The 72089-nt window shown below is 33.5% G+C and overlaps 2 protein-coding genes across 4 annotated transcripts in view; both read left to right on the plus strand.

Moving 5' to 3' along the window:
• The first annotated feature begins 15232 nt into the window (after nucleotides 1–15232).
• On the plus strand, nucleotides 15233–37177 carry LOC106117512 (cyclic nucleotide-gated cation channel alpha-3). 2 transcript variants are annotated; one of them, XM_013311861.1, is made up of 10 exons: nucleotides 15233–15395; nucleotides 16070–16567; nucleotides 25167–25310; nucleotides 31406–31598; nucleotides 33161–33261; nucleotides 33392–33541; nucleotides 34700–34852; nucleotides 34943–35087; nucleotides 35258–35485; nucleotides 35637–37177. In XM_013311861.1, the coding sequence occupies exons 1-10, from the start codon at nucleotides 15323–15325 to the stop codon at nucleotides 35722–35724; spliced, it is 1773 nt and encodes a 590-aa protein (XP_013167315.1). In that variant the 5' UTR covers nucleotides 15233–15322; the 3' UTR covers nucleotides 35725–37177. The 2 variants fall into 2 exon arrangements, with proteins under 2 accessions (XP_013167315.1, XP_013167316.1); XM_013311862.1 differs by having other exon boundaries at nucleotides 33392–33529.
• A 27112-nt stretch (nucleotides 37178–64289) lies between these two features.
• jbug (filamin-type immunoglobulin domains fbug) overlaps nucleotides 64290–72089 on the plus strand; it is a 59668-nt gene continuing 51868 nt past the window's right edge. The window contains exon 1 of one of the 2 annotated variants that reach the window (XM_013311364.1): nucleotides 64290–64443. The gene's annotated coding sequence lies outside the window, so the exon portion shown is untranslated. Of the gene's footprint in view, nucleotides 64444–71692; nucleotides 71939–72089 lie in introns of those variants that run through there. The other variant, XM_013311365.1, reaches the window with a different exon arrangement.

The following is a 72089-nucleotide window of genomic DNA, read 5'->3' on the forward strand; positions in this document are numbered from 1 at the left end:
TAGCGAGGCCCAAGGCGCGCCGCCGCCGCGTGTCTACTAATTGAATCTGAGAACTTGCTGCAAACTTTCTCGAACTTGCCAGAAATTTGATTAGCTCGTCATCTTTCTTCGCGCGATGAGTTTTAATTTTTAAACTTTCGGGTAACCATCAGGGGATTAATGTCGCATTTTCAACAAATTCCTTGTTTCTTGTATTAATAATGTTTGTATCAATGTTTTGTTTTACTTTATTGTTCTTGTCGACGTTTTCTCGAGACAAGAATAAAAAAATACCATTTGTGATTTTAATGTTATATTTAACAAAAAAGTCTATGGCAGTAAAACTGAGAGCTTATTTACTTGTCTAACCTCTTAAAACAACTGTAACAGCGACGTAATTTTGAGAATTTCACTATAATATATCAGCTTTAATTACCTAGAAATAATGATATTTTAATTGGATTTTATAGAAATCTAAATACGCGGCCAAACTTCTAATAGATTTAATTATTTCTAAATTACAAAATCAAATCAGTGAACCCTATTCTTTATTAAAAGGGTGCTCTCATAATATCTATCTTCTTGAAGAATTCTTAGATGATACTTGACAATTAATTGGTATAAGCTCGCCGTGAGCGTCCGCTCCGTACAATAAATTAATAGAACTAATTAAATTGTTGCCATCTTACGGTACAAAGCTCGTAATAATGAATAGGGCGATAGGAGCACTTTAACTACCCGAAACAACAATAGATTGAGACAATGCCCTTTCGTAAATTGTCTTATTCAGTAGGTTGTAAGGCGCAAAGTAAATTGATGAGAAGTCTATTACTTTCTTATGTCTGCTATACCAAAACGTGTATGTTACCAAAATGTTAACTTTAATAACTAAATGTTAAAAATAACAACACTAATTTATTAAAATTATTCATATGTGAGATGAAGTATGATAAATCTTCCTAATATTATATATAAATGCGAATGTTTAGATGAAGTGTGGCACAGATGTAGAACGTACTCTGTAAAAATAAATAGGCTACTCATTATTTTTTTTAATTACAGAAGCGATGACAGCTAGAAGGTACATAAAATGCAATAATATAGAAACATAGAATTTAAAAACAACGCAGACTTCAAACGTAGCAGAGCAGGATTATTTTAAATGGAAATAGTTCTATCTAATGCATCGTATAACGAAAGGTCTGAGGAAACCTATTCAGGAAAAGAATAGAGATTCCTTTGATCGTCCTTTTTCCCAACGTTGAGTTCGGAATGTTATTAAAACGTTCCCTGATCAAAGATAAACTTGTCATAATAAAAATACCTTTTTATCTTTGCGTTATAAAACCGATTTTATAAAATACAAATAGTTGAATTTTTAAGACAATTAAAAAATATTTTAATTGTGGGCTTTGTAGTAACTTTAGTTACGATGATTAGGTCAATGACCTGTAATATTGCCGAAGCAGTATTGCTTTATTAACGTCAAGATAATATAATAGAAAGTAATTAATTGTAAGATAATTTAATTAAGCAATAATTTCGATGTAATTCTTTAAAAGAAAACGAAATAATTTAAATAAAACATGTATTTATGTAAAAATATAAGAGCTTTTTCGTCGTTTTTACCACAATTCTAGGTGGATGGAGTTATCAATTGCTATTCACGTTCCACCTGAGCTTATTAGGCGCGGTACGTGACGGGAGTGGCCAATTCCTCAGCCTCACTGATCGCTTTCAAACACAAACTTTAAATCCCTTTCTTGATATAGACATTTCTTTAAAAAGATTCCTTTATGTATAAAGGTTTAATCAATCTTATTTAAAAGAATGTTATTTTTTACGTCATAAGGTGGCAAACGAGAGATGGCAACATAAATTCGTCAAAAAAGCAAAGCAAGACAGCTTTCTATAAATATCCGCAATTGCAGATCTAATGCCTAAATTTGAGTGACGGAGGACACACAAAAATACATTTCCCCTTCCGATACGTTCACTACTCTGCCAAATCCACTTTTCCTTTCCAATATTTTCTTGTAAGAAAAGGGAGGAAAGGGAAAGGAGACTATGGTAAAATTAGGCCTCCGGCGCACACTGATTAGATGAAACGCAGAATTACTTCCACTTTATGCTTGTATTCTATGTAGTCGTAGTATTTCACCGGTCGAGTCTGCCCATTCGTGCAACAGATGTTGTTGCGGGCTTCAACCACTGTCTATTTCAAAAATATATCAATACATTAAAATGCTTTTGCTGTGGCTTGGTATGAAACTATATTAATTAAAGAGGAAAAAGAAACAGGAGAAACAATATCAAGAAATTAATTACAATGCGAAAGCAAAATGACGCGCGTAACTTGCTGGTCTTAGGGTTGCCAATAGCATAATAGATGTACAATTTTTAGACTTTTTAAACTTTGTTAATTACATATAAATGTTCTAAGAGACATGTGAGTTTCAAAACATTATGGGTCATTTCAATATCCAGTAAATGTTTTCAGAGTCGAATAAAAAATCAAAATTATAATTTCAATATTATGTACTTCATATATTAATTAATAGCAAGTACTATCACACTGTTTCACTTGCAAACTAAATTGAATGCAAGCTATTACATAGTGCTACTGAACAGTACAAGCTGCATTGTTTAAACAGAATTGACTGACTGGCCGCAGTGACGTCTGCCCCACCCCGCGCCACCCAGCAAACCGCCCGCGCAAGCCGTTTGCCGCCCGCCACGCCACCGCGCCGCCATGTTGCTGTCCGGACAGATTTGACAACCCTGTTTGCGGACCGCGCTCGCTTACACATCATCGGTCACAAAGGAAACTCGAACTTTTGCTTCGCTGGCTATAGTTCTCTTGATTTTTACGGATGTTTTATTTTATTCGAGTAAACTAAATGATATTGCGATGAGTTAGTATTCAATGGTGTATTTATAAAAAGGTTTTTATAACGTTTTTCGTTTATGGCCTAGCATTTGTACCTTGCTTTTTGGTTTCCTAGAAGCATGAAAACCAAGATGGTCAGAGTTGTTTTAATAGGATCATTTTTTTCTACGTTCTTACTTTGCTTAAAACAGCGAAAATGACGTATCTGTTTGCTAACAAATTTATATTTTGATTCCGCTTAATCTACGCCGGCGAGTTTACACCACAGCGGCCTTTGATAAGTACGCGATAACGCAGTTAGACGAAGTTGAAGTTGTTGCAAGAGTACAAATATCTGCTAATGATTTTGGCAATAGATCTTTTTGACAGTCCTTTAAACATTCCAGCTGTAAGGAAGTGCGGGATCATAGAAATTAAATTTGAACTCAGGGAATATTCAAAGTTCGTATCATATTTTATAATTTAGAAATAGGAAGTTAAAGGAAGTAATTAAGTTTTTCTCGGCAAAGTCGGCCTCCTTGCTCTAATTCGAGATAAGTGACGCACACGAGCTCATCAAACAAGTTCAAATTAGCTTTAAAACGTTTCCCCTTTTCAAGTAACATGTGTATTTGAACTTTGAAATTTGTCTATGTATATTTAGATAAAAGAAATAGCATTTCTCCACATACTATCATATATTATTCTACTTTTGAAATGTCATAAAAATTAAAGGATTAATTTTGTTGCTACCATAAAATTTACCAAAACTAATATGAATGATAGAATGGCAAGTTGAACTGAGGTTGTAGTACGTTCTAGATAGAAGTAAATTTATGAATGATAAGTTGCGTCGCAGTGCGGCGCGAGTCCGACTGGGCAGCGTCTGCAAGCGTCCTGCAACAACTATGAACATCTCCCACACTGTTACACTAATACTAACAGCCTTAGTTTACCGTAAAGCTTACTTTAACCCACGCGAAATTGTAACATTAATATTATTCGTTTGTTAAATTTGTATTGAAATAAATTGTGAGGAAAATTCGGAGAAATCGAAATGATATCCTCGCGAATGAATGAGCGCTCTTCTATTGCTTCTCGAGGCTTTTGTCCTTGTATTGGCGTACAATCTTTGTCAGACATCCGTGAACGAGATATTTCTATCTCGTCACACATAAATTTTCCTTAGCAATGGCGACAGAAACAATATTCGTTCTTTATACGCAATAAGACGGATATTGTACCTGCTTGACATTATCTTGAGGTGTGCCATCTTTTTTTTTATATCATCGTTCGACTATAGGTGAAATTATTTTCCTTTTCTTCCAACACTTTTCACTTCTTGTACAGTACGATTTCATTTAATATTTCTATATACTTTCTTTTTAATCTATACAGTATTTTTTTTCGTATGTCGATCGGCAGGTCAACAAATCGATAAAGGTAGTTTTGTTATACACTTAGGCTTTTTGAAGAAGTGTTCGTTAAGAAGTGCCAAGGCTTACTTAAATATAAATTTACGGTTGACTTAAATATAGATTTGAGGTTGCTAAGGTTTGGTATATTTGTAAAGAGTTTGGCCACTCACTAAACTAGATACATCTTTACAGGTTTTTAAAAGAAAAAAATATTGTATTTATTTCCTTTTAATAACATGTTTCCATTGGATAATTAAAGATTCGTGAGACACGTCATAAAACTAAGGGCTTGTAACTAGTTGGTGCCAAATGCCGGTGACACCGGACAAATTGTACACACGTGAGTGTTTTAGCCGTTTATATATTAGTTTATAAGTTTCTGTTTATAATTGTTTTGCTATAATAACAATTTTTTTTCTTAAACACTTACTAATCATTAAATAAGTTGATAAAACTTTGTATGCTATTAGATAAACGAAATTCTTTGTCTCCGCACTGCGACGAAACATGACATTAAATTTTAGCAAAACCACTGCCTGCCGCGAATGAAACAATCCACGTACGAGCCTATTTACATACATATACGTTCGTGACGTCAGATGCGCCCGTGACGTCAGAGCTCAGTTTACCGACCTCGCCTGTCCAATAAATAATTGTTGCTTGCACATTTAGACCTTTATCTAGGTTATCTAATATCTGCGTGTATTAAATTACTGTGCTATCTGTAATTACCCTATCCTTATTAAATTAATGCTATTATACTATGCGAGGCAAACGTGTTTTGCATTAAACAATTAATAAGATCGATACTGTTGAATAATTTTATACACAAAAAAACAAAAAGCTGTCGTGATGCGTATTTTAGTAAAGTTGATTTTAGTAGTCTTCTACTACGATGCGATTTAAGTTTAGGTATTTCTTATAGTAATATTTAACTATACTAGCACATAATTGAAAAAAGTCAATCTTTAATTCCGTTACTCCGGAATATATTGTTGCTTTAATTTGAAGTTTGAAAGATGGCTGAGTACCATAATTTAATGTATGTAGCTCGCAGTATAAAATTATATTGAACTATTGTTCGGTTCGGCACTTTTTTAAGTTGAGAACCAAAAAACATATTGGTCTATTGCAGAGATTGAATCTGGACCTGTAGATTATAATTCCAGTGCTTAACTATTTCACCACGGACACTTTTCTTGAATCAGTATGTACTATTATGTAAATTATTACCGAAACTAAAATATCAATATTTATACATTTGCCGCGTCAAAGCGTTAAAATATATTTAAACTTTTTCTCTGGCACTTGTGCAAGCTAAAGCAGTCTGGTAGGAATACCTTTCAAGCTGGTAATTTAGATCGGAACTTTAGGGGACTGAGCTCCATAGAGAGCTAAATTGTAGTCGACGGCTTATAAAAAGGCGGGCCTGTAACAATAGACTTCATTCGATTTATTCATTTTGTCCGTTTCGCAAGATGGCTCACCTTTATTGTCTTCATTATTTTCCTTTTTATTAAACCTCCTTTGTCGTGCATATTATAATGCTATGCCTTTATGTGTTGAACGAAAGATTTTGTTAACTTAATTTCTTTTGTATTTACATATATCTTGTTGTCTCTGAATCAATAAATAAGACAAATTTTTAATCATAATCAAATGTTAATAATATAAATTTGTCAATCAACGGACGGATTGACGAACGAATCGACCAACGAATCGACGAACGTATCGGTGGACGGATGGATGGATGTCTGTTTGTTAGAAGGTATCTCCAAAATGGTTGCATGTATTTCTCTGAAATTTTGCATAATTAAGAACAAAGTCTTGAAGAATACATATGCTACAAATTAAGTATTTTTTATGGCGTTGTTATTGTTTATTATGCATATCCATATTATCTTTCATGCTTCAATAATCCAACGCAAGACATCAATGATGCGCATCTACGGATGTACTAATTGAGATTTTTTTGTGTTTAGAAATGATGACGTGCCGGCTGAGTTCGCGGCGGCTGGGCGGGTCGCGCGGCTCGCTGCAGGCCGGCACCGCGTGCTCCGCCGCCAGCGAGCTCGACCTCTCCTCGCGCTCACGACGCTCACACAAAGCTAGGTTTGTATACAACAAAACAATTTAGGACCATACACGGATTTCAAACACCCGACAGCCGCAGCGCTGCCGGCGGTACACTGCTTGATTGAAAGTGTATGCGTGGTCTCCTTAATTTTACTTAGTTGCGAAGCTTAAACGTTTATTTTAGAAAATATTATGATCATTAGGAGGTACATAGTGTGAACTTCCTAAGTAAGAAAATGTGCTTTAATTTTCAGAACTTATTGAAAATTTTCTTTGTTCATTAATTTAAAGTAAATTCATACAACTTAACTAACATTCACTTAAGCAGAGCCAGGTGATACTTACAGTTTAATTAAAATCTAAGTTAAAACAGTGCAGATACATTCTCGTAGCTTGACAAAATTTCCAGTCCTGTAACTTTAATAAAGGTATATTAAATTCTGTAAATTCCTAGTACTTAGGAAGCTTTAGCGACGTTACGTACATACGTAAGAGTACTTCAATTTCCATTTGCACGAAACTAGCAAATATTAATAGTTACACGGAATACCTACATTTTGAAACTCGCCAGGTGTTACTGGTATGCAGTTCGCTTTATGAATTAAAGCAGAAATAGTTACTTCAGGTTCAGATGCAGCGTGTTATGACATTTTAATATAACTGTATTGAATTTCGATTCATTTAGTAAATTGTTGCCATCAGAAATTGAATTGATTAAATTATTGTGTTATATTATGTTATTATTGTGGAAGAAAACACAAATAAAAATGCATTCTAAAAATAACAAAAAATAGCAAATTATTAATTGCCTTCATTTAAATTTTCAAGAGAGGACGAGTTCGATGGATATTGGCAACGTGACCTAAGGTACTTACGAGTGAATAAATTTCTATCTAACACGTTTAATCCAACTTAACTGGCATGGATTTTGAAATCCCAAAACCAATGTTAAAAACCCCATTATTTGCATGATGACCTAGTAAGATTGTGTTAAAGAAAACAAATAAAAACGATTTAAAGTTTACACACATAGTCTTAACGCACGTTTGAAGCCTTTTTCATATTAACATTAAAAAAAATTAAATAACCATTTTATTACTTCGTCCGTAAACTTCAATAAATCTAGTATAATATACTAAATTATTTTCATATATTTTTCTTTGAATAAAATTATATTTGCTTAAATATGTTTATCATAGTGTTAAAATAATCGGTCGATATAAAACTACACTATGTTTCCTATTATAGATTAATTACAGATTATCTTTTGTAAAATTCCTTACCTGCTTAGAGACGAACCTATATCAAATTCCGGGTGTACTTAAGAAGTGAGTGTCGCACCTTAAATGTCAAGAGGGACGCATTAATCTACAGCCACTATCCCGCCCGGACCCTCTTTATACCTTGTCTTAGCTTTGCCTTTTATCCTGAATATGTTAGACCCTGTACACACTGGTCGACTTTCTTATCTCAGGCGAACCGTAATTTGATGGCAATTATGACTTAAATTGCATTGATACTCTGTGGTAAGTACCAACTTGTTGGCAAAATTAAATAATTTAATCTTATAATTTCGTATAAAATTAAATGGAATTACGTATTGCTGGAATTTAATGTAGTTTATTTTTTAAAACTAACAGAAAAGGAAATAGATTGTATGTAGCACGAATTAAGAAAAGTCCTCTAGTTCAGATATAAATAACAAGTGTAATCAAACAAAAACCATTGTATTTAACACGTTAAACGCCGCTATGCTTTAGCGTTCTAAAGTCAAATGGCGTAGCGATGCGCGTCGGCACTGAACGTATATAGGTTTGCGTTTGAACAGAAGGCAAAATGTTGGCAAAACTTCGGAGCGCATTGTCGCCGCACTGAAATCTGTCAAGTGGGGGCGGCGATAAAAAAGATATATCGCGTTTATAACACTTTCGGCCTCACTGGGTTATGAACCCATTTATTCAGACTCATTGACAATAAAAACTTACCACTTTTACTCTATTGTTAATATGATTTTAGTATAAATTAAGTAGTTTTATCCAACTTTATATAAGTAACTCGTAGTAATATTTTCAATTAATACAGACCTTATGATATGAAACATGGGTCTAACATGAGAGTGAAGGCAGTGGGTGGGCGTTGGAAGGCAATAGGATAGATCAAGGTCGTACTAAGAATATCTTAATCATCTTTTATTACGTTCCACTTAAAGCGGAGAAAGAAAGCATAAAAGACTCGATGGCAATCACACAGGGAATTAAAAAATCACAAAAGATTATTATGATTAAAATATAAAAAGTCTCGATGTGGATCGGACCTGAGAATCTATAAAGCGAACATTAAAAGCATTTTAAAGCGCAAGATTAAAAATATTTGCTGGCGTTGTGTTTTCTTTGAAATGCATTTGCGAGAAAAATTTACTTTGAAATAGTTAGCAGAATTGCGCTTCAAGCAAATACAATTTTAATGATGCTATGTTACCGACCTGAACTTATCAAAACGTATAAAATTAAAAAGTATAAAATGAAACAGTTATGTAGATAGCTCACATTATATTTTTCGTAATACATTCTCAGTTCATGTGCTATAATAACATTTTTGTTCGCCAAATGATCAGTTTGAAAAACTTCATGACCGTCCCCTCAATTACAAAATCAAATAGGTAGTTAAGGAAAACCCGGTGCCTAATAAATTAAGTTTGAAATCTTTTTATAACGAACGACAAATGCTATGTTGATTCATGTGTGACCTTTTCTACGAAAATGTTTAGGAACATTTTGGTGTACGCAACCTTTAAAGGTCTAAAATATCGTTTACCTTAATTTGCTTCGCTTATAATATTTATATTGCGTGGAAAGGGCTCCTTCCTTGCCTTTTGTGGGTAAATTCTTTTCGGAAGGTATCAATTTTCTTAAGGTGGCATGTTTAAACGTGCGGCGTCTCCATTAAGGCAGCGGTGAAGTAGTTCGAGGGTCTGTCTCTTGTTTGCCGGAGTGAGCCCTCAACTAGAGTGCCGCCTTAATCATAAGTGTTGACTTAATGAATTTACTCTCTTATACCATAACGGCTTATGAGCTACTACGTGATTGTTTAATTTTTTTAATTGATTTGTCAATATTAAGCGACAATATAACTACGCTTGATCGGGAAGGAACTGAAATACATACATATGTAGCAACATATAACCAGCAGGTTATAGTTGTTTAGTATTTTTAGAGTAATAACTTAATAAAAATAAAAGAAAAAAGTAGTCATAGAATAATTATAGCGTCAATCAGCTCCAAACACCAAACGTTAAAAATTGTGTTACACTTTCAATGCTCATAAAATGTGTAAGCGGTGTTGAAATTACCAAAGATCTCTTTTATAGCTCGTGTCACCCTTCAAATCCATCATTTCGGTTGGATACTGCTAAGCCGTCCGCGTCGTCGCGTCGCGGAATACAGTAAGCGTATCAACGTTGCTCCAATAGAAGCTATCACATTTTTGAACGGTTTATATCTCGTTTTACGGTACGAAAGCTTAGCGGGTGGTTCTTTTAGATTTCAGATTTCCGTAGCAATAGGAAAAGCGAAAGCCCGTGTGCCATCGAATCGATTGTACTTTCAACTATTATTCCTTTTTTGAATTGCGTCCTTTGATCATTGAACGCAGAAGTTTGCAGTTCGGTTGAAGTGTTTTTCACACTTTTTGTAACGGTGTTCACGTGTTTGTATGAACAGGAAATATACACCAAACAAATCTTTGGATGTTTTTAAAATTTAAAAGGTGCATGATTCTCTCTGATGTGAAATATAATTTGTCAACCCTTCTTGCATCGTCAGTCCCTGTTAAATCTCCATGTACTGAATGGAATGAATTGATGAAGTGTAAACTTGTAACAGATTAAAACTGTTGGGCGCGAGTGGCGAGGCGCCCTTGCTGGGCGGGTGGCGTAGCACGCCGCACACGCCGCGAGCGCCCGCCACGCCCGCGCCGCACCACTCACACAACCACCTCGCCGCCGCGTCACACTGTAACGGGACCGACAGGTATTATGATATTCAAACTTTATGCTGGCTCGTGGTTAACTGTCAAATTAGTGTCGGAAATCGTTTATGTCATTAGTCATACAGGATATTCTATTAAATTTAAGGCAATGATATAAAAAATATCAATCAATTATAATACTTTTTGGAAATAGAAAAAAAAATGTATAGGCATACGATATACATGCCAAAACATGACTAGAGTGCGCCGCAAACTGTAGTCTAGATAGACTTAGAGACTAGGCTATGTGCCAAGTTAGGGCTTAAAGTTTATTAACAATTATAATTTTGAATTTCAATGCAGTACGTTAACAGATAAGCAACGCGCATAGTTGTGAAATATTCTCGTTTAATTGTTAATTAATTGTAGCGATTAAGCGATATTTATTTTATGACCTACAGCTGCGGTCTCGCTTTACATCGCTAATTGTCGATGGTAGTTACATTCAAATAATGACATTATTTGCAATGTAAATATGTACATTTGCTTACATTGCAATTAATATTAAATTATTGAATAATGCTATAATGTAAATCGAAATAAGAACCGTAGGTATATTACATTGTATTAAAACGCTTGATAGGCTAATTTCTATTAATCCCAATATACTGGTGTTATTTTCGTATGGAATCAACGATGATTATTCCATAGTTTAACATAAAAATATGCTAAAGTATTGTACTATTTCTTAATCCTTAGTAAAAGTTCTCCGTTAGTTAAAATATATGATAACGTTTCAAATGAAATAATCAAGAATAGTTTGAAAATTTGCTCTAAATACACGCAAATTTGCTTTAAAATTGAAATATTAAATTCGCATTTGGTGACTCGAATAGCAGATTAATTCGTTAATTAGTAATAAACAAATCAAACGTATATTACCCGTTAATGTATTTCGAATAATATATGAAGGGTGTGCAATTTCGTGTCAACGATTTTTATTAATTGCCACCGCATCATACATAATGGATGTCGCAAACCAAATATTCATATTCTGTCACCGAGATTTTATAATAATGAATGGCTGTGCTCGTGCGAAAATTCTGTGCCGTCACCCCAATGACTTTTCCTTTTTCACTTTTGAGTGCGTTTTCAGGTTTCACTTTTGGAACTTTTAATTATTTTATCAATCATGAATAAAATCATGATACATTTTTGGTACTATGTACAATGCCATCTTTCTACCCATGTATTACGCTGAAACACTACGTACTAGCGTTTTACTATTATATACTAGCTGTCGCCCGCGACTCTGTCCGCGTGGATAATTAAAAAACCTTAATTAGTGTAGCCCAACCATCCTTGCATCCACATCACGTACATTTAAACATTCGCATTTATAATATTACTAAGTTAAATAAAAAGCAGCTCTTCAAAATATAAATTGGAAAAAGAAATGATTAAATAGTATCCTATGTCCGTCTCCTGGCTCTAAGCTGCCTCTTCACCAATTTTCAACCATATCGGTAAAGCCGTTCTTGAGTTATAAATAATGTAACTAACACGACTTTCTTTTATATATAAAGATTTGTGTTTTTTTTTCATCTTTTGTGCATGTGTTTCGTCAGTGGAAACTCTACATATTTGTTGTGACATTTTTCGTTTATGTTTAGAATTTGGAATTTTCTAGAGAAGTTTTTCGATTAACAATACAATAATGTTAAAGAAATCAATGTCGAACCCTTGTCACGTTATCAGTTTAACTGTCCACACATGATACACCTACGTGTTAGAAAATAAAATTACTTTTTGGACCTAGCAATATCGCGTTCAATAATATGGTATTGTATTATTTATATAGAGCTTGAGTTTTATGTTAGAAATATTTAAAAAAAAAACGATTCGAAATTCGATTCGAAGCAACATTTAAAAGTACCTAAAAGCTACTTTTGAGAACAAATGTACTTAATGTTAACATTCATTTATTATTAGAAATACCTTTTAAAATGTTTAATAGGTACAGAAAGAGCTGGCAATTATTTTTATTATATTTTTTACGTTGAAATGCAAATACTCTTCGAACTTTCCCATTGTTCATATTAGCATATAAAATGACTCAGAGTCCATAAAATTTGTAATGAGCCTTCGCATTTTCCTCGTTTGAATCGGAACAGAATTTTTTCGAATAAGATTTTAAGTTGCCTCCAGCACATTGGCAATTTGTGTAATGTTGGAAAAGTTAAGTTACGAAGATAGTAACCATTAGGGGCTTCGTTAGTTTGATTGCCTTTTTCCTAAAAAATCTGATTGACATTCGTTAGTCACAAAGGTCAAGCTCGAAGATTAAGTTAAGTCATAAGCCAGTCATTGTGACATATATTGTCTTTTATACTTTTAACATATAATTATGTTTATAATTATTATATTCGGATTAAAAAAAAACAAACGAACGAACAATCTTTGCTTATTTAACGACGTGCCAACATTGTCATTATTACATAGTTATTTATGTAGCAATTTTCCATCAAAATAAACTACACATAAATTGTTTGCAAAGTTTTAACCGCACTTATTGAGCGTTATATTGGATTAACATCGCAAAACTCCATAGTGTTTGTTTGAAAATTGGCGTTAATTTGTAAAGGATAGCCACAATTCAGTTCAGTGGATGTTTCCGGTCAAACACGATCAGATATAAATACGTAACGTTTTATAACGTTGGAGTTGATAAAGTTCTATCTGAACAATTTATACTAGCAATGATAGTACCTTGTCATAGTAACGAAATAAAATTAATACATCATTTTTTATTAAACTCAAAATAAAATTGTTATGCATGAAATTAAAGTTACGTTTTAAGGAATAAAGAAATTGCTATCATACGTATTTCGATTATAAAGATACCGTACTTCCGCGGCGGGAAGATCAAAGCGGAAAATTGTGCAATATTAAGAGTGGTTGAGCCGCGGCGAATTGCGCATCGATAATAGCCAGCTCTTTGTGATTACTTGTGGATTTTGTTTCCTACAAAATACACCGGAATAGTTCGGATTCGTTGAAATTGCGAGAGCTTGTGCCCGATACGACAATGACGGCTTACTGATCGGTACTCAGTATCTTATTGGAATAAAGCTTTAAGAAAGCTAAAGTTATTTAAATATTGAATTTTTAAGCTCTTGCAAATTGCTTGATTTACAAATGAACAGATTAAGTTGGAAACAAAAGTTGATGACGAAGTAAACCTTTTTTCTCTTTGCTAGCTAATATTTGCAATACCTCAAGAAATTGCGTGTCGAAGGCTTTTTTTAATCCTCATCCCTTCCCATCACCACGATCACTTCCCTATTTTGGCAAAATCAGATGCCTATTATAGAAATAAAAATATATATTTTTTTAAATACCAGAAGGGGCTGAACCAGCAGTGGGGGGCCTCTTATGTTCCTTGATCCGACGACCATGGTCATCCGCAGCACCACATGTACCTATTGCTCTGTTCAATTTATATAAAAGTCGTGAAAATTAATTATTACAATTTCCTCGTGATTCAAATCCTGAAGCTATTGAAATGCACTTGTCTTAGATAATGAATGATTCTGGCGATGGCGGCGCTGCGTAGTGTCGGGCGACGGCCTCCTTCCGCAGAATTTCCGTCAGATTAATTGGATACACAGTCCCGAGAGGCTTGCGGTTCGAGCAGGTGTTTAATACGGTTTCGATAATTTAGACTGTTAACTGTTTAAGGCTTAAATTATCGACCGGCCACAGCGATTTCATTTATCCTGAATTCAATTCGATTTCATTAGTTAGAATTCAATTTGAAAAGTATTGTTTTTATTTTGTAAACTAAATTAAATTGAATAAAACTAAGAGCTAACTAAACGGGTCTATTATCACTTAATAATCGAATAATTACATATATATAATCTAATACACAACACAATGCGCAGTTGCAACAAACAGAATAAACAAAGATAAATTTGTAGCGTTCATGCGAAAACATATTCACATATATGACAAACATTTTGTTGTTCAGACAATGCTCGTTACTTGGTTCACGAACCTCTCTCCCCGGCAGTCACGTCCCGGCCAAATTGATTGGCCGATATCTCATGGAAATGTTTATAGATATAATAACAAATGAAGCGACCCACTCCATTACGCGTGCGAGCTCAATCAGACATTGAAAAGAAAAATATATTTGCTCATTCGAATCTAATTAAATGAATGACTTCATTAGTTTTTACGTAATTGAAAGAGAGTTAATTAATTTAAAATTAACAAAAGCGCATTTTACTTTTAATTTATATGTTTGTTTATACAAATATATTAAAGATGGCAAAGAATATCTTTAATAGATACCTTCCCGCTATTACATGGAACATATTAGTGCAGAATTTTTTTTTATTGTTAGAATCAAGCTGAAATAATATTGTAATGATTGCCAAGATAAACATATGTTGCCACTCCTCAGTTAAAGAAAGAAAATGGTAGTAAAATTAATAGATAAATCTTACATTTTCATACTAATTATTCTTCTAGTGCACTCAGTCCTCGTAATATTACTCCATAATCGTACATAATTTGTTATTTTAATGTTAAAAAAGTTTCATTGTGCCGCTAGAAAACAATGCTAAATTGTAAATATGAAACAGACAGTTTATGCTTTCGCCCGATTCATAATTTAGAACTTTCTCGCACTAAATAATATGTTTAGTGCATAAACAGCGTCTATTTAAAAGTTGTGTATTTAAATTAGCACAAGTAAGTTCGTTATAAAGCGCACTATGAGTCAGAAAGCAGATTAACAAAACTACTGTAGATTAAATTCAATGCATACGAAAAGTTTGGAGTGCTGGTATTGTTTGTTTATAAGTTTGTTGTTTTTGCTACTTTGTGCAGCGGGAGCAGAGGAGGCCTGCGGAGGCGGTCGACGTACGCGAGTGGGCGGCTACGCGCCGGTCCACACTGGTCTTTCGTGTTCGACCCCGCGGGCCGCCTCTGCTACTACTGGTCCATGGTGGTCTCCCTCGCCTTCCTCTACAACCTGTGGGTCATAGTGTATAGGTTCGCCTTTCAAGAGATCAATGGTACGTATCACTACAATCCAGTCTAGAATAAATTGATTGAATTTATTGCTTCCATTTTCATCAAATTCCTTATTGAGCCAGAGAATGAAATTTGAACATAGTAGAGTTTACCTATTTGGTTGGTCAGTTGACTGTATCATTGTAATTATTTAGAATATCTTTTCTTGCCAATGCAAGGTTTTGAAGGAAACTTAAGGCAGATATATTTCCAATTTTAAGTCTCATTCTTACACAAAATACGTATCTACTTAAAATAGCAACCTAGATTAGTGGCAGCGATCGGGCTGCAACGAGCTAGCGCACACTGCGCATAGTTCTCAACTCGTTCCGCTGAGAATTAAATTACTTACCTAAATAGCTTTTCTGAGTTAAATGTCTGAAGCCAAAGACAAAGTAATACTTCGTAAGATCCGCTCCAATGTTTCATCCTTGAGGCTTCAATTGTTTTAACATTTTTATAAGCCGCATATTTCCGCGAACGAGTAATCTTTGAGGATATTTTTAAACTCGTATTACAAAAACATTGTTCCTGAGATTTCTGGGGAAAAACATTTTATTTAAGCCATAAATTATCTAAGGTGGCTGAAAACTTTTAATTTGCTTGTCCAAAAGAAACAAATTGTTGTTTTTATGTATGTTTTGAGTTCAAGAATCTTGATTTTTTTTTGTTTCAGGTGAAACGTTAATAGTGTGGTTCTGTTTGGATTACTTTTCGGATTTTCTTTATCTGGCGGACATCCTGTTTCATTTCCGTACGGGGTACTTAGAGGACGGCGTGCTGCAGACGGACGCGGCCAAGTTGCGGGCGCACTACATGAACTCAACGACGTTCTACATCGACTGCCTGTGCCTGTTACCACTGGACTTTCTATACTTGTCCATCGGGTTCAACTCTATCCTGCGGTCGTTCCGGCTCGTTAAAATATACCGCTTCTGGGCGTTCATGGACCGCACGGAACGACATACGAACTATCCTAATCTATTTAGATCGACCAGTTTAATTCATTATTTATTAGTGATATTTCATTGGAACGGGTGCTTGTACCATATAATATATAAAAACAATGGGTTCGGTAGTAAAAACTGGGTGTATCATGATACTGAGTCAGCGGACGTGGTGAAACAATATCTTCAGAGTTATTACTGGTGTACGTTGGCGCTGACGACAATAGGTAAGTTGACATATTTATACTTCATTTCACTGTATTTATATTAACCGTATCGCCAGTGAAAATATGTTGGCTTATTATAAATTCTGGGTTACTTCCAACATGTATTATAGGCAAATGTTGGTTTTATCCCTAACAATGTGAACCCTTCCACAATGCAGGGACCCGGAATTTACCTTTACACATTCGTGTTTTAGAGTACAGGTGACTTTGGTTTATGACCTAAATTATGTAACAAATATTTATATAATTTTTCTCTTTTCTTTTTGTATTTTTTAAAAACGAAAAAAAAATTGTTGGGTATACGGCAACAAGTTAACCTCAAATGTATCACGATATACATTCACTGTGTTCGAATTCCGCTGAGAAATCTACTGCCGTATTCGAATGATTGCGAAAGTACATACGAGCTATGATTAATTTCGAATTTAATAAATTTATTATTATGTAATAAAAGTGAAATAAAAATAAATAGAAAATGGTAAATGAAAGAAGGGAAATAATGGCCTCATTAGATTTTTTGTTTATAAAATATCTTTTGTTTGTTTTCATTGTATTTAATGTAAAAAAATCTTTTTTTAACGGAACTAAAAATGATCGTAGATTAAGTATGAATAATTAAAAGCTCATGAACACGGATATAAACAAAACGTATTATATAAGATTCATCATTAGAAGAAGCGCTACGAAAATGTATTACATCGTACGCTTTTCATTCGACCTGAAAATTGTGTGCTTGTGGAAATTGCTATTATTTCGTAGAGGATCTGTCGTTAGCGAGCTCGGCTGTTAAGTGTGATAGCACAGATTGTGCCACACCGTACATTATAATGTAATATATTCATCTAAATTCGCGATAAACGTCGCCGTGACAGCATTTCATTATAATTACATTTAACGTTTTATGTTAATTTTGACCCAAAAAGGTTAAGGATCTCTCACGTATAACCTGATAAGTATATATATATTTTAATAAAAAATAATAACGTGGTAGTACTTGAGTTGACACGTCGGAAAGAAGAGTTATCGTGTTCCTGACGTGCCAAATTAAATGCCGACTAGTAAACATGTTGGTAATAAAATAGCGAGAAAAATATTTTTTAAGTTGCATAAGAAGTTGTTGTAAAAATTCCTCCATTTTTTCTCAGAATAATAAACATTGAGGAGTCTGATCTTTCAACTTATTATGGAGCAAGAGATTTAACAAGCTCTCATTATGCAAATGAAATTTAAAAGAGCGTAAAATGTTAGTAGAGATACTTGGAACGAGTTTTATCGTCGTCAAGTAGCTATAATGTTGTAACTTGTTTATCGAAAAGCCCTTGCCGAGTCTCACGATATAGATCTTCAGTTGTCTAGATTTCCAGATGAAACTTGATATTGGAGGAAATAATGCCACGTAATTTCTAACCTTTTAAGGGCCAGGTGTACCTGTACCCGTTTTTGTAAAAAAACGACACGAAAACAAAAACGTATCGCACCTCGAGTGATGAAATAAACAAAATAAGCATTCTCTGCTCTCTTCAAATGTAGAACGATAGTTCCATAAGAGAAAATGCGGTTAAGTAATTCTATAAATAACTAAAGTAGGTATAAAAAAGATGTAGTGAGTGTTAATAAATAAAAGTGCCATAAAGCAACGTAAAAGTAAGTTAAGTAAGTAGTAAATTGTGATTCCGACGCAGTAAATGCGACACAGAGCAACGTGAGCCGACTGCGAAGATATTACCATCGTTAATTAGATCGCAGGTAAAGTTGCTGGCTTACAATGATTAGCAGAATTAATAATAAACTGCGTGAGTAGCGCCCCCTCTCGATGCGGGCGGGATCTCCCGGAGGTCGACATTTCCCGTCCGTAAATAGGGTAGATAATTGCAGGAAAGATACCGCTTATTTATATTGCTAATACAGTACAAATAAAGTGCTTAGCGCACGTCCGCCGACACAGCATTGAGCGTGCTTTTGTAATGTATTGTAAATATTTGGAACGGTTTTAATTTTGTTTGCGATTTCAAATTTATGTGTTAACTTTTGTATGCTGTAAAGTGAAAATTAGATTATGGTTTCCGAATAAACATACCTTTATTGGATAATAATTCGGCTGTAATTTCTCTTTTAATTTATGACTGTTTAAAGACGAATATAAATGTATTTTTTTAGTTTTGAATTACATTAATTGATTTAAACGTTTTCAATAAAATACGAAAGTAATGTTAGCTTAACATGAATGTGGGGTTTGCAAGGAACTGGCGCTAAGTGAAACTGTAGTGTGAGCAAACAGTGTTACTTTACTGCCTCCCGTATTACTTCACATTAATGGACATTTAAACGTTTACATTACACCGCGTACAGAATTTTAATCAGATGTATATCACCTTACTATAAAATCTTAAGCAGTGTTTCAATTACATTAATTACATTGATGTTAGACATTATCAGTAATTATGATTATACGTATTCTTCCGAAACGCGATCTTGACAAAAAAAAATAATTAAGTGCTGATAGCAGTTTTTATAATACACATTTAAGGGTAGAACAAACTCCTTTATAACCATGTTGATATCGTTATATCAGTCTGGCCGTCAAAGGCTTAAAGCACGTGTTTACGTAAACAGTGCATGTATTTTTTGGATTATTACAGTTACTCTGTATTTTGAGTTTATGCGAACATTAAAAACATATGCGCTTATTTGTAATGTGCTAAATTGCCGAATAATAATTACATATTAAAAAGAAACATTCGCTATTCTATTTTATTATGTGTTAATAAGTCCTTTATATGCCATTATTTGCGTATAATAAATATGAAATAGTCTGTAATAATGCTTGGCGATCGCATGTTTATATTGAAACAACATATAATATGTACGCGAAAGAGAAAAGTATAAGGGATAGTGTATCGATTGGGTCGTTGCGTTGTTGGTGTTAAGGAAAGAAATCGTACAATCAGTTCAATATGCGAAGAGGCGAGGGATGAAAGGAAACTTAATAGAGTACAGATATTACAATAGGAAGGGTTCTGTTCGTGTTGAGATTGTTTAGTAACCGATACAAATACGAACTATTATTCATTCTTTTTTAATCGGTGAAGAAATTATTATATGCATTAAATTATTATATCAAGCTGTTGACGCGACTCTGTCCGCGCGGATTAAAAAAAAGTAGCCTTTGTGTTCTTCCAGTCTATTTTCTACATTTATGCCAAATTTCAAAGAGATCCATGCAGCCTTTCTGGAGATACCTTCAAACAAACATCCATCCATCCATTTAAACATTCACATTTATGTTATAAACTTAAATTAGTAAAATTGTTTGTTATAGGTAATCAGTTCGTTTCAGAAAACTCATTTGCTATTTAAATTGTTTGTAGAAAATATTTTCAACATAATATAGCTTGAAATATTTATAATTCATAATTTAATTTTAAAACACGTAATGTTAACGTTTATTCAAAGTACTGGTTATTATGATATTTTAATATAAAATGTTTATCAAAATATATAATAACAAACAGTTTATTTCAATTACTATTGTTTCTTCAATTCAATAAGGAATACAATTTTGAAAGGGATTGGTGGCTTAACATAAATCTAGAGTATCAAACCGCCAGCTCTAAATCGGAAGATATATCTTTAAATTTTCCCATTGCGGTATTGTTTCGTAATACCGAGCTATAGGAGGACCGAGATTGATCGACTTCCCGTGTACTGCGATCTCGAGACAGTACAATTTATTTCTTTGTGTAATGATAATTTCATTTTCTTGGGATCTATATGTACAGCAAAGTTATTCCCTTACGCTACTTTGTCCCGGATAAAAGACAATGTATTTTCATTCCCTAATGAATATTTGTCAACGATACGAATTTTATTACAACTTATAAAATACTACTAATACTTACATGTATGTATATAATTTTTAATATATATATATGTATGTTGTCAATATTTGCTTGTATGTATTTAACAAATTGGAATATCCATTATTCAGTTTATATGGTGATATGTAAGTGACTCACGTAATACTAACGACAGATAATGCCCTTTATGGGTATGATAAAAAGGTGTTGCCACGCGCTTAACCGTGATCGGTTGAGGAAGCAAGCTTGCCAAATGTAACGCCCTCAATAATTCTTAATGGCACATTTTCATAAGCGCTTATTAAATCGTACATGAAATGAAGAAGTCAGAAGATACGAAAGAAACTTAATATTTTTTTCTCTTACTTACTGTTATTAAGAGTGGAAATGAATCCTTTATCACTAAAAACTAAGCAACAATTCATATTATTAATACTACGCAATATGGTTCTAAAATTAATATTTATTTAAACTAAGACAAAAGCTAACAATTTATACTATATCAAATAAACTATTTAGGATAACAATATAAGTTCTATAGTACTAAAAGTAAACATATCAATTTGAACTTGAAATTTGTAGCAAAAATTGCGGAAATTCAGTTACAAAAACACTTTCTATATTTTCCTTATATAAGTAAATGCTTAAGCGTACATCAGAGTTGATATATCCATTATAAAAATGCGTTCTAGCAAGATTGAATGTGTGTTTTTCGAACCCGCCGCCATCACCTTTTGAGAGGCGATCTGTCTTCCGACGCCCACTTTCTTCCCTTTGTGCGACCTACGAGCAGCAAGAGCTACTTCTAATATCCCCTATTCCACGAAATGAGTTATGTTTAAATTATATCTTCACGTGCTTCCTTTGTTACGTAGTAAATTATAACTTCCGATTACTAATTTCATATGAATATAACTAATACGTAATTTTATTGTTTGTTTAAAGTGAGGTGATAGTTTTTTCTATCTTTCGCACGAGCTTTGTGTCGCAACATTTGGTATATTATCGATAACCAATATTGTTCTCGATTGAAAAACCTTTTGGTACAAATTATTAAATTCAATTTTGATGACCGATTTGACATTACATTTTATGAAAAAGTTATAAATGAAAATTAATTATAAATTAAAAAAATATAGATTATTTCACTTACACGTTCTGGAATCTACGTTTGAAAAATAGATCGTAAATTGTTGACGTTATAACATGAAGGTAAATTGTAGACATATCATTCATGCAGACGTAACAAGGGAAGCATGATCTGTATTTCCCTCGATATTAATCTTGTACGTTGCCGGAGTGAGAGTGGGAGTGGGAGAGACAAACTGCGCGCTGTTGCGGGATAACAAGAAATTGCATATTATTTGTTTATCGCTTCAACGAGCTTTTATCTCGCACTGCAATTATAATGTTACGCTCCAATGAATTGAATCGTACTGTATGTGGTATATTATGAAACAACACACTCGTTTGTTTAAATGTGAATTTCATCTGTCGAACAACTGTAAAGAACGTGTTCTCTATTTAATGAAAGATGATGAGAGAAATGACAATACTGTTTACATACAGGTGTAACGACAGTAGAAACTCGTATAAGAGTTCATTAACACAAGGAAAGTCGCAAATATCACAATATTTAAACAGAATTTTAGGAGTATTTGTATTACGAATAATAATTACGAATAATAAGTTCGGATAAAAAATTTGAATGTTACGAAGCTCTTTGTACTGCCTTTATTTCTGTCGGACTAAATTCTTAACATGTTATTTCTCATTTTCCTTATTTTTCTCCAAGGGATAACTTATAATTAAAAACATACATTGAACATTGAAAACCTCCACCTTTTTGAAGTCGGTAAAAAGTCAGACGTATTCATGAGCACGCGAGGAAATCCAATAGGTGTTTTAATTAAAATCTAATTTTTTATGTCACAATAAATTTTTATACAAATTGTAGCCTAATTGTAAATTAGGTTAACTTAATATATTTATTTACATAAAAGCGATGGAAGATAAATCGATAGCAAAATATAAACATTTTGCTATATTACGGCCAGTAAGAGTAACTTCTTAGCTTGCTTCCCGATGCCCGGAAATGTCCGGGAAATGCATTAAAAGCGGACCAACATCAAGCCGTCCGGCCGCGCTGTTTGGACTTCCTAATCGTTTAGCCTATTGGACAACCACGCTTCGCGAGCTTTTGCATACTACATTTCAGTTACAACAAAGTTTCTCTATGAATTTGTCTTAAACATAGCAAGTATTTGAATCTTATAAACATGAAGTTGAGCATGAATTTTGTTAACTTTCTTTATATGTACATACTTTTTTTTTAAATTACTTCTATTATTTATTTTGCTAGTCATTGCTACATAAGCTACTTAAAACTTAATTGTTAAATAATGTCTTCATTGGCGTTTTAAAATTGCCAAAAAATCTGTAAAACGCAAACTATTTAAGGATTTTGAGGAAGTATTGTGTCTGTTGATTTATAATACTTGTTAGTTATCCAGCACTTTTCTTTGTAATTTTCGAAATATACCCTGCCTTTTGGGAGAAAGACAGGGTTATGTGGGATTTGACCCAACTAAAACCCCTCGATCAACTTCAAGTACAATAAAAGAGGATCCCGGGATCTCCTAGAACCTAATCACTTAACGAGTGAAACAGGCTAAACAAAGTAGGGGCCTGTTTTACTTATTAGTAAAGTGAATTTTTCCATTTCTTATTGCTAATAGCATCTAAAAATTTATTGGGCTATTGATTACTTAACTACCGATAAAGTAAATGAATTTTTTTTAAAAAGTTATGTGTTTAGTTTCATTATAATCGACGTAAAAGTGTTATAGTTTTTGAACAGTTGGACGCAAATAGAAGTATGATGAATGGCCGTTGTGTAATATAAGTTAATGGGGTCAATATCCAGGGTAAGTTCGTAAATGTCATCGGTCATGGACATCAAAGGTCACTCGTGTTACGTGAATTCACATCTGTGTTCACTATCTCGATAGCTTTACGAGTTTCAAGGGGACGCGAGGCAAAACAATCTTTTTCATCCCAAGCTATCTTTTTATAGGTCGTTTCGTTTGTGAATTTGAAAAGCCCCTCGTTAAAGCTGAATTGACGTTTTAAAATTTTTAATTAGCCGTTCATCGTTCCGTTTTCGCACTTTTAATTATTTTGCTTATTACAATTTGTACTTCGTTATCTTTTTACTAAAGGGTTTTAGTAAAAAGAACGAAGGGGTTTTTTTATTGATTTAATTTGATTCCAATCTGTTTCTTAGCTAAGTGTTTATCACAGCAATGTGCATTGCAATGATTGTAACTGCTATGGCCAAAGCTTCTATTTAATTAAGTCGACCGTTAATTTAAAATGATTAAGAAAAAATATAATATTATGATAAATTTTATCACGCACTGAATTTTCCGTAGTATTAAAATTAAGTAATAAAATATATTTATAATAAGTACTGGATTAAATTCAGTTTTCAACAGTTATTTAATATTCATGTATTATTAATGCAATTTACGACTTGATTCCATTTTAAGTTAAATATTTGAATTGTATCGTTTCGAAATAAATTCCACAGAGCCCTGCGCCATTGCCGCTTCGCATAATTTACCTGCTGCTTAAATTACAGGGTGTTTAAAATTCAAGTTGTTAAAATTTTAAACGTTTCCATTAAATTCCACCATTGTCGGATATTTTGATTTTTTTTGTTCTAATGTTATTTGTATATAGGACGTATTGACTAATGTATTAAAGTACTAAACAATATGTAATATGTAATGTTATATTTGTTAATTTTATCAGCACTCTATTGTGTAGTTGTGTTTCTAAGTCATAATTACGATTCGTATTATGTAACATCCTCTATGTACACAATATAAACGGTATCCAAGGTTGTAGTTTATACAGTCGACATTTTAACAGGCCTATATTGAAAAGCTTTGTTAACAAATAAATCGATTAACATCAAAAATTCCATTTAGGTTAATCACAGAGTAATTAATTTTGAATGAATTTATAATGATATTGCAAAATCTATACAGTTTTCACTTTACGTTGTTCACAATCTCATAGATTTGTTTCTATTGTACACACATATATATATAGCGGCCACCTGAAATCGCTGAAATAGCGAAGTGACCGTTATATTGTGACCGTGTAATTATTGTGTTGTGTAACCTTTATTTTGTGTATGATATATTATGTTATTATGTAATATGTTATTTAATTAAGATTTTGTACATTACAACTTGTGTAATTCGATGTATTCCGTATGGTAAAGAAATTTCATTCTTCTGGTAGCATTGATTTCCGGTATTGGTATGAAAGTCCGTACCTCCATTTTTATCATATCTACACAATATAATTTTTAGTCAATTAATATAAGTGATGTATATACTTATGTTCATAGTTTTTGGGATATGTACTCGTATATACCTTTCGTTCCATCGTGATTTGACTGAAAAACTACTAGACGAATATTGTCGGGTTTTAAAGTTTATTATATCATCTTTTGCTTTTAATACTAGATGTCACCCGCAACTATGCCCATGCAGAATAAAAAAAAATAATCAGGAGCCTACATATGTATGCCAAATTTCTTAGATATCCGTTGAGCCGTTCTGCAGATACCTTCGAACAAATCCATCAACATCTATCATTACATCCAAACATTCGTATTTATAATATTAGTGAGATATGTCAAGTCTCATAAAGTTTCATTTACGCAGGAGACCTACCGCGGCCGCGTAGTAAAGGCGAGTACGTGTTTGTAATCGCGCAGTTGCTGTTTGGGTTACTTCTGTTCGCGACTGTGCTGGGGCATGTGGCCAACATCGTTACATCTGTCAGCACCGCCAGGAAAGAGTTTCAAGGTAAGAATAACTTATTTTTTGTTAATGCATACACAATAATCGATCTATCTTTTTACAGATCCATTTACACTTTTAATTCACTTTCTTCTGATCTAATCAGAAGTAAGTGGATTAAAAGGTTTGTAATAGCTATCGGAGAACACAATGTTGAGGGTGATCGATATTTTTTTTAAATTCTTGCTCCTTCAGAATGTAATAAAAATGTATAAAGGATCCACACTTGGGTTCCGTCGTAAGTCAAGCTTAAAACCGTAGTATTTTCAATTTACATTATTTCGTCGTAGTCATATTTTCAATTACAGATTTCTTTTGTGAACCGCTTTAACCGTCGTCTTTTTCTTAGGTCTTTGCTAAATGATACTTTAAAATATATATAATTTTATTTATTAAATTTCCGCCTTTTAATAGAGGTTAATTTTATGTTAAACATGTCGTGGTTTATGTAAACAACGTACAATGTTATCTTTAGCGCGCAGCTTAAAAAGTCCGTCCATTACCGGTGAGTGTTCACAGCGAGGCGTGTTCACATTAAGCCGCTAAGCAGGTGCACGTGCTAACACGTGCCGCGACGTGACATGTCCGTCCCGTCCCCTGTCCCGTCGCGTCCCCACTTCAATGGAAATCCACTGCCTCAACAATACGAATGCTGAATAACAATTAGCCAACAGGATAGGGACTGTGACTGAAATATAAGGTCATCGGTTCGAGTAAACCTTTTGATTATTGTAAACTGCCAATAGGATATGCAAAAGATAATTAAAACTGAGTTTTGTTACGATTTTGATATGACAGTAGACAACTATCGATTTCCAGTAAGACTCTGTTTAAAAGTAAAGTTGCGATATTTAAAAAAATCACAACAACATAAAGAACAATGGCATTATACAAGTGAAAATTTAAAGCACTAAACTACACAAATATGCATCACCATTATGATCTTTTCGGAAAAAGGACAAGACTAGTATTATGAAGGCAGAAAGAGCCGGCGGAGTGTCAACAACTTTAATTAGCACTGCAGCACGGTTGAAAAGACAATGGCGCCGTGACGGCAGAGCAGAGCCGGCTGAATCCGTGACCTTCCTCGCCGGCGCTGCAGCGAAATGGGTCACCGGCTTGAATGTTATAAATAGCTCGGCGAAAGTCGGGCGCCGCACCGCGCCCGGCCGGCAGAGGGCCCCGCGCGCCTCATCGATCCGCTCCACGCCGCGCCCCGACCCCAACAATTCGACAATAATTGATCCACTCGCACCCGACGCCACCAGCAGCTAGCCCCCAGCCGTCATCACCACAACGAACTGTTGACAATGTCATGTCAGACCTGCCCACTGCTGCAAATAACGGCCGTGTCAACTGCATTCTTCCTTATGCTATGATTCTCGTGCGAAATTAAACTTATGGGTTTACATTTATGGTACGGTTTTCAATGGCTTCACAATTTTTAATATCGCCTTAGAACTTTGATTGAATCATATAATTCTCAGAGTGAAATGAAATTATGATGAAGAGCCTTAGAAATTTATTACATTCAATTTCCTTCTTAGAAGATTATTAAAAATAAATTCCGTCTCACTTATTGGTATTATTTCAAGTCGTTACAAGTTTATTTTATTTACTCTGACAATGTCGTTGCGTCAAAGTCTCGAGATAGAGGAATACTTGAGCTACCAATTAAAAGTTTTGCGACAGTCGTCTGTTAGTATTCCTATTGGAATTTAGAACCCGAAAATTATAACTACAGAGATCTCGATACTTGCTTATTATTTATTTAAACTTGTATCAGGAAGCATAGTTTTAATAAGTTGATTATAATATAGTTATATTATTTATGTTGTTTGATATTTATTTTTATGTAAGTTTGGTTGAAACTACAACATATTTACAACTAATTAGGACGAAATAGACTCTGGATAGATTGTCATAGAGGACAATTTTTCAGAAATTTTTGGCCATTTTTTAGAAAGAGTATATCTTTGAGAGGCTTATCCTCTCTCAGATAAGAGCCTTGAGGGCAACGTTTCTAATCCCTGTTTACTTCTATTAGAGTGATTTATCTATTTTCGGTTTTCAAAATGCTTTTAATTTAACATATTATTTAAGAAATTCGGTTTGAAACGTTTGGAAACATAAGTTCACTTATTTATCTATAACGATAATGTACACTGCACTACAGAATAGCTTCGTGATGTATCATCAGATAGAAAATACATACATCATCAGCTCACAATACGTCCCCACTAAGAGGCACGGAGCCTGAGGAACAGAGGGCCTTAGTGGGTATGCTTCCCATCGAAAGAAGAAGAATCCCACATAACTACCGCGTACCCCCGGGGCGCGGAGTATGCATAAAGCATTCCTCTCTGAAAAAAAGGGGCACGGAGCCTACCCTAAGTTGAGGGTGACTAGGCCATAGTCAAATCACGTTGGCCAAGACGGGTTGTTGACTAGACTAGACAGAAAATAGATAGTCAGAATGTAATTTATTATGATAATCAATGCTGTATCGAATGATTGCCAGGTGATGCATCGAATGTACTACCGTGAAGAGATATTGTGAGAAACACAGCCAGGGTAAACATGGCGTGGATCAACCGGCCGGCCAGTAACCACCTAGTTTATATTCAAATTGTTGGACGAGTTGTGTTGTAGCTACGCAATCAACTCGGTTACTCGTACCGGCTTTGTACGTACAAAGTCATGTCGCTCGTAGAATTTTATATTATGCCCGTAGGCCACGATGCCACTCTGTTTGTGTATGGTGCAAGAATCCCGCCCTCGACTTCATACCGTGGAAACATAAACAATATATGTTTATACAAGATCTTATTTAACCTTATAATAAATATCTATGATCATCACTCTATTTTACAGAGAAAAAAGTCAGTCCACGTTTGGTATCTAAATACGTCGTTATTTCGAAGTTACGAAAACTACTACAACTAGTAGGGTGATGACGATATGTTTTATACAGGGATTTTCGTCGGAGAAACCAACCATAAATCTGTTCTTAGTAATGACCGATTTTTGATGTCACTTAGAATTATAATGTCACGGAAATTTATTTGATAGCTTATACTATAATGTACAAATGTGTACAGTGAATCTGCGCATTTTTACACGGCTTATTTCCGACAGGCTCTCCCACTGGCTGCAAGTTGTGCGGAGCTAGGCTCAACTGGAAGTGAAATTAAATTACTCGAAATGTCTGCAATAATAATGTTCAGTTGCCAGATGCGGGGAAATTACTTGTACCACTAAGATAGCGTGGATTAAACTCACGCAGTGCTGTTCCTTAAATTTTACTGCTTTGAAAATTGTTTTACAAATATTGTGTAAGCCTAGACTTGTTTGAATATTTGCTTTTAAATTAAACAGGTGTTCTAAATTGGTACAGTTTTAATCACCAATAGAAGCTCCTCAAGTAACTTATTAAGGTGTTATAAGATACTTAAGCATAAGCGCAACTGGAAATAATCCTCTTTGAATTTAATCACTACGCTTTCTTAACCCTAAAATATTTTTTTTACAAGCATCTAACAGTTTTTTTGGTTACGAGCATAAGTAAAGTCTGTGTTAGCGCTCGTTTGTCACATTTAAAGAAGAAACAATGAAAAATGGGGATAATTACACGAGTAAATACAAAAAGAATACATTTTATGCATCTGTGTGTTGCACGTTGTCGACTCTACATCGTTAATTAACGCGCAGTGACGTAGTTCATTGATAGCCGCGCTGTTTAATTAATTGTAGAAACACTATACGCGAACTATTTGTTTGATGTTTTTATACCATTATATTTTACTAACTAAATTAAAACAGAATTCGTTTTAGCTATATATGGATTTATGTTGCTAAATTCACAATTTAAACATTAATTATTAATTAAATAAAAGAGAAATCTTGTCCCCAGTGACTGATCCAATTTTGCTTTTTTTTATTTACTGTTTTCTATGTAATGTTCATATTATAAATTACTATCAGTGGATCGCGACTTCGTCTGCACGGGATTAAAATTAAAATCCAGTAATAAATATAGCCCAATAGTGAAATAACTTTTCGAATCTGTTCAGTAGTGTCTAAGCCTATTCAATGTAAACAAATAAACAAACAATCAAAGGTTTTTTTTATAAAATTATCGTAGATAATTAATTATTTCGGTTGAACATTATTCGCTAATGTAACCATGTTATAGTTTGTAGCAAAATGCATTACAGCATGCTACGTCTGTACATCTTGGTATACAGAGAACATATTAAGTGCAGCATACTTGACGTAAGGCGCTTTAACTAGAATTAATTTACGCGCGACGACAGATGTGATTAAGCAAGATTTACTTAACATTACAATTCAGACGTCACCGTGTTCCATGAAATTCTGTACTTAGTAACGAAATACGTTATGCAACTCCTGTGCTTATTCCATGTACTATTACGATATTGTTTTAAATTAGATTTCAGTATCATATTCGTAAGTATACATAATTTATTAAACATAAAATATCATTTTATTCTTCTAATTCCTTACAAGTAGAGTCAAATATTAATGGATGGATCTATAGTTTTTAAGTTACGATTATAACTAAGTCCATTGAACAAATTTATTTTGGTTAATTCTTTTGTGTCTGTTAACAAATCAAAATGATAATTGCTACTTGGCACATTCACAGACACTTAATAGATTCAAAAGTAGTCATTTAATGTAGATTTACCATACTAAATCCAATTAAGGGTCTTTCTTAACGACCATCTAATGTATTTGAGTGTGGTTATCTCTAATTAAGATTTGAGAAAGCTCGTGTGTTTAGAAAGTCTTAGTTTCCTGCACATGTCTGTCACAAGTTTGACGTGGCATGTGGCTTACAGCGTGCGTACACAAGACTCGTACACACATTACCACTGTGATATTGTGTAGAATTATAATGCATTCGGCAATATAGGGAAACAAGATTGTAGCTAGTGCAATTGATTAACTCAGCACCGATTACTAGATATAACGTAACCTATTGTCATAATACAAACTATGTGTACAAATGTTAAACTATCACTAACAATATGGTTAGGATCTTGTAACGTAACTTTATAACAATGCTAACTGATATGTGTAACTAGTTGTCGCCCGCGATTTCGTCTGCGGAGAATTAAAAAAAACTTAGTAGCCTATGTGCTCTTCCAGGTTGGGTTCTACATCTATGGAAAATTTCAGCGAAATCTATGCAAAAGTTCTGAACATACCTTTCAACAAACATCCATCTATCCAAACATTTAGCATTTATAATATAAGCAATTGGTATTGATGAAATAAATTACTAAAATACCAAACCATTTATATTTATTATGTATCCAATCGAATAATGGTTTCAACGAAATTCATTAATCATGAAACTTAATTCAATATACGTGGTTCAGAAAATTACCTTTACAAAAGATAGCGTTGCTTTGAAAGGAATTCACAGTTGAAAAGCGTTCTAAAAGTATCTTATATACAACAAATCACTTAATAACCCAGCAATAATAATAAAAAGCAATCGTGGGCGTCTACAGATTTCGCCTTTATGGGCAAACCGTGTTGAATCGATTTCAGCGACGGTGTTCTTATGCCCGAATTCGACAATCAATGTTATAATAAGGGTAAAATATTTGACGTATTTTCATAGTAACACCTTTACTAAGGCTTTTATTATGTGCCTATATACAATAGAGATGTTCTAGTAGGTACATCCACCGTATACATAATTTATTTGTCAATAAGTATATATTAAAACAAAGGAAGATTTAATTTTTTTTACGATAAAATATACTTAAATATTGATTGCCTTTCAATAATTGACCTTTTTAAATATTTTTTTGTCTGTCGACCTATCAATTAAGTCCTAATAACTAAAATATACTAATATTAAAAAAGGAAATGTTTGGATGGATGCATGGTTGTTAGAAGAATCTTCAGAACGGCTGCATAGATCTCGCTGATATTTGGCATAGCTGTAAAACATAGTCTGGAAGACCACTTAGGCTACTTATTGAGTTTTTTCTAATCTCCTTGTCGGCGGAGTCCCGAGCGACACCAATTCCTTTACAAACTTATAATAAACTTTGTTGCAGCGAAATTGGACGGCGTAAAAACTTACATGCGGATGAGAAGAGTACCGACACATCTTCAAGTCAAAGTGATAAAATGGTTCGATTATCTTTGGCTCACTCAGAAGTGCTCCGACGAGGAAAAGGCTGTCTCCTGCCTCCCCGACAAACTCAAGGCGGAAATTGCCATCAACGTCCATCTTGACACGTTGAAGAGGTTTGCTTTTTTTTGTCGCAGAAATCTCTTTTTAAAAATATTTACATTTCGCATTTTCTCTTATTACATTTCCTTTCATAATTTGACATTTACCTTTGATGGTTTGTCGCTGTTGTTTTGAATAAAAGACAAGGCGAACGAAGTAATTTGTTAAGGAATAGCTTAAGAAAAGAAAAGTATGTTTCTTTTACTTTATTTGCAGCTTTGGTTTGGTTGGTATCTTACTCTATGGAATGTATATATTAAAAGTTAGATATTTTTTACGTTTTCAGTAAAATTTGATTTGAAATTACCATAACTTATATCAAAAGTTATACACATTAGACTTTTCAGATCAAATTTAAAAATTGATTCGTTTTATTTTAGTGCAAGAAAAAAAAATATTTTTAAAATATTTTGATAACGATTCTTTCACAACTTTATTGTAAAGTTCCATGTCCACGTTGAAAAAACATATTTTATTTTTTAAACTTATTTTTGTGGTAGTGGTCAGTTTTACAATTTAATACGACTACTACAATAATCACTTATTATTTTTTTTATTAAAATTTATTTTACATTATACATGGTATTTTTATGTTGTTTGGCTTCAATTCTTTGAGTTAACAAAAGACTGTAATTGTAATCGACAAGTATGGCCGGTTGCCATCTCTGTTGGGAACATTTCTCAAATTGTGCCGCAGCCGGGGAAAATGTTCGGCGCGCTTATCTCGAACCAGGCCCATGTTTTATAAAAGAAAATTTAAGTGGAAACGTGGAAAATGGATTACATTTCGTCTAGTGATGGTCGATAAACATTCGTTCTATATTTTCAAAAGAAAATTAACTGATTTTCTACTCACCAAGATTTTTTTTTCTTCAGTCAGGGTTAGGTTTCTTTTATTTATTGTATTATGTATTATATATATTTGGTTTAATATTTAATGGAAATGACAAATTATATTTATACATTTTTTGTTCACAATGTGATTTGTTGCCTATGATTTTATTTTGGAAATGTCCTGTGTTTATATTGATGATACAGACAAGTCTGTTTTTTAGTAAGTCTGTGGTTACCTTATAAAGGTAAAAATGTTTTAATAACTTTGTTATAATTTCTCATTTCCATTGAATTCGACTATGAATTATTTAATAAGTCGGTATGTTATGTAAGCAATGTGTACATAAAAAAGTGTAAAGTCGTTAATGATAGGCAGATATAGTATCCACTAATTATTAGTTTACGGCGACAGTACATTTGGTACGCGATCTTAGTAAGACTAAACAGAGCGGTCTCTAATTAATGGAGCCCGGCAATGACAGTTGAAGCTTAATATCCCGTGCTGTATAATTAAAAACAGAAACATTCGCTTTTTACGTCCATGAATTATGCAAAAGCGTTCGTTTATATGATCAGTGTTTTTTTATGTTTCCTTACGGCTGCCTCCATGTTTCTATTTTCTCTGGCTTGCATTCATGTGGAAAATTTAATGATCAACATCTTGTAATTATAATGAATTCTTATGTAAATGAATTTTATTTGAATTATTATTCATTTTGATTAATTTTATATTATTTTGCAGGGTGGAGATCTTTCAGAATACGGAGGCGGGATTTCTGTGCGAGCTTGTCCTGAGACTGCGACCCGTGCTGTTCTCGCCGGGCGATTACATTTGTAGAAAAGGTGATACAGGCTATTGAATTTTAGTTAAGGCTATCTTTTTAATAAAAAATAAATTACTAAGCTTTTGGATTTAGTATGTGTAATGTATTGAAGTTTGAACAATATGTAAATTAAGTTGCGTTGTCCTCAGGCGAGGTCGGGAAGGAGATGTACATAGTGAACAGGGGCAAGCTGCAGGTGGTAGGCGACAACGGAAAGACGGTGTTGGCTACACTCAAAGCGGGTTCTTATTTTGGCGAAATTTCCATTCTGAACATGGGCACGGCAGGTAAACAACTTGGTAAATATCGCCACGGCCCGAGACGCCACGCCATTGTTACTCTATTTTTTTCTTAAAAGTTTTGAAAAGCAAACGCAAACGTTTCGAGGAGACGCTGCAGTCAGGCCGAGGGAGCGGCCGACGCCACCAACAGGTTCTGGGACATCGAGCTTACCGTTTGTTATCGCGGACGCAGTTCACCTGCTACTAATGGAAATGCCTTCCAAGAGTAGCACGGTGGGCACTGACTCGGCGCTAACATGTTTTCTATGGATTTTCCTAAGGAGCGCTTCTACATTTTATATTTTGTTATCAAAGCTATTTCGTTCTTTGTAGTCTCCTTTTCATGCTTGTTGTATCTTTGTAGAAAATACATTTCATGAACTAATCGATCATTGTAGTGAATGGTAAGCTGTTATATTTATTTATTTTCTTTTCAATAACTTCTAATTTAGATTTCCTCTGATTAGTAGCTTTAACAGTCATGTTTTGTTTTGCATTATTGTTCCATCTCCTTTGGTTGTATTGAAGGCAGTGTCCCCGGTCGCTTTGCATCCTCCCCGATTACTTCATATATTTGGCGTGACCTCTTGGTGCATGATATCCCAACAATATTGTAACACGTTATATTTACAAATTTATATTTAAGGACTTTAGTCGTACTGTCACTTGAGTTATGGAAATTTATTTTTAATTTTTATTATCGTCGAAATATAGGTATTATAATGAGTAGTAATGCTTAGAGTATTCTTTGAAGACTATTTTACTTACCTTTTCTACCTGGAACGCTTTATCTTTACGCAAATAAAGATAATTTGATAGAGGTTGCTTTTATTCCTTTTTTTTGAGATTGAGTATGATGCCCTCCTTATATTGTTTGTCTTCAAATTTTTTATTCTTGTTCATAGGTAAAGTTAAGCTTGGTTTATTACTACAAAAATTCCTCCCCCTACTTTTTAATTTTATGGTGTTATCGGCGTTCTTTACCATTACCTATGTGTTGTTCCGGCTTTTGAAATAAAATTGCACATCTTAGTTTCTTTGTGTGCCAATAAAAATTTAATATTCGACCCGTATTGATAAAATGATTGAAGTTGGAACAATGCAAGGGTTGTATGAGCCGAGCACCGGTTGGCACGGAGTGTGTGGATGACACGTCGACAGGCAACCGGCGGACAGCGTCGGTGCGCTCCGTGGGCTACTCGGACCTGTTCGTGCTGAGCAAGACGGACATGTGGGACGTCCTCAAGGAGTACCCCGCCGCCAGGGTGCGGCTAGAAGCCATCGCCGTCAAGAGACTTGAGAAATATAAGAAAGCACCCTTAGAGAAAGGTAATTTAAATATAAAAATATGTACAAATATATTTACAATATTAAGAAGTTGCACTTCAAAAATAATGTTTAATATTTACTATATTTTAGTTGCAATGGGCCGTTGTCAATCAACACCGGGTCTGGTAGAGACGAGTGGTCGTATCCCCATAGAAGAAATGCAGCTACCGCCCGCGCCTCTACCGCCACCCTTACATACTACACACCCGCCTTCTTATCGGGACCAGCTTTATAGGTGAACTGCACAATATTTTCATCTTTCACATAGCTTTTTTATCAATAAGCTTCTGTATTAATATTGTCTCTCAATATACTCATCCCGAAGCAACGAGTAGCGAAGCGCGCTGTCGGTTGGGTTTAATGAAATAATATAATTGAGGTAATCCCCACATTTTCTACCTCCAGTTCGTCAGTAAGCCCACTCCGAGTAGCGTCGCCGGTGGCATCGTGCGCGTCGTCAGTGCGTAGCAGCGCGGCTGGCGGCAGCGCGGCAGCTCCGCGCGCGCTCCTTGACTCGCATGAGCTGCTCGAGTGCGAGATCAAGCGATTGCGCGAGCGCCTCTACACTGTCGAGACGGAGAACGCCGCCATGTCCGCCAAACTGAGCCAACAACAGTGGGAAGTTGATCAGAGGTCTGTGCTCCATTCCAAAGTTAAATCGATTCTTAATGTTAATCGAATATGTGTTCCGTTATAGGCAGATGATAATGATAATGAACAAAAACAAATATTATGTATGGTTGCTTTAAGTAGATTTTAATGAAATAAATCTTTGTTGTACCAGGTTACAAGAGATAGAGATGCAGATCTGCGGCGGAAGCTCGCTGAGCTCGCAGGAGGAGAACGAGCGGAACCGGGAGAGCATCATTTAACGGCGCGCCACGGAAGCAGCGCGCGCCTCGCAGAGTCCTCGCGTGTTCCCTCCCCTGCCCCTGCCCTCGCACTCTCACCCACCGCGTCTCTCCGTCTACTGACGTCACGGGACGCGCCTTGCCCGCCCCGCGCACAGTGCGTAGCGCCCTAACTCTAATCGTATTGTGCTTTACCCACGTAACCAAAGTTGTGAATATTCGAATGACTATTGAAGTGTTTTTACGATGAATTAATTATATTATGGAATATTTAAATACGAATTAACTTTATCAAAATTTATATACATATACTTAGTTTAACGACTCGCTACTGATTGACGAGTGTTCGTGGAGTGAGATTTTGCCCAGACAATATTATCTTTAATCTTTACTGTTTAAGTACATCGAGGTGTGTAGTGTTTGCTACGAGCGGCAAACCGCGTGCGCGTGCGCAATTTGTGACGTTTTTATGTTGTGCGCAGTGTGTACACCGTTGTGTCCTGCATTTTTAACATATGATTGTTGTACATAACCGCTGTCTGTGTAACAATGGCACCTTTGTTGTTTGTATTGCTAAGATACAGTGAATTTAAGTACATTTGAAATAATTGTACTCGTTAATTTGTTATTAGGCCGTTAAACTGTCTTGTATTTTGCAGAATGTATAATTTGCTAAACGTTGTGAGAGCCAACCGAAATGTATTCAAACGCTCCACCGTGTGCCAAATTACTGTGCCAAAGACAAGCGTCGGAATTTTTGTTGTACGTTTGTAAATCGAAGGACAGAACTTTATCAACTAACTTTGAGCTTTAATTATAGTTAAAGACCTGGAAGACTTCAACGATACATACATTCCGATCCTTGTAAATTATCACTACCATTCTCCCATGTTTATATCACATCAGATTAGAGAATAGGTAGATCTTTCTTTAACAAATTTAATATGTTAATCTGTGTATATTCTTAAAAAAATAAATAAAGTTGTTAGTACTCTCAGAATCAGTTGTTCTGAAAAAATAAATCGACCATCGTAAGTTGGAATTTGTTATAATACATAAAACGGTTTATTACATATGTATTAAGAAAGGTAGCTTAAAACTGATAGATACTTACATCAGTTTGGTAAATAAATAAAAAAAAAACAACTACTGCCAAATAAGATTTAAGTAGATAAAATGTTTTAATATTAAAATATTATTAATCGAGTAACTGATGAGTGTTTTGTACTTAAATTATTTATAAATTATAAACTTATATAAAAAATGGTTAAAACACTAACGTATGTTCGTCCAGTTGGCGGCACCGACTAGTTTTGATCCCATCAAGGTCCCTTTATGAGTGAGACTGGTATTGACTGGCTCACATGTGAGCGACGGGCCGAGTACGCGAAATAAAGCCAGAAGGGCCCCCGATGGGCTCAAAACTAGTCGGTGTCGCCACCGGACGAACATACGTGAGTATTTTAGTCGCTTTTTATATAAGTTAACAATAATATCTCACGAAAGTTTGAATATTTATAAATTGTCGGTAAATACCTAATTTATATTTGTTTATCTTGTTATGAAAAGTTTTCGCATTTAAATAATTTTTATTGTTAAAGCTTTTGAAGATGTTCATTTATTATCTTTATTTATAATTATACATATATACATATGATCTGATCATAAAATTGTACCAAAATGTAAGAACGAATGAAATAATTTATCACTAAGTAAAATGTAAATATTGTCTATGGTACATATTTATAAGCTGACATTTTTCAATGGAATATTTTTTTTTAATGTGCCACGAGTGACCCGATGGGACCGGGACGAATGTTAGGAATGCGATTTATAAAGGTGGGCTTAACTTTTTCTTTCTATTGCCCAGATCGAGATATCGTTGCAGTGGGTTAATTTAAACACTTCTAGTCATAAATGGCTTAATTATTTTAAACGCCCAAAAATGTAATAGATAGGACAAACAATTTTATCTGTAAATAAAAAAGTTATTTATTGTTACATAGATTCCATAAATTTTTCTTCTTACAAATTTCTCGATTATAAATTGGTAAGAAGAGTTGCATTTGCAATTATATAATTAAACAGAAACGAAAATGCTTTCTAAACTGATATATAAACACGGCTAAACACTCGCGTATATTCGTCCAGTGGCGGCACCGACTAGTTTCGAGCCCATCGGTGGCCCTTCATCAGGATGAGTGGTACTGGTATTATTTCGCGGACGCGGCCCGTCGCTCACTCAGTGATGAAGGGCCCCCGTTAGGCTCGAAACTAGTCGGTGCCGCCACCGGACGAATATACGTGAGTGTTTAGCCGTGTTTGTATATCAGTTTAGTCTAATGTCTCACGAAAGTTTGAATAATGAAAATGCTTTCTATCTTGTAAATGTAATTTGATTGTGTTGGGGTACGTGTCACAGTTTTATCTGCTCGTGGCAACCGACCAAAAACCTTTAGGATATTCATTTTTTGATGAACACAATAATGTGCATGTGTTCAACATTTACATTCGATAGATTTCAGGATGTTGTGAACGAGACAAAATTGAAGGAGGCTGGATCAAGATTAAAAGAAGGAAATTGAGAATTCAAATATGTATCGCACATGATTCATTTTATTGTTAATAAAAAGATAAAGATAATCGTGTTGCTGACTTTTATTTATAAACGTTAGAAAACCTTAAAAGGTCTGTTAGAATATACGAAATTATTATTTAAGGACTTATCGTAGTGGTACGTCGAATTGGGCCGTGGACGAGAGCGAAAGCGTGCCCGTGGTCCCGTCCCGATGCGTTGGAGGAACAGAGAGGCTTCGTGGGTATGCCTCCGCTATGGAGGAGAATCCCACATAACTACCGCGTCCCCCCCGGGGTGCTGAGTATGCATAAAGCATTCATCTCTGGAAAAAAAAGTGGTACGTCGAATTAAAGTGTTGTTCTTATTTTAGGTCGATAAAAATTGAAAAAATAATGAATAAGGAGTGTGCCTTGATTTAAAAAAATCTTAAATAAGAGTTCTAGTTTGTAATTTACCAACTCCCTTTTGTGGTCGCAGACAACCCTTGTCAAATTGTTTGAAACAAACAACCCTGGCGATGTATAAATAAAAAATTGTATGCAAATCGGACACAAACGCCGGACTGAGATTAGATGTAAGGGTTGAATAAAATATTTAAATAAACCGACGCGCCTTGATTTGAACCTGTTTTGTTTAATTTGAAAGTGAATTATGTAATCGACAAATAAGAAGAAAAACAGGTGGAAATGGAATTAATTGAAAAATTGTGTCTTCTACATACTTTGCACTAGGCTAAAAATGTGATTTTTTTTTAAATATTTGTCAAAAGCTGGACTAGCAGTAAATTGATATGCTCTTTTAAAAGACATAACGTAAACATATATACTTTTAAGTATGTAATGTTAGTCAAATAGGAATTAATGTGGTAAAAAAGTTTTTTGAATAAAGTACGAAGTGAAAGTTCCTCTCCCGATATTTTTGCGAAGGAGCACATTTTAATGTATATTTTTATTATTCTTCATAAATATAAGGTGTAACAATTTCCGCTATGATCTTTACGAATAACCTTTTCACAGCATTAATAAAAAATGCGGAAATCAGAAAGAAATAGCGAGCACGGGTTCGATGTAAGCACGGAATAAAATATTAAAAGGGTGACATCGCTTGACCTGAAACATTTTTTTGCACTTTTTTGAACACCTTTATAACATTTTCAGTGAATCGTAGATATTTTTTGCTAAGTGTAAATATAATGGAAAGAGTTACGCTGCTTTTCAGTGCTCTATAAATTGTAATCAAGTGTTTATAAAAAACATTTGCAATGTGATCTAGTACTTAATCATAATAATATTATAAATGCGAAAGTTTAGATGAATGGATGAATGAATGTTGGAAGATATCTGCGGAACGGTTGAACGAATTTTGATGACATGTGTGTCATACACATGTAGAACATAGTCTGGAAGAACACATAGGAAACTTATTTTGTTTTTTTTAATTCCCCGCGGACGTAGTCGCGGGCGACAGCTAGTCAATGATAAACATTATATATAACTAGACAGGTAGTAAATAATACGATCTAAAATATGAAGTGCAAAAAAATCTTCTCAGAATTATCTGTGCACTTTCAAAAGGTTTTTAATGATCTTGAATTGACATTTAAAATTTAATATATGTACGAATTCTGGTAATTACACATTTATAGTAAGTATTTATTTATACTACTGTCTAGTTTTATTCTGATTAGGTTTTATAGAACCGTGAGAACTTAATTATTTAGAATCTTAGTATACTGGAAGGCAGGAACTAGAGACGGCGCGGTGGTAATAGAAATGTTAAAGCCGCCGCTGGCGAGTAATGGCCGCTCGTAAAAACGGCAAGAGGAAGTTGCTGCAACTCAATGTTTAATTTTCAATTTGTTCTCTTCAAAGTGTCTCGTCTTAATAGTGACGTCTTTTTTAATAAGACTTAGAAAGTATCTAGGGAAATTTTATGATGAATTAGTTCTCAATGTAATTAGTGTTAGAATATCTGACACTGTGCTGGTGTATCGGCGCAACACTAGTCTTATTAAAATATCAACGTTTATGTCCCCTCACTAATCAATCTAACACTTGGCTTGGTAATGAAAGCGCGCCAATCGCGGAAAAGTATTTTAACTAATAATGTTTATAATTAGCGACTCATAAAATTAGCCAAGGTCAGGACAATTCCGAAACCGCACCGTGTATAAAATATAACAAAATAATTTAACAGTTTAACAATTTTGTATAAATTGAAAATATTAAAGTGTAGCTTAATGGTTAAGGATATGGATTTCCGATCATGTGCTCGAGAGTTCAAATCCCGCCATTCGACTATTGTCGTAAAGCATGTCCTAGTACAAGCCTAGAGCTTAGCCGGAATGGTACAAGAAATATTACTTAAAACTGCTATTTTCAATAAAAAAAAAGTAATAGTTTTATCATAATAAGGAAAAAAACCTATATTAACTCTCTGTGTTTAGATTGAAAAACATTTCGCTAGATTTTATAAAATACATTTAAAAAAATTTAATTAAAAAAAAATAGAAATTTTCAAAACCGGAGCACCAGGGGCGGAGTTACGCGGTAACACACATTGAAAAAAAAACATACAGACGAATTGATAACCTTTTTGAAGTCTGCTAAAAAAATGTTCTTAATTATATTAGTTCGTAATTAATCATGATCACAAAATACGTATGCAACAATGTAACTCACTCTAAGGTTCGATATGGAAATAGGTCACTACTCAAATATAAATTGTAACGAACGCAATTAAAAACTCACGCCTCGTCGAATTTAACTTCTCAATGTTTACTTTGAACACATTAATTTTAAATGCAGGCCATATAATGGACAAACTTATAAATACTATAATATAAATACTGTAAAGAAATAAATGGCAACGTGTGTTATGTAAAAAGTATTTGACACTTAAAACAGTTTGCAGTTGCCACTGTGATTAAGAATTGCGGCCCTTGTATGCATCTTTTCTGCACATATCTGAGATGAAATTCAAAGATATGTGTGAAGTCAAGCAACCCGCATTGGGCCAGCGTGGTTATCTATGGCCAATTTACCCCTAACTTAGGGTAGGCTCCAAGCCCCTCGGTAGGAAGGTATGCTGATGCTGATGATGATGATGCATCTTCCGAACCTGGCCATGTGTGGTGGACCTAAGAGTTTTATTGTAATACTATATAATCTTATTTAATTTTTTTTAAATATTAGCAGTTTTTTCTGTATATTTACTAATGTTTCTTTTACCATTCCAACTACGCTCTTGGTTTGTGCTAGGATATGGTTTACGACAATAGTCGAATGGCGGGATTCGAACCCCTGACCTCGTGATCGGAAATCCGTACCCTTAGCCATTAGCCGATTTTGAATTATATAGGGGATACTGCAAATAACTAATGAAAAGAACAGATTGAATTACAGAAGTGTACTACAAAAAGTTTAAGTTTATTTTACGTAAACAACATATTAAAGGTATTGGTTGTTTCTTTTATTTTTAATAAAAGTAAAAACGATAATAGCAAACTTTCTTTTAGGACACGCGTTTCATTCATCTTCAATATGTTTGACTAGATATTTATAGAATCAATCTGAGGGATATTTCCTAAAGAAATCAAATCATTAGAATATGGATAGTGATCCACCAATTGGAATTGTAGTAGTTGTTTGAAGCAACAGAATCTGTATTTGAAATTAACTGAATAAATCATTGACATTGATTTTGTATTTAAGCTGTATTCCTCATAGCCGCAGGGGATTCAACGTTTGTCGACGCGTCGTGCATTATTTATAGCTGATATATTGCGAACCTGACTTCGTTATGATAACTATCAGATTGTAATTTTATATCATAAAGTACTCATAATTAAACAATATCACATCGAGAAATGACAGTTAAATACTTTTTAACGCAAAAATGATAAAGGAAATTAGAATTAACTGTTTTATGTTGAGCCACAAAAGAAGTGGGCAAAGATAGAAATAGGTCTCTGGTTTTCTAAATATGCAATGATATAAAGCACAAAAATCACATACTTTTAGTCGCATTGTTGTAGACATATTTATACCTATATGTACATACATAACATTACTGTTTGGTAATATTACTTATGTAACGTATCCACATTCCAGACCCATTTAGTATATATGTTATATATTATGATGTACATACATACGTGTGTTCGAAATGTCATCACCCCAAACTTTGTGAGCTATGGAATTTGCGGGCTTACAAAAGGGTCAGAGAATTTACTAAACTTTATGGACTACATCAAGTATGTGATAATTTTAATTATAATAAATTTGTATTTTATTTAACCCTTATATAATTAATATTATAAATTCGAACGTGTTTGTGGTTTTGTCGTTGACTAGATCGCGAGACGTAATGCTCTTTCGTTAATTAAATTAAATAGGAGTGTCTGTCTGTAACATCGAGAAAAAATCATATTTCGTACACTTATTGTATTTGCGTTGCTGATTACGAAATACCTATTTCAAAAGTTATGTCTGTCTGTCTGCAGAGCCGAATTTAGGTAGTGCCGAAGGTAACTGATGTACGCTGGCATATTATAGGCAACATTTCAATTCCGCGCTGACAAAGTCGCGGGAGACCTCTAGTAGTAGATAATATTTTAATGTAGTTAAATATTATAACGGATACTACTTGCCTCAACAAAACTTAACAGTATTTTAATACAGCAGTATCCCGAGGGAGCAGTGGAATCTAGTAAGGGTTAATTTTTGCAAGCAGCAAACCCCGCTCTGGCTGTGTGCCAACAAAATGGATGATATTTTATAGAAATTTCATCCTGTTCAATTAAAAAGTTTCAACGCAAATACTTCGATACACTATAAAATATTTTTATGAAACATGTAAAAAAATTGCAATTACTAATATTTGTTATTAACCGACATCAAAATTGTTCTTATTTCTGCTATTATTTTTCGTGAAAACTCGTACAAATCCAAGTCTACGAAGAAATAAAAAAAATATCGTGCCGTACTAAGAATTAAATAAATAATTAATATTAATACTCCAGTATTCGTTCCTCCTTTCCCTTCCCACTGCAGTGCAACCGCACTGCATCCAGCACAAAAAACGAACTTCTTATACTTGTGTGAAATATTTCACACAAGTATAAGAAACATTTTTAATTACAGTTTTCCATCGGTGAGTGCTTGTGACGTAGTATTAGGTAACTAATAGTAGCCGATGTAAAAAGTAAACCAGCTTGTAAGGCGCCTGGCTTGGCATTTAATTAACTACAAGTCAATCGCTCACAAGAAAAAATTAAAAAATTGCTAAACACTTTTAATCTATTTTTACATTATAGAATTTTTATTACGTAGCTAACGTACAGGAAAATGTATAATAAAATGTTGACGATGCCGTTGAAGTTTGTAAATAATAAACACATTTTTTTTAATATCATAAGGTGGCAAACGAGCGAGCGGCTACCTGAAATCGCTGATATAGCGAAGTGACCGTTGCCCATAGACATACGCAATTGCATATGCGTTGCCTACCTTTAATCGACGGAGGAGAGGATGCACAGAAAGAAAATATATTCCCTTTACATGCATCCTCTCATCCGGAAAGTCCACTTCCACTTCCAAATCCTTCCTTATAAGAAAAAGTGTGGGAAGGGAAAGAGGACTAAATTAGGCCTCCGGGATGCACACTCATCAGACGAAACGCGGAATTGCATTCACTTCACGCCTGTCTACTGTGTGGTCGTGGTATTTCACCGGGTGAGCCGGGCCAATTAGTGCAAAGATGTTAAAGCGGGCTCTACCACTGTTAAAATAACAATGATAAATATTTTGCAAGATCTGAAAATTTAAAACGACGGTGACAAGGTAGCTAAAATTTCTTACTATTTATAACATTAACAGTCGTAGTTAGACAAAAATTATAACAATTAAAGGTTAATTAAATAATTTAATTTTAACATAGCTACTATAAAAATAACAAAAAATACTCTTCGCACCTTTTTTATTTCGAGAAAGGTCAGTAAAGGGCTTAAAAAAGCAATGCTATTTTAAGCATCAAAACGTATATCGTTTTAGACTCTTTGTAGGAAAACTACCAGCTTCAAACGTGCCTCACTTTGAATGAGATTGGAATTTCAAATGAATAGAACATTTCTTTCTTAGCTAAATTAAATATTTTTAGACTTCCTTTTAAGTACATGGAATAACGAATGCTTAATACTTTGTAAGCAGTAGTACAAGTTTTAAGCTACACATTTTAAAGTATTTATTTTTCAGTACTTAATAACAATAACTGTTTAGAATTGGCTAAGGAATTGTGGCTGATCGTAGGTTTAATAAATAACTAAAAATGAAAAATTTAAATGTAAAAATTACTTTCGTCCTTACTTTCCAATTAATATATTGATTATTCTTATTCACATTTTAAAAAAATCCAAACTAATATTTTTTATTTTATTTTGACCCTTAAAATAATTAGACATATTTCATATTTATATCTCAAACTAGTTGTAGACCGCGACCCCGTCCGCGCGTGATTAAGAAATAGGTTCCTAAAGGATTTTCACGGGTATTATTTGAATTTTTCTCACCTTTTAAACTTTCCCTAGACCCCCACCAACATTTCAAGACCAAGACGAGATAAATCCGTTTAGCCGTTCTCGAGTTGTAGCTAGACTAACGAACATCAATTGATTTTTATATATATAAGATAAACAAACAATATTTTACTTCTTCACATACTTTAACAAAGAATGTTAGTAGTATAAATATTTCAATACATGTTACAAGTTTATTTGAAATCATAAAAGTAAACGAAACGTTTTCAAAGTTGCCTTCAGAGTCGCAGCTTCCGTCGGATGTTGAACATGTTCCGACAGCGACATTCTTACGTTCAACATAAAGACATCTTCAACTTACATATACGTAAGTTCATGTTTAAAAACGGTGCATAAAGTGGAGTTTATTTTCTTGAAGGCATTTATAATTAGTATTGTTGTTGATATTAGTAGAAGTTGATTGAATTGGGTTAAGACAATGTTATTTATTTAATCAACGCTAATCTTCAGTATAAATGAAACCTTTGTTTTTGTAGATTTATCCGTCCCTAAATAGATTGTGTAAGTTTTGATAGAGTGATTTGTAGACGCCCGGAGTATCTTCCGGCCTATAAATTCTATATCTATTAAATTACTGGCTGAATGTTTTTGATTCCTTTCACTGTATGCAACCTTTTTCCGTCTCTAGTAGAATTTAGAAGTGATATAAAAAAAAACTTAAGTAGCCTACGCGTTCTCCAAACTATGTTCTATACCAATCCGAGCATTCGAATATATAAGAGGTAAGATATTTAATGGATGCAACTAATATAATATTATAATTTCATTGAATTAATGTTTGCTTGGTAATTCATTAGTAGTAAGTGGATAAGTGGTTTAGATAATGTACTGTAATGACATAAGTAAGCAAGATGACTAACGGATGTGTATTGGCTGTACACATCCGACAATTTGACATAATCCGGCTTATTCCCACACAAATACTGCATATAACTATTGATACGTTGTATCTTATTTAAGTACGCATCGGGCATTTGCCTTTAAGCGAAATCAGATGACTTCTTGCTCGTATAAAAAGGTTTACAATTAACAAACTGAAGCTTGTTTTATCTTGAATGCTTGACCACGATTCTGCCTAAAGTTTGATAAGATGATCAAATAAAACGTTAACCAAGTAGGTGGTAGCTCAGGGGTTCGGAGGCTACACTAATTCAGGGACTGACTACGCCAATACGATCGACGATTAATAAATATGGGATAACTTAAAATACAGTTGGAAAAAAAAAATTGGACAAATTGAGAACCTCCTCCTTTTTTGAAGTCGGTTAAAAATAGATTTTAACGTAGACAAAATTTTAATATTATTTTCTAGGGTTATTAAATTTATGATTTTTATAAAATCTTTGTCATAAAGTAAAATATATTATTCATACCTTTGGTCTATCAGTAGTCGTCCTTTACGAGGCGCAGCGGTCGGCCGGCACAGGTCTCTTTATGACACCATTTGGTGAGATTGCTTTGAAGTCGGCAAATCTCCGGCAAATCCCTCCGAATGAATAAAATTGGAAATGTTTTAAAACGAATTGAATAGCCTTTTTAAGTTAAAATTGTATGCGGCAAATATCTATTTTACCTACATCAAATATTTTTAATATGAAACATACTTTTTTTGTTTTCCTTAAAGTAATTTTTTTTTTAATTTAGTTAAGTACTTATTTTAACTTTAAAAATAGTTATTAACAAACTTTGTAGTACATTGCTTGATATAATATTACAATACTTACGTTATTGTAGATTGCAGACGACAATTGGATTTGAGAATTCAACTGAAATTAAAAACTGCTCATTGAATATTAAGCTTAAATGTGTAAATAATGTCCGATACTGGTTAGGATTTCTGGTGACGTAAATAATTACGTGACAAGTAACTGACAGGATGGTATTTGATTATTGAAAGGGGCACGCAAATTTATCAATACTAATAATTTATCATTCTAACCGCAACAGTAATAATAATCTCCTAAAGCAGAATTAAATTAACAATTTCTTTTATATTCTATTTCTAAACCTATTTATTGATCGCCTTTTTGTAAATTCGTCAGATTATAATCTGACAACGCTAGCGCCAGGGACTCCGACTAGTAGTAGTAGATTAGACTGAGTTCTACAACTATACCAAGTTTCAGCAAGATCCGTTCAGCCGTTCTGGAGATACCTTCAAATATCCATCCATCTATCTAAACATTCGCTTTTATAATATTAGTAAGATAAGATAAGATAAGGTGATGATATATCTGATAAGAACACAATGTTAAAAATCACACTCAACAGTCAAATTGTGAAAGAGGAATTTCTTAATTTAAAATTATTTATTTTCATTTTAACAATGACGTTGAACTATACTCTTGTTTGTTAGAACCAATCACTATTGTTTAAAGAGCTAGATTATTAGCGTGTAGCCACGCTACGAGTTACACAGAGGAACACAGTCGATAATACTAAACACTTCCTAAGCTTTATTACTTGTGTTGCAACTTTATCCATTATATTTAAGCTCGCTTAGTTGCAATTTGCAAGTGTTAGCAGTAAGCGTATATAAATAAATGAAGTTTATTGCATTTAGCAATAAACTTCATTTATTTATTTAAAGTATAGGATTTTGTGATCTTTACTTAATAAGTAGCTATCGCCCGCGAGCCCGTCCAGACGAAATTAAAAAAAAAACTAAATAAGTAAGTCTATGTATTCTTCCAGACATCTGTTCCAAATATCATCAAGATCCGTTAGGCGTTCCGGAGATACCTTCAAACAAACAACCATTCATCCATCCCTGTATACTTTCGCATTTAATAAAGATTGTAATGAATGAAGGGAGTAAATATGTATATCGATTTTTTTTAATATGATGATCAAAAATTATCTTTTACATTGTTGCATCAAATCTGGAGCTCAAAAAAGCCCAATTGTGGTGTGAATCCCGTTTCTTAGAAATTTATGTGAAGACATACACTCAAATGACATTGATTTTGACGTTTGTGATCCTTCAACAATGACAATCTATAGCAAAATTACTTCCAATTCGTCCCTTTCTGTCCTCACCTTTATTTCAACCATTAAATATGACATTAATTTTCCTGGATTTATGAATATTAATTCTGGGAACTTCCGAAATTATTTTTGTTTAATGGCTTGTATACTGAAATTACGCTTGTGATAATATTAAAAAATTACAAAAGTTACATTAGTATATATTGGATAAGATGTAATTTAAAATTGAAAGGACAAGATTTGTGTTGACTTGTAAAGCGGGTCATCGACACCATGACCACGACCAGTCTGAAAAAACTGTATTGACAAAGAAGAACTAATATTTAAATACTTAACTCCAACACAAAGTAACCACACGGCAGTGTTATTTACTATTTAAGAGAGCAGTTAAGGAACGTTCACTTTTGTCAACAAGGTATAAATATTATTTGAGTATTCTATTTCACCTTATTAAGAGTAAGACAACATAAAGTCATCATCATCAGCTCACTATACGTCCCCACCGAAGGGCTCGGAGCCTACCCTAAGTTAAGGGGGATTAGGATTGACTTCCCACATATCTTTGAATTTCTTCTCAGATATGTACAGGTTGCATCACGATCTTTCCTTCACCGTAAGAACGTCGGATAAATGTACATATGTAAATCGGAAATCGAAAAACACATGGCGGGATTCGAACCCAGGACCTGCAGATTGCAAGTCAAGTGCTTGACCACTGAGCCACTGACGCTCCTCAACATAAAGTACTAAGTATTAATATTTATTTCGACATAACGCGAGAATAATATAACTGAATTAACTGAAGCTGAATCAAGTTGAATGTTTTGAAAAATATTATGAGTATACATTATCACTCCGAGTACTACTCGTCGAGCATTGAAAAAGATAAAATTTGCAACATTGAAATCGACGTATATGTTGTAGGACCCTTGAAAATATTAAAACCAATTTATGATATCTGATGTTTTACAGCTGAAAGTTTTAAGTTGGGTTTCGATTGAATTTACACTGTTATTAAATACATGTTGTTCCGGTTTTCTTCAATGAAACTGAAAGGAATGGCAACATAATAATACAAATATCAATATAGTAGAGTTCTGGTCTTAGGATAACATTTATGCTAAGTTTACATTACACTAGGACAGTAGGGCAATAGAGCCTAACGTAAACACGTACTGACCACAGCAAGTCAAAACAGTACATGCCAACCGAGACATCTTAGTAGAGTGCCAGATCTCCTTCATTTTTTGTATCCAGTACAATCAGTACACATAATTGTAGTGAAATGATATTTTATTGGATTTTTTTTAATATCAAACCAATAAATGTAATAACAGATGACATAAAGTAGGTCGGCAATACAAGCATACAGGGGAGCGCAATTAAAAGTATACGCTTCGTAGAACTTATCTCAAGATTCTCCGCGAAAACTAAAGTGATAATTATTGTACAGACTTAAAAGAATTAATTATATTTTTCTATTAGAAGTTAATCTTAAGAAAGTTATCTTTAAGCGTTTGTTAGAAAGTACAATCCAAGTTATATCTAACTGAAAACTGATCGAACATTATTTCCACAAAACTTGAACGTGCTCACGAAATTTACATTGGCACAACACATTTATAGCAAGACAGTCCTTTTTGATGTAATAGTAGAGGCATGGAAATAATTTGTTACCTATTTTCTTCTTCTTCTTGAGGTGCCTCTCCGACTAGCGAAGGTTGGCGGTCAGTTCTCTATATTTTCCTTTACCTATTTTAAAATTTTAAATTAATCAAAAACCGTATGTGCTTCGGTAAAATATAATTAATAAAGTTATGAACACATAAATAATAATGTCTTTCAATTTTAGAAATTTGTGGTCCGATAATGTTAGCACACAGTTTCCTGAAACTTGGTGCGACCGCGTGGTTTTATTAGAACGGCCATTACGTAGGGGAAACAGTTGGGTGCCGCGGGGGCGTTGTACGAGGGGTGGTAGACCGCGATGTAAATGCTCGCAAATTTGTCAGCATCTCGCCTCAATGAGCTAATGGGCGCAGTGGACCGTCAAAAATATACACACACATGCATACATTAGACAACGATGGGAATAATTATTTTCACGTTTATTTTCTCCTCTATTACTTTCCTTATTTACTACGTTTTAGTAATTAAAAACAAGATAAGCGCAGAAAATTAATGTACGAGCATTATTTAATTCGAACAAATTCAATATAACTTATTATGCTTTTTGATGTACATACTTAAAATTAAGCTAAAGGTTACTTATTTTATTAAAGTTTAAGTAAGAGAGATTGTAATTTAGTAAGTAATATTATGTTGCTGTCTTTTAAATATACCTTATAATCTCGGTAAGGTAGGGAAATAAAAATAACCTTTCGTAATTGCATAAGCAGTTAAGATGCGGTATTATTCCTATTCTGATTCAGCAAAAACGCAACTTCCTTTGATAGACTCTAAGGTGTTACCTAATGACGTCATTTGCCGATAACCGAACAATTCTTCGGATTTAATAATATTTATGATCACATATTTGCAATAGTTCAGTTCTATGATAATTAAATTGAATAAAATCCTAAGATTTGAATACGATTAATTATTATAAAGAAAGGAGGTGTATTACGAATTACAGCATTTGGTTATCTCTGTTTTGTCAAAGATGAAGGACAGGGATGACGATATGTTTTATCCGGAGATTTCGACACCAGAAGCCCACGAATAGAGACGTTAATTGGTCACTAAGGAAGACTCTTGGCGTAGCCTAAAGTAACGGTTGAATAACAATTTAACTATTGCGGCTGTTAATTATTTAAGCAACATTTTCGCGTACCTTCAGTGGTTAACAAATCAATAGACAAGTGAAATTCCGACAAGTTTCACGTACGAACGTAAAATTAGTTTTGGGTCAAACCGTAATTAACAGGATTGAAGACAGAAAAGGGACGAATCGGAAGTGTTTTGCGCAGCGCTTGTCGCTGACGAGGGCTCAACCGCTTTCTCTTCTTCTTCTTCTTCTTCTTCTTCTTCTTCTTCTTCTTCTTCTTCTTCTTCTTCTTCTTCTTCTTCTTCTTCTTCTTCTTCTTCTTCTTCTTCTTCTTCTGTTTGCAAAACTAGCCGTTATTCAAAAATAAGTATCAAAAATAGCACCAAGAACTTTTTATTTCATCAAAGATGTTATCGAACACAACGCAAATGGAACAAATAAGTCACTTTTTAATATAGTATTGTAATACTTTACCAATTATGTTCGTGACTCTACTACTAGTTGAAGTGAATTGACTACTATCAGATCGTCCATTTAGAATACAAAGGGTGATTAATAACGAATCGATTAGCGCTAAAACGAAGTGGCAGAAATAGGACGATAAGTTTCTTACTGAAGCTGTAATCAATCAAAACGGAGAGCTCAATGCTCGAGGCTCTTAATCGAAAACATTTTACTGGATAATCGAGTTGAGTAAATATTATAATTTAGTACTTTATAATAAATTCTTTTGCTGTATCCATAAATATTTTCGAATTGTTTATCTAAAAACATACTATAAAAGATATGTGTTTGTACCTAATTTTTTAATTTTTTTGTAAATTTTAGTAGTTTTTTTATTAATTTAAATATTTCTTGTACCATTCCAACTGAGGTACGAGCTTGTGGTAGAATGTCGTTTGCAACAATAGTCTAATAACAGGATTTGAACTCTTGACTAGGTGATCGGATGGAGTTACCGTTAACCAATAGGCTATTGGCGTTTCAAATTAAATGTAATGAAATATGTTTGTTATTACAAAATAACTAGAGAAATAATATATTATATTATATCAGAGTTGATTTGTCACTTTCTGTACTCTTTATAAAATGTTATTATTCAGGCTTATTTTTAATTGCTCGTATAAAAATCTATTACTAGAATATACTTTTTTGAAATAGTAATCTTAATAAAAACAAAGAAAAAATTTAAATTTCAGTTTACGATCTAAAGCAAGTACTAACAATTTATTGTAACAAAATATTATTTGCTTAAAAGCTGGCTTCATATGGAGTTGGCTGTTAGCCACTACAAGCTTAAAGAAAATTTACTGCCCACAAAAATTTGCTTCGCTAGACCTCGCTACGACCCGACCGCCTCCCGCGAGGCGTTGCTTTTTATATCTCTTGTAAGATCTTGAAATTAGCAGTAAAAATGCTTAATTATCATAAATTACGTATAAAAAATAAAATCATATAAACACAAACAAATAAACACTCTCATTATAAAATTACTGCTTGATATTTTCAATTGATCTTTTTTAAACATAACTTATAATTGACTTATCAAAAGAAATAAGATGAATAACCAATTAGTAATACGATGTTTTGTCCATGTTTCGACAATGGAAACTCACCTTAAGATGGAAGCGTGAATTATTCAAATCATTAAGTGAATGTGCGCGGCGTGGCCTGGCGTCGTAAACCTCTCGTTAGAGCGGGGCTCAGGCACTGCGGCTGCGTCCTTCTTAAATATCCTCCTTTGAGATCGACATTTCAATTTTACTACATTAAAATTAAATTAATTGCTTATATTAACATTACATTTACATATTTTGTTTACTTAAATATATAAAAAACATATATTGAATACTAGCGCTCGACCGCAACTCCGTTCGCGCGGAGTTAAAAAAGATGTAATTAATAGCAAATGTGTTCTTCCAGACTATGTTCTATGGGAGTTACTTTCAAACAAACATTCATCCATCCATCCATCCATCCCCCTAAACATTCGCATTATAATACTAGTGCGATTATATGATTATCATTTTCGATACATTAACGTCTCCTTAAAAAGACTTATTTTAAAAGTCCGTATTTATAGATGAAAAAGAGCTACACAAGGTTTAATATCGATACTGTGTAAATCTAGTACCTGTACGTCAATTCAGCGTTTAAAGTGCTTCAGTATTTCGTTTGTAAAATGCAGGAGCTTTCCCGGCAGCGATTGGCAGATGTCTATCTAGAGAGGATTGGACGCAGCATTGTGCAGCTCGGGGCAAAGGTGAGCTACCGTATTGTCATTTACAATACGATGAAAATGAATCAATTGACAAAAGATCTCCGATTTAAAAGCATAACCGTAATATTGCAATAACTTACTATAAAATATTTCTTTTGTATTCGTTAGTAACATATATTGAATTAGAGTAGATTATATAGTGTGCATAGCAAGTGTTTCTGTAGTCGATTAATTGAATATATCGATCGAGTACTGGATCAAAAGACGAGTACTAAGTGCTTCTGTTCATGTAGCTACAGACAAAACTATTATCTCTTAATAGCTGAAGGAAATTCGTACGTAAACATAAGAAGTCATCAAAACTAATTATGTAGGTATTTAATGAGTATAACGGTACTAGATTATTTAAATATTAATCATATTCAGACGAATTTGAACTTTTACAATTAATTATTTAGTGCAAAAATACCTAAATGGAACGTAACAAATAAAAACAAACAACATAAAAATATTTAGAACTATCGGTTAATTTATTTTTTTGACAAAAGACGAAACAATAGATAAATTAAAGATATCTTTTATTACTTTGCGTGTTTTTCTTTTTTGTCTTTAGAAACATAATTAAATCTACCGTATATAAAAGCGGAAGGAAAAAAGGGCAATAATACAAGCGAAGTACTTGAAATCTCTTGTGAATCGGAGTAAGCAGGAAACGTCTTCTTTGAAATAAATCCCAGGTGAAATTCACATTCTTAATTTGGTTTTCTAAATAAGATTTTGATAGCAAAAACTGAAGTAGTAATTCTACGTAAACTAGATATTTCGAATAATATGTTTTTAATATTGTTTCATCTTACTAGCCTTACTAATATTATAAATGCGAATGATTAGATGGATGAATGTTTGTTTGAAGGTATCTCCAGAACGACTGAACTGATACGGCTAAAATTTGTCACAGACGTAGAACATAGCCTGGAAGAACACATAAGCTACTAATTAATTTTATCATAATTCCGTACGGACAAAGTCACGGGCGACAGCTACTTTATTTATATTTTCATTCAAAATTATCTACTATAACGAAATTTTTAGTATAATTTTGATGAAACTTGCAATCGCAAACAGTACAAATGTATTCATCCAACTTGTTTAAATGAAAATGTCGTACATTGTTGACGAAACTTTACAAGTTTACAAATTAAATTCTGTCCGACATCTTCGTACCGTTGTCAACAATATTTAATTTGTTTTAGAATTTTCTTAAGTAGGGATAGACGTAGAAGATAAGCGTCCAACTTGCAATTTGAAACCCTGACTTGATCTGATTTTTATACTCTTTTATTTTATACTCTCATCTATTATATTGTTTTTAATTTTTTTATATTGAACATCATTTTTATCTACGTGAAAGTAGTAAGCTTGAATGTGATGTAATTGATGGCTACAAAAGTAAAAACCAAATAAAGTATGGACGGATTGTGTGATAGAGGCTACGCGTAGATTTAGTAACCAATTAAGACTTTGTGACTGTAAATCAGTAAAGTAATAAAAATCCAATAGCTCGGAATTGGAACGTATCTAGGTTGTAGTTGTAACATGTTTATTTGCAAGTGTACTTCATCTTTCACAAGTCATTGCGCCGTGCAAAGGTAAAAGCGCGTCATACATTATTCAGGGCGCTCAGTGTTGGGCGCGTGCGGGCAAGGGCGCCCGACACAGAGTCAAAGCCTCTTGTAACGTGCGGCGAACTTCTGTGACGTCATTTACAAGGATTATCTAAATGCTAAATGCTGATATCAAGCAATGTGACTAACCTACTGCTATTTACGATAAAATATGACTATTGATTGAAGGAAAATTGTTTATAAACTTAAATTATTTTACTCCTATTATATCAAAGTCATTGCGCTTGTTCAAACACATTGACTGCTGCACGCATTTTGATGATCATTAAGGATTTTGTATTTTGTCTTAGATATATTTTGGTTTTAAATCATACGATAATATGAGCATATCATGAAGACGGAAATATTGGAATAAGCACCATAATAGATGTCCTGAATGCAAATCCCGCCACAATATGTCTCTGACGAATGATAGCTCTGGAAGAGGATTATTCAACATTTGAATACAACAAAACGTAAGACCTCGCGTACTTATATTATAAATGCGAATATTTAGATGGACAGATGTTTGTTAGACGCTATCTCCAGGACGGGTTCGACGACACAACGGATTTCGATGAAATTTGGCATTGATATAAAACATAAGCAAGAACACAGGCTACTTATTACGTTTTTATTAATTCCGCGTGGATGAAGTCGCGTGCAAAACCTAGTTTTATTATAAAAATAATAAATCTGTTAACCTTACATAATTGCTATTTGACTTTTCACTGTTTGTAATTCTAAACACAATATCAGGTACTATTTAATTTTTTTATTAAAAAGGTACACTAATGGCATGTTCAACAAGCACGAGCTTATACAAATAATACACATATAATATAAACAGAGGATAAGGTATGTGTTTTCAGTTAAATTTTCTAATCTGATTCAACAAAAAAGTACAAACAATTAAAAAATAGAAGCAGCATAGTTTTAAGCGAGTCAATTAAAACAGCAGTTTCACGGCGACCATAAATAAAGCTTATTTATAATTTATGAAGGGTCCGCAACGGCGTCGGAGTCCGCTAGCTTAACTAATAAATTATGAAAAACAACTGAGAAGTAGTTAAATGCAATTCCGTTACCCGACACGAACGCTGTAATTAGTAACCGGCTGTCGATCTCAGCGCATTGTTGTTACAAAACAGAAAACATTCCTGATAAAATAATCTAAATAAAAATGCTTTAAGCATTGGTTTATATTGGTAGAAATCTTACTCTTAGTATTATAAATGCGAATGTTTAGATGGATGGATGTTTGTTTGAAGGTATCTTCAGAATAGCTCAACGGATCTCGATGAAATTTGGCACAGATATAGAACATAGTGTAAAGAACACATAGGCTACTAATGTTTTTTTTTTAATTCCACGCAGACGGAGTCGCGTGTGACAGCTAGTATATAATAATTGGCATTATCATCATCATTAGACATCTTATGCTACGGAATGTTGTAAAATGAAATAAAAGTAAATACTAAATAATATTTCCTAATAAAAAAATTGTGATTAACTCATAAACTTTTTATTTAGTAGCAGCAAAAGGCTCGCTATTAATTACGACTGGTGAATAGTTCTATTAATTTGTACTATGAGGAGCTAATGAGCACGTTTGTAAACTAAATTAGCTTCGTAACTGTTGCCTTTTTGATTAAAAGCGTTAATGTGAGCATTAGTGTGATCCAACGTTTTGTATAAAAAGCTTTGAAATAGGAAATGAAATCTTTGTTCTGTTCCTACAACGTAATGACAGCAGCGGCCTTTTATTTGACTATTATCTATTACTAAAGTATATTGCAAGAAAGGTAGAAGAATATCAAGAAGTTTAGCATAAAAAAATAAGAAAAATATAAGATAACTGATTAGCCACCCTTGATCAGAATTTATTTGTAAATTCGTTTATTTAAATAATTCAGGTTATTAAATATTTTTGGTGAATATCCTCTGCCCATTTTATATTCCGCCATTTTTTTATGTTATATTCATATTTCAATCCTCTCTCGAATATCCGCAAAATCCGATCAACCGAAATTTTTTAACAAAACAAACGCGACGAAAAAGTATTATAATAAATATTTTTTTCTGTTAAAAATTCGATAAAAAATACAGAGATATAAATTAAATACAGCATTATCTTTGTACTAATTGAATATGAATATATTATTCGATAGGATCTGTCGCGAGTCGAATGGCTTACATCGCTTTATGTGTGGAAACGTTGGGTGTGCATATTTTAAGCCACCATACTCTGAGATTTTTCCGAGATACTGAAGGCTTTAATAAATCTCTCTTAATGAAAAATATTCTACAGTGAAAAGGTCATACATTTTATGTCAAAATTACACTTTCGATTGACGCTGACAATTCCAACGTAGCACATCCATTATAGAGATGTTATGGAATAATTCTTATTATTTTTTAAGGGAAATTGTAAGAAAAAATAAAACACCGGGGGAGAACGAGAGGGCAATAAATAATTTTAAAAAAATGTAGCACATCATATTGTGTACGTTTTAATAAAAAAAAGTATAAGTAGGCTATTAATATAAGAACACGAGTTGTAATGCCAGAGCCCTAATAAAATTTATTATCAGTGAAACTTAAAAAAGCATTATTGTAATTTGACATACTCAAGACTAAGTTTTAATGCCTGATTAGTTCAAGAAAATTATCAATAAAAATTCTTAACACATTAAATTTTATGTTCTCTTCAGAGTTAGAGAGCACAATTAACATTTTTATGGTTCGGAAGTAAGAAACATAAACCGTAGCGCATTGCGTAATACGATGTTTTTGAAATTATTTCTTTATCGATTTATATTGTAATGAACATGGAAATAATTCCTCTATTTTATCAATTAATTAAAGTAGTACTTACATAATTATTATCAGCCAGCCCTTATCTATACGCATTGGAAAATTATTTATTACTGTTCCATACAACTCTATCTACCGTCACATCTAAAATCCCATCATTTTTACACGTCATAAACCATATTGGATGAATACATTACACGTAACATAATTTTAGTTTTTTTATATCTTGTTATAATTTTAAATGAGGTATTCGAAATAACTACCTATGTTTTTTAAGCTGTTCCTTCAACTATTTCCTACATTCATATACCCGAGAATTAAACATAATGTACCTCTTTAACTAACTCTTTTGTATTACGGTTGTGAATATTTTTTAACAACTGTCAGCGATATTTATGTCATGAACATTAAATAGGTCACTGAGCTGTATTCATTTTTTGAAAACTCGGCTTTAGTATGTATTGAAACGAAAAGAATACGAAGTACTTTATAAGTACGAAGTCTTCATGAACACCAACAATATTCTCTAAAATTATAAATGTTAAAAGAGGTCGAATCGTGAGGCGCGTCGTGTTTGTGCCAGTAAATTTTGTTTAAGCCTCCGTGGCGGATTGCCAGCTACGGTTCAGTTAATTATGAAACAAGCTATGCGGAAATACACTTTTTCTATACTTTAGTTCTAACGTACGTGATTTTGGAACATGTATTAGAAAAAGCAGCGTTCTAGTACTTTTGAACTAGAATTTAACAAAAATACTCCAAAATGAAAAAAAAAAAATTATCCTACTAAAATTATAATTGCGAATGTTTAGATGGATGGATGGATGTTTGTTTGAAGGTATCTCCAGAACGGCTGCATAGATCTCATTGAAATTTGGTGTAGATGTAGAACACATAGGCTACTTAGTCGCGGGCGACAGCTAGTGAGTGTAAATGTTACTACAAAAATCTTCTTAAATATAACCTCTAGCTCGTAGTCCTGACGAGTAGGTAGAAATTACCGATATGTTTCTTAAAAATGATACTTTTAAAGGAAATTGGTTCCATGTATAAACAATGGCATCGTTTGATCTCGCGTTTGCTACTACCTTTGTGCCACAAACAGACTTGTCAACTGACGTTTGCCTTCCCAGAGGCAGTCATCAAAAAACGCAAACATGCTTTCAAACAGCATTGTGCAACCATTACATTTTAGTAAACGTTGAGAAACGAACATAAATATAATTATTTTTGTACATCAATAGCTAGCACATGCTGCTGTTTATATTCTTAATTAGCTGTCGCCCGCGATTCCAACGTGTTTTATTCCAAACTATGGTCTAAATCTGTACCAAATTTTATTAAGATTCTTTTAGCCGTTCTGTGGATACCTTACAACAAATATTCACCTATCCATCTAAACCTTCGCATTAATAATATTTGTATGATATCTATCGCCCGAGACTTTGCATGTAAGATAAATGTATGAAAAGCCCGCAATATTTAATCTATTACTAGTATGTAAAACTATTTCAACATATATACGTTCCAGTTGGTAATCGTATATGTTTTAACTGTCAAACTATATATGACAGGGTATTACGGAGTGAAGTATAGTCCTAGCCCTCGCGTATTGGGAAAAAGAATAGGTTTTCCGCTGTTTTTATCAAACGCATTCATTACCAAAGCGATCCGCATTATGTAGCAAAATAAATAAAATAATATAAAGCAATAAATTTAACTTACTTCAATAAGTTTCATTCAAGTATAAAATACATATGCGGTTACGGTACACCTGTCGTAAACCAATTTCATTTTTCATTTATTGAAAAAAATTCCGCGAGATGTTTCACCTGCGCCAACTAAAGCCGGAAACTCAATTCCATCTGGAGTTCTGCCATTTGCAGGCTACCTGCGTTATTTATATCTATAAATGAAAGGACAAAACATTATTCTGATTTAAAGACAATTATCATGTATATTTGTTATTATATAGAACAAACAGATATGATGTAATTTAATACATATTCCCTTTTCAATCAATCAAATATTAAACTAAAATACAAATAATTAATATGTATTTGTCCTGTCTATTAGTTTCTATAATCTACATCACTAATTTCGCCGTGAACCATAAAATGTGAAACATTTTTATAAACTTCACTTAGAACATTCGACCAAAATAAAAACAAAACAATATTTGTTATCGTTTTAAAGGACGATTAATATCCTTAAATATAATACGTAGTATTTTTAGCAGTGTAACTGCCTCCGGCATTTCTGGTTTCCTCTGACAATACGAAAGTAATTACCAAGTCATTAACTATCCAACTTTAAGGCGAACGAACAGTAATGGCTTTTTTACTCTGTGGCGAAAATGCGCCTTTAATTAGTTTTACTGCATTTTTTGGATGATAACGCCTTTCAAACATTATTTATTTTCAAATTAAAACAAATAAATTCATGAATAACTACTTTAGTATTTATTGTGTTGTAATTGGATATGCGATATTATCGTACGTTAAATCTTTCATCTCGACAAATGAACTCCGATGAATAGTTTAGTAATGTAACAAAGGATTAATTTGGATGAATCTTCTCGTTAAGGATATGGATTTGAAACGGATTAATAGGAACGCCTGTCGCAAGTATAATCCAAATGTAGATAATTAAATTAGGGAAAAAAATTTATCAGGCGCTTGAGAAATATTTTCTTTGTATTAATCTCTAATATATTATACATATATTTTTACCACTGTGATGGTAAACGTTATGATTACACTGAAAACAAAATGTGTTATCAATATAAATGCAATATGATTAAAAGCGTATCAATTCGTGGAACTTTTAATATTGAGCTTTTCTCGTGAAAAGCTCGTTTTCACAGTTGCGCTTAATCAAGCTTAATGCATTCATAAAAGGCTCGTCACGACTGCGACTCAGCTAAGGTAATAAAATACTAATAAAAATATGAAATTATAATTTAATTATCAGTCAGCGCTTTGAGTTCAGTTCGCCAGGTTTCAATAGCTTTAATTATTTTTTAATTTAACGGTTGCTTTTATCTAGAAACTTTACTATAAAAATATAATGTATTATAAAATATAGGTAACAGGAAGAAACAAGAGCTTGCTCACAATTCATCAGATAATTACTGTAGAGTACATGTCTACCAATAGTTTCCAAAGCCGAAACACGCATAATATTATTTAATGAAAAAACTATCTTTAAAAAACAATCTCTTGCTATTTTTAACAGTAACAATATGTTTAAATGTCTCAAATTTTTAAAATAAACTGACATTATCATATGTATTGACTATACGACAAACTTGTATTGGTTGTTGGGTAAAATAAACATTGTTAAATGTATGCTCATTCGAGGGAAATTAATATCATTTACAGTGGTGTTGGCTTGAGGCGTATTTTACAGTCATGTTACAACTCCGGGCTAATTTATTTAGCTAACGTTGCAAACAGTGAATGCAACTATATTATTAAATATTTTGTGGTTACAAAAATTACAAATTACAACTGTAAAAAAACTGGTTACTACTGGATATTTTTTTAATTATGAATACAACAATAATTTTAAAATCACATAACTAAATAATGGACATAGATTTTATATAAGAGAAGAGGGCAAATGAAGCGGGATCACAAAAGTGATCATCATCGTCTATGAACATTTGGAACACTAGAGGAACTTAAGACGCCTTCCAAGCCTTTATTTAATTTTTAAAAAAGCTACAACTATAGTGCACAAAAACTAAAAGTACGCTGGTGCTAATATTTCTTCCAATCCTTTATATCAGCTATATCATCTACACTTTAGTAGTCAGTCTATCCTTAAGAAAGTCAAAAGCATAAACAAAAAAGCAATAAATAAGTATACTTAAAGGTACTACTAACTAGTGTAGCGTATTTTGTATAAGTTCGTTTGTATACTTTGTCTAGTTAAAACTTTTCACAAAAAATATACAAAGTTGTCGCCCTCATATCTTTAAATGGAATAGACAACGAAAAAAATTCCATTTTACATTTTATCGGTGGAGTAATATAACCTGACCGGGCGGTGTATCAAGTCGACCGCTTTTCCCCCGGGAATGAACCTAATCTTGAACTATAGTAGCGCACCAAGATAAATTCTACTTAACGTTTCACTTTTTCAAGCGGTTACATGCGCAAAGAAACGTAAAAGGTGTACGTTATTTACTTTGAATGACTGTAGCTAATTAGATTCTTGTATTACAATATTTGTCTTAATTTTAAGGAGTTAATGACACAATTTATAAATAAAAGATGGTTTGTCGAAAGTTTAAATCAATATAGCGAAGCTATTTAACAATTTCTTGGCTCTAAAACATGAAAACAAGTAACGAAAACTTAATAAAAACAAGATTGAATTATAATTGAATAACCATTTAATTTATAGGATAGCTTTGAACGCGTGACGGCCGTAGTGTGTGTACATGGTAATATACTATCACTGGCCATCGATACAACTGTGGTTGTTACGCTGGTCACGTCGCTTCCGATGAACAAGGCAGCCATGCGACGTCTAAGCTGTTTATGAACTTATATGATTGACATTGTTAAATATCAATAGATTTCTGGTATTAAATTTAATCGTTTTTAAAAATCTCTGAAATCTGCGGTAATTTGATAATTACCAAATTAATTTTGATATGGTTAGTTTTCATATTAAATTAAAACTAGCTGTCGCCTGCGACTCCTCCCGCGCGGGATTAAAAACGGGATGTTGGCTGCTTCTCAGACCTACTCAATATGTTCACAAAATGTCATGAGAATCGGTCAAGCCGTTTCGGAGGAGTATGGGAACGAAAATTGAGACACGAGAATTTTAGATATAAGATTATAAATACATATTTATTTGATGATTTAATTCGTTACGATGTTTAGGCTAAGTGCCATCTGTGCTCGGCCACCTCAAGTCCGGTGAAGCTGTAAATGCCTCCTTAAGGCAAACAGTAGCAAACAGTCACAAAAAAAATGATTTCATTCGGTTATACGTCGATTGGAAAAAAGTGCTTGCGTTTCATTTTTGCGAGGTTCATAAATTTTAACAAATTATGAAAGCAATAAATTATAATAAATATGTTCTGACTTGTTGATAAAGAGAGTCTTCTTTTTATACAAACCATGTCATCGCTAGAGCTATATTTCATATTAATTTAAAGTCGTAAATTTACACAGTATTGCTTTATTTGATTTGTGATTGCAAAATAAGAGAAACGAAATGTTAATTTATTAAAAATCGGTTTTTGTGAAAGACTAGTGATCTCCTATACACTTTCACAAACCAGTCAGAATTTGTAAGAATAGGTCTTATAATCATTCCCATACCATAGCCTTGATATGAGTAAACTTGAAGATAAATAAAAAGAAATTATGTTACATTGTAAAAGATTTTATGGTTAGATACAGTTGAAGGCACCTGCGACCTGCGACCTGCAGGCCAAATGTTGTCATGGACTCTACTCAGGCATTCAAATTTATTCACGAGTTAGAGCGGTCCGGCCAACCCTTTGCTCGGAATAATCCGCGGCCGTACACATACTGCCCGCTTCCGGACTCTACAGGGACACAAAAAGGTTACCTACAAATACATTCCAATAAAATTCCGTAAGTAATGCAATAAGTTCTTTTGATTTCAGTATTAATAAATAGTTGAAATATTATTCGTTTTTACTGCTTTCAAACAAATCTTACATATACAAACTACGTAAAACACTGGCTTATAATAAGCAAAGTTAAGTAAAGGGATAACTTAGAGGCCAAAGACGAAATTATTAGATCTTTTAAATGGTTACTTATATATTTCTTTACCAAATATTAAAGCTAAGCTGTAACATGATTTTTTATATGCAAAAATTTGCAAATTATTATTAGTATGGATGTTTTATAGCTGTATTTTCATTATATTGAATCAATTTTTTGCTTTAAGAATTAAAACATCGTTGCCAAAGTAAACTGTTCTACTCCATAAGATAGTGTTCTTACTCATGTCTATTAAAGAATTAAAGTCGACCGACATTTCAAGAGAGATCTTCACCCGACCGGACCCGTACTCCTGTTGACCGCAACCCTTGAATCCAATTAAACTCTTCCGTAGATAGCACGCACTCGCAACAGCGTCGCGGCGGTCTCGCATTCATAATTTATTCCCACATAAATTACCTAAACATTTTCACTCCCTAAGGCACACAACGAATACCCGTTGTGTTCATAATAAATTATGAATAATACATACACTACAGGATTGCTTGTTGTTACAACCGAGGCGTCTTACTATAAATTATTTAAATATTTAATACTTCAAATTACTATTAAAATTTAGGGCAGAATAGTAAAAACAGTATGAACATCATTGAAGTAAATGTTGACTAACTATATTTTTTTACGTTTAAGTGATAAAATGTTAAATCAAGCGACAATCATACAATCGCGGTCAGAGACAATACTCTGTCTAGCTCGTTTAAGTTGCTTAAATTTGTGGTAAGAGTGGAGATGTGGTAAAATTGTCCGCTAGAGTCGAATTCACTGCCAAACGATAATACAAATCTTATGTTTCGTCTGCTCTGATTTATTATAATATTTATATATTTATATACTTTATTATTTATAACACTGTACGAAACGAATAAGATTACTTCTTACAATTTATTCTGCAGTTAAGAACCATAAACCATTAAGCGAATAAGCCATGCGTTCTGTAGGATACGTTTACGTGTAATTTAACAACTATTATGTTGTGTTCCACTGAAACACCGTAATGACATCGCATAACACCATATGGTCGGCACTCGGCATGGTCGGCAACCATGTCCAAAGACATAAATGGGCACATTGTCGTCACAGATGGAATGCTATTGCGACGGCGGGGCAGCCTTGCCGCGGGGGAGTGCAGTGCGGGGGAACGGACACTCCCGCGCAACCTGCCTCCACTCGTGCCTCAAGTTAGTGCCTCGGCCGCGCACGCTAGCGACAATACGCCTGTTCAACACAATCGCGGAACAAATACAAAAAAACATCGTGCAGTATTAGTGAGCAAGTAACAAAGTGACTAAACAAAAATTGGTGATCGTTGAATTAACATATGTGAATAAAGGTAAACAGTGAAAATTTAAATTTTAAATCGATTTCAGTATGAACGCAATGCAAGGGCATTTACAAGTCGGTGCGGCTAAGTCATAACGCTTATCGATGTAATGACCATTTCTTAACAGACGGCCTAATACGAATTATAGGTTGAGTTGATAACACCGTGTGAAACAGGTGTATTGTAAAACTTATGAATGACGCTACCTCTACTATGATAGAGAGCGGCCGGTGTTGCGTAATTAAACGTTTGTAGATCTATATGTTAATACAGTTTAAAACATAACTACGAGATGTATTGATGTGATGACAAAGATTAAGGTGATTCGTTAATGACATCATCGTGTGTTACGATCGAGCACCGCCTACGGAACACGTGTCGTAAGGTTGCACTAACAATGAGAAAACGTGAAGGTTTTCCCATTAAATAAATCAACAATGTCAATGAAGCAAGCATTTGTTATCTACGTATCAAGATGTGTGCCTCGTAATTTCATATACAGGCTGTTTAAGTAAATAAAAATTATTTTATAAAAGTTAATGTTTACTAACTTACGTCATAAATATTATAAGCTGTCGCCTCCGACTCCGTCTGTGCGTTCTTTCAAACTATGTTTTACATACATGCCAAATTACATAAATACATATTCGTTGAAACGGTCCGCGGATACCTCCTAACAAACAACCATCCATCCACGCATCCAAACATTCGCATTTATAATATTAGTATAATCTAAAATGTTTGCTACAGAACTATACTTGTTTCGGCAGTAAATGCGTTTAAATTTAATTTTTACTTATGCATGATACTTGAACTTGCGGCCGAAAAACATGCAAGCGAATGTGGAAAACCGGTTCCCGGCCATGTGTAGAAAAGAAAAAAATATGTCAAGTGGAATGTAAATAGCTTCTCATTGCTTTTGTTTACGCTAAAAGGGATCAAGGGCTTGAACTTTCTACCTTCTGCGAAAAGGGGTTGAGCGTTTATTGTGAAAAAAATCAGATCCGGAAAGTGAAGTGTATTTGGTAATATGTATTGACAAATTTGTCCTAATAACCAAACAAGGCTTTCGAAATCGTAAGTTAAATACGATAATGATCTTGAATTTTTTTTTATTCCTCTTCTTGCCAACACCAGACAAAACAATTGTTGAAATTATGCCAATGACAGAAATAAGGTTTAATTTAATTTAATTATAAACTTACTTTTTCCAATGGCATGAAAACTAAGTAACCGTTGGTTTCTATATATATATAGAAGATTGTTACATCTCAGAATTTATATATAAGAAAGTCGTGTTAGTTACACTATTTATAACTCAAGAACGGTTTCGCCGATATGGCTGAAAATGGTGAGGTGGTAGCTCAGAGCCAGGAGACGGACATAGGATACTTTTAAATATCTTTTTTTAATTTATTTTTTCGAATTTATGCCTTGAAGAGCTTTTCTTTCTTTTTTTAACTTACTTATATTATATAATAAATAAGTTTATTTACTAAACTAATTAAGTTTTTTTATATATCCACGCGGACGGAGTCGCGGGCGACAGCTAGTATGTTTTAAACAAGGATTTATGTCTTAATTTTTTAAACAGGGATAAACTAGTCTCAAATATAAACTTATAAGGTATGTTCGTAAAAAATATGAGCGATACAAACATGTACTCGTACGTACAGACAGATCTTTCTACATCGATGATTTCACACATTATTGGAGTCAGCGGAGCACGAAGCACATCGTTAGGCAGTCGCTCGTTAAAAATAATATTATACAATAAATTGCGCATCAATTCAACTTTATTTTCACATATTAGTTTGTAAAAAATAGTATAAATATTATTTTCAATAAAAAAATCGTAAAACATAAGTTAATATTTGGTGAACTTGTGAGTTTATGATAAAAAAACGGAAGTTGACTGTACATATTATAATTTTCTTAGACTACGTTTAAATATATAATATAGTGTACATATGACATCAAATCATAGGAATTTGCGTGGTCTATTTCGATATATCTAACTTTAATTAAGAAGCTGTCGCGATTCCGACCACGTGAAATTAAAAAAAATACTTAATGACTAGCTCTTAGTGATGTGCTCTTCCAAATTTCAGCAAGATCCATGTAGCCGTTCTGGAGATACCTTAAAACCAACATCCATCCATCTAAACTTTAATGATTTAAACGAGTATGAAAAATAAACTTTATATTTAAAGAGAGGTTGTCAAAAGAGAGCAAGATTCATTGCAAAAGCATGGATTTCAATGTAAATGCAACGTAGTGTAAATCTTTAAACTGGTCGACTAAGAATTCAAACATCTTTGCTGTAAACAAAGATGTCGAGGAATCACCATTAATACTGTAGTCGTGCCTCAACCGCAAAATAACGTTACCCCTTCCAAGTTCATGTTCCGCTTCGGAGAGTAAGATAATTCTAAATATTAATATTTATGTTGAGTATCTTTAGTGATAGAAATAATATTTAACAAAAACGTAACTCACGCCCATACCAATGTGGTAGTCAGAGAAAATGGATTTCCTTAGAACTTTATTTAACTTAATTTAATTTATAACTTTGAAAATTCGTTATTGTTAGCGACATAAGTTAAATTAATAAAAAACCTGCAGCAACAGCGTTTCTCTAATGAGTAAACTTTAACTTAACTAACACCTCCCAAGTCGGTGAAGTTCGAGCGAAGCAGTTTTATAGCTAGTAAATATTCCGTTGGTTTTTATAAACAATTTTTTCTTAGTTTTATTTATTCTTTGCGCCAATAGCCTAATGGTTAAGCGTACGGATTTCCGATCAGGTGGTCGAGAGTTCGAATCCCGCCATACGACTATTGTCGTAAACCATATCCTAGGACAAGCTTCGAGCTTAATTGGAATGGTACAAGAAATATTAGTAAATTAATAAAAATTCGCAAATATTTTCAAAATGAAAAAAAAACTTAAATAACCAAAAGTTTCTGCCGAAAGAAAAATTGGTTTGCATTTGTTTCTTGAACATCTTTAGTATATCAAAATGCATACAGCGTATTTAATTCCATTAAACAGTCGCGCGAGTACACACACCCATTGTTAGTAAGCGATTAATGTCCAACGCAATAGTGCTGTACTTCCTTCCTTTTACCTTCGAAGCGCAGAACATTAGTTGCGGCCTTGTAATGTCCCCTCCGACTTAAATATTATCATTAAACCGACAACATTAAGACGTAGGCATCATAATTAACACCGCCAACACACACTCTGTACTTAGCTGACATGTCATTATGTCGATATGTTTGTGATACGTACCGTGTAATCGACGACATCAACACTGTCCTTGCAATTATTACGCATTTTTATTAAGGTTCTTATAATAACCGAATTAAATTAAAAAAATAACGTGATAATGATTAAATTAACGTAATTTACAGTAGTTTAAAAGGGAAATACAGAGTACTTGTACTATCACATATCTTATTAACCGACATTGCCCGAAGAATTGTAAACCTGAAGTGGCGATAGGTTGGCCACATTGCCCGTAGAAGTGACAGCCAATCGGGCTGCGAAGTCCTGGAATTGTGTAGACCCCCCATAAGATGGACCGATGTTTTAGTCTAGGTAACGGGAGTATCCTGGATAGCACAGGACCGATCGTCGTGGATGTCTTTGGGGAAGGCCTATGCCCAGAGGGCAACATGTGGCTATGGTTGATATCTTCTTAGCCATAAATAGCAAGTTTATTACTGGACCATAACATAACCATAACTAACTTAAGTAACACATATTCAGTGTTAACAAGAGATTATTCTTCTGGTATGTGCACTGAAGTAGTAACGAATTTCACTTTAAAGCAAGAAATTGAATCGCCTCACTGAACAAAAGATTCCATGTCTATTGAAACAATGTTATTCTGAATTTAAAAAATGCTATAAGCGGATAAGATTAATTAGCATAGAAAAAGTCTAGCAGGAAAATTTTGGACATGCGCCTTCGTAACCTCGTCGACAAAATTTGTATTAGAATTAATGCAGCGCGACGTAAGATACACCAACAAATCCCACACAATTTTTTTCATATTTTGTCGATAAAGTTACGAAAGTATGTATCGCTAATACTCGTGCTAGGTCCTCTGGATAATAAAGGTAATGTTCAAGTCTGGTAACAACTTCATGACTAAATATAAGTTAAAAGTTTAATTAAAATCTAAACTCACTATATTATTACAACGAATGTCTAATGTGTAAGAAGAAATCCTTTAAAGTTCAAAACTATATGTATTCGTATTTGGCAGTATAAAGACGACGTGGTAAATTTATAGCGCATAAAATGGATTTATTGTCATAGTATTCGCTTGAGTTGACAAACCAACTATGCAAAAAATATATGGAACCATTATCTTAGGAGTCATCTTTTTTCGTTAGAAAAACTAAAATATGCATAAGCATGAGTCATAAGACTCAAGCAACATGTCATTCTTAAGGAAATTAAAATATTTTTAACTGTTCTTAGTAATAGTAAACTTAAATAAAAAAGGCTTTTTAAATGGATGGATACTATAAATGCGAATGTTTAGAAGGATAGTTGGATGTTCAACAAGATATCTTCAGAATGGCTCAACGGATCTTGATGAAATTTGGCATACATATAGAACGTAGTCTGGGGAGAACACATGCCCTACTAATCACATTTTTTTTACTCAAGGCCAATGCAGTTGCGAGCGACTGTTAGTATTTTTAATCGACTCCTATAACTTTTCATTAGCAATCATTGTTAGCACAAAAGTGATTAAAAATTTCATGACTCATTTTATACAAGTTTCTCTCACAGTTGTAAATAATTGTTACGATTTGCATATTATCTTTTATTCGATCTTGTGTGAAAATTTGAACAATGATTTTTCTATTAATCTTAAAGAACTGAATCCCATTTACATTAACGTCGGATCGTCGTTCAAAACACTTTATAATGTCGAAAAACAATTTTAAAAAATCAAAACCATTTTACTAAAAAAGCTTAACTGAAATTAGCGTCCATCATGAGAGAATTGTTTTTATTTCGTTGGCTTTTATTTTTCGTTAAAAAATACATAAATTGTGTTACGTTAATACGTCGCAATTTTTAAAGTAACAGAAAAACACGAACTTTACATAACAATTTTGTAACCGATTACGTTTGCGCCAAAGATTCGGATTGATTTTGTTTTCATTACAAGTCCGGTTTTTCATAAAATGTAATTTGTAGTTGCCTTGCGTAATAATAAGTAATCAATAACATTCATCGTATATCTTACTTCTTACTAATATTATTATAAATGCGATGGATGGATGCTTGTTACAAGGTATTGTCAAAACGACTCAACAAATCTCGATGAAATTTAGCATAGATGTAGAGTATCGAAGAACAGATAGACTTCAAAGTTTTATTTGATTTCGCGCGGACGGAGTCGCAAGCGACAGCTATTTCGAAATAAATATTGAAAGAAGTAAGTGAACGTACAAATTATGTAATAATCCGTTTTGAAGTCTCAGGACCTGTATTATACCCGTAAGTACTTAACTATACCTAGATGAAAAAATATATATTAAGGTAAATCTGCGCTACTAATTAGTTTTAGACATTATTAGTTAGAATCTTTAGCACGAATGGCACACTTTTGTTACTAAGTCAAGTAACATCTTGATTAGTGATGGGACATAAACGTTGACATTTTAATAAGGCTAATGTTTCGCCGCTACACCGGCAAAGTGTCGGATTTTCATCCTAACATTAGGAATTAGTCTTACGCATAAATAGAAACAAGCATATCATTAAAGTCAATCGCGTACGCATACCAAAACAGTTTCCGTATGTAGATTGAGATGAAACGCAGCGTACGATGTGCAAATAAGGTAAAACAGAGACACCGCACTAAGTACGCTATAAGTACAACCACATTGGATTCCAAAGAAATGAATCACTACGTTTCTTAGATGACAACGGATCTTTAGTTCCAGTATTCTCGCATACTTATGCAAAATATTATAATAAAAGCTAACTCATTACTGGAGGTTGTACTACTATGACATAAGTTTCGATCATAGCCGACTAAAATAGAAATGACGGTTTATCACTTCAACGACGCGGTAGTGATCGATCTGCCCACAGTCACTTCTCTATAATTCTATATTAAATTATTAATATTTATTATTGTTCTAATTCGAATATACGACCCACACGGATATTCTGATAAATATCATACCGTTTGTTATGTTACGTGTTGACTGTTCAATGATGTGAATATCGTTTTCTTATAGTTACTAATTTATATCAATGTTTATTTATCAGTTTCTTAACATACTGTATAAATGTGCAACGCGCGATTGTTACTTAATATCCCAAGAAAATATTCACCGTAACTTCAATACCAAAACTCATTGGATACACTATAGGAAACCAAGCAAACACATTGATAATTGTTAAAAAATATTCTTCCAAAGTTAAAATTCTAATATCACACAGAAGACAGGCGTGAAGTGGAAGAAATTCCGCGTTTCGTCTGATGAGGGTGCGTCCCGGAGGCCTAATTTAGTCCTTTTTCCCTTCCCACCCTTTTTATTATAAGGAAAGGATGGTCTAGGCGAGGCGTGCTTTATTAATGAGAAATCACTTACTTTCTAAAGAATTCTTTTCTAGACGACAGTACCAAAACACAAATACAAATTGAAAATTTCACAAATAGAAGATCTTAATAAGAAAAAGATTTCACGTAATAATAATATTCTGTGCAACATGTTATGCAGTAACATTTTCATTATAACTAAAATGTTTTTCCGTTATTTTACAAGCTTTTCGTGTCTGGATTTACTCTATTATAGAGAATATTGCACGTAAATAATAAAAATTCAACGTACATATATCTTCTGCATAAAGATTGAAATATGCCTAAATAGCTATCGCTCACGATTTCATTCACGCGGAATTAAAAAAAAACATAATAAGTAGCATATGTTTTCTGCCAGCCTTTGTTCTACATCTATGCCAAATTTCAGCTACATGCATACATTCTCGAACTTCTAACAACCCCATCCATCCATCCATTCATCCATCCATCCATCCCGAAAATTCGCATTTATTACCTATAAGTAAGATTTATTTAGTAGTTACAATTTTTTTATCTGTCCTAGTTTATATCAACATTATTTGTAATTGATTTCTCGTTTGCCCTAATGAGTTTTTAACAAATTTTTAACGAGTCACCAGCTTTCAATCATGCCAGTGTAATATTCTCACATCGAGCGGGAGGTTTATACATTTTAAAACGTTCGCGGAGTGCTCAAAAAAGGTTTCCTAAAGTATCATAAATCACAAATTAAGTGACAATACATCCATCTTTTTAATATACTAAGAGCTAAGGCCGTTCGATACTCAATGTACAGTTTTAAATAACTAACGCTTCAGACGGCTCAAAAGAACAACTGTTGTTGACATTTTTGGAATGTTATATGTCATAGTAGCTAGTTATTTCTCCATTGATTAATTTGTGAGTATAACTTCATAGAATAACTGTGTTAAACAATTATCGACTCTACTCGATCTTTATTACAGTGTAAAATAAACATTACGCTCGGCATTTGCTCTTAAATGTAATAACGAAAGATATAATTTAATTAGCCACCTTTAACCGTTTGATA

Source organism: Papilio xuthus, unplaced genomic scaffold (genome assembly GCF_000836235.2).
Source record: "Papilio xuthus unplaced genomic scaffold, Pxut_1.1 DF827680.1, whole genome shotgun sequence".
Taxonomy (NCBI): Eukaryota; Metazoa; Arthropoda; class Insecta; order Lepidoptera; family Papilionidae; genus Papilio; species Papilio xuthus.

Excerpts from the sequence above, each read along its gene's own strand:
- LOC106117512 (XM_013311861.1), top strand. The coding sequence starts at position 15,323 with ATGGTGGTCTCCCTCGCCTTCCTCTACAACCTGTGGGTCATAGTGTAT. Across the intron at positions 16,568-25,166 it reads GTTGGCGCTGACGACAATAG|GAGACCTACCGCGGCCGCGT; the intron begins GTAAGTTGACAT and ends TCATTTACGCAG. Across the intron at positions 34,853-34,942 it reads GAAAGCACCCTTAGAGAAAG|TTGCAATGGGCCGTTGTCAA; the intron begins GTAATTTAAATA and ends ACTATATTTTAG.